This window comes from Neovison vison, chromosome 14, assembly GCF_020171115.1.
Source record: "Neovison vison isolate M4711 chromosome 14, ASM_NN_V1, whole genome shotgun sequence".
NCBI lineage: Eukaryota > Metazoa > Chordata > Mammalia > Carnivora > Mustelidae > Neogale > Neogale vison.
This window is the reverse complement of record NC_058104.1, coordinates 26,473,485-26,545,573: the sequence shown is the minus strand read 5'-3', so window position 1 is coordinate 26,545,573 and position 72,089 is coordinate 26,473,485. Positions and strand designations below refer to the sequence as shown.

The following is a 72,089-nucleotide window of genomic DNA, read 5'->3' as shown; positions in this document are numbered from 1 at the left end:
ATCTGGCTTCGGATGCATCCCTTGCTGTCCCCCTGGAGACTGTGGTCCTCAGGGCTCCAAAGGAGCAGAGTTATACTGAGATTGGCCAGTGGGAGGCGCCAGCGGGGTGTTCTCTTTACCCCCTGCCGCAGCTCTGCGGTGGCCGTGGCCCCTCTGTGGCTCCAGATCCTGTGGGACGGGCCCAGCTTTTGCTCTGGGCTCCAGTAACACCTGTTGTCCCTTTGTCCCTTGTCCTAGGTGTCGCAGTATGTTCTTCTGTCTACTCTCCTCTGGCAGGAGACCAGGGCTAGGATGAAACCAGTGAGGCTGAGTTACACATCTGTGGGACCAGATCCCATCTTTATTTTAAAACTGGATTGTTTTTCATTATGCATCCCCCCCCCACCCCCCGCATGACACTAGACTTTTCAAGGTATTGCCTTAAAGGAGGATCGCCTCGATGTCTCATTTCGCACCTGGGTCCTCTGCTGTCTCTACAGCCAATTCCCTGCACTGAAATCCTGCTGTTGGAAGTCCTCACAACCATTGTCTTCCCAGTGAGGTGCTGACAGCGAGTGCCTCACACAGGTTCTGCCTTAAGTAGCTTCGTGAGGTAGGGATTAGTATCCCTTCATTTAACATATGAGGGAAGGGGGCGCCTGGGTGGCTCAGTGGGTTAAAGCCTCTACCTTTAGCTCAGGCCCTGATCCCAGGGTCCTGGGATCGAGCCCCACATCGGGCTCTCTGCTCAGCAGGGAGCCTGCTTCTTCCTCTCTCTCTGCCTGCTTGTGATCTCTCTCTGTCAATTAAAGAAATAAAATCTTTAAAAAAAAAAAAAAAAACAAAAAAACAAAACATGAGGGAAGATGCTCAGAAACCTTCACTCTCCAGCCGGTGAGCCTGAGCTCTGATGGGACAGAAATCGGTCTCGAGCCCAGGTCTTCCGGACCACAGAATCTTCACTCTTAACCATTAAGCTCCGAGGTTTTATTATATATAATTTCAAAGGACTCATCTAAGAACAGAAATCCCTTTTAATAAGGAGGAAACCTTTTGATTATGGAGACGTCTCTTAAGAAAGGAGACTTTCTGGGCTCTTTCAAACTTGAAATTTATATGAGGAGAATATAAGCGCGTGAGGACAGGTGATCTTGGGATGAAACTGGGCAGGTTCATAGGCTTCTCGGAGCTGATTTGTCTCCAGAAATCCCCAGAAAATATCACTTGTCTCATTTTCCTTCAATCCTTTTGTCTGAGTTTGAGCTGAGAAGGTTTTTTTTTTTTCCCCCCCTTTTTTCTTTGTAAATTCTCTTGATTTTGGTTATATAACAGGCCCAGGCAATTGCCTTTGCTGAACAAAAGTCTCAAATGAATAGATAGCAACGGTAATACCAGTAATTAACAGTTTCTCTCGGCACTGCATGTCTGCAACTGCTTTTATTGATTTATTTTGACTCCGTTCCATAGAGGACAATTTTTCAGCTCACGCAAACATATGCTTATCTCCTTCTGGTTTTCAGCATTCTGGGCCCCGTTTCCAGAGACCGTAATTCCTCCGAACAGCTCCGACCGGGGAGTGGATGAAATGGGGTAAAGGCATGCCCACTGTAACCCTGAGGGGGGATCAGTGAGTGGGAAGAATGGGGGAACCTATTAGCTTTGGGGTTTGATTTTCTGTATTTCCCTTCTGATCTGGTTTTGTTGGAACTTGGGAGTTTGTGGAATTGTGTGTGGGGAGAGAGAAGGACTTCATAGCTCTGCTTCCTTGCGATCAGTCCCACTGATGTAATTTTCTTTCCTTCAATGAAGGGAAAAAATACAGAGAATTAAAAAGGCAAGTTGTTTGGATGGCCAGGTCAAAGAGATTCCCGCCCACCCCCCTCCCCACGAGTGAGCCCTTTTATTCTTTGATAAAGAAACCTGAGACAAAGGGCGTCTCGGTGGCAAAGCTGGTTAAGGTCCCACTCTTGATTTTGGCTCAGGTTGTGACCTCAGGGTCATGAGATCGAGCCCCACATCCATTAGCACTGAGTCTGCTTGGGACTCTTCTCCCTCTGCCCTTCCCCACCATCCCCTTCAAATAAATAAATCTTAAAAAACAAAAAGAAACCTCAGATGATACAGAAACAAAGGAGGAAGAGGGAGTTGGGGAGGAAACTCATTTTATGTATTTCCAAACATTCTGTGGTGCTGTGTGCAGATGCATTCCCCCACACCCTCTCTGTTTTACACATACACATATATGTGCACACACGTACACACTGCAGTTGAGATCCATGGGGCATACCTACTAAACGTACTCCTCTGTAACTTGTGTTCAGATAAGTGTTGTATCGTGAACCCATGTGCATGTCAATAATTATACCTATGTACCTCCATTTTTCATGGCCAAATAAGATTCCACTGGATGGCTGTACACAAGATACTTAACCAATCACCTAGTGTTGGATATTCAATTTGCTTCTTTTCTTTGCTGGTCTGTTTTCCTTTGAAGCTCTCCTCTGCCTCTCCCTTTCTTCCTTCCTCCCTTTCTCCATCCTTCCTATATAATCTTTCTGAAATAAATGCCCTTGATCTTTATGCATTAATCTGAAGCATTCGCCTAGGACAGATTCTTAGGGGCTGATTGTTGGGTCAGAGGATGCCTCTCTTTTTAGGCTTCTGATCTGTTCCCTACTCTGTCCTCTGAAAAGATTGTGCTGATGCCTACAAGAAAGGCTGTGCTCTGAACCTCAGGACTTCACCATCCAGTAAGGCCTCTTTGTCGTGTTTGCATTGAGAGCTCTCGGATGGCTATAAGTTAACAGGGCGAGGGTGAGGGATGGTGGTAATGGTGGTGAACATTGCTGGCAGAGGAACCCACCTAAGCCAAGAGCACTAGGTGGAAGAGAGGAAGGGACTTTCAAAGAAGCCAAGTGAGCACAAATATGTGAAGGGGTATATTGTACAAGGTTCTCCAGCGAAACAGAACCGGGAGTGTATCTATGTCTATCTGTCTGTATCTGTATGAATCCATCTAGAGAGATTGATGATAAGGAATTGGCTCATGTAGTTAGAGACTGGCCAGTCCTAAGATTGCAGTCAAGGAGCTGGAGACCCAGCAGAGCCAGTTTCAGTCCGTGTTCAGAGGTAGGAAAGTAGTGTCCTAGCGCGAGAAAAGCCGAGAAAAGCCGGGAAGGAGTTCCTTCTTACACAGGGGCAGGTCAGCCCTTTTGTGCTACGCAGGTCTTCAACTGATTAGACAAGGCCCACCCACATTAGGGAGAGCAATTTGCTGGACTCCGTCTACAAAGTCATATATTAATCTCATCCAAAAATACTCTCACAGACGCACCCAGGATGCTGTTAGACCAAATATCTGGCATATTGTGGCCCACTCAAGTTGACTCATAAAACTGACCATCTGGGGGGTGGGGGCAAGAGAGGAGATTTGAGAATTGAGCAGTCGGGGAGGACATGTGGATGGAAGGAGAAAAGTGGCCATATGAGGGCTTGTGGATCCCATATGGGGTTTTGGTTTGAATCTTAAGAGAGGCTTCCCCACTCCCCTGAGAGGATTTCTTGAGATGTCATCCCAGATAAAGAACTTAGACTTAACTCCTGTCTTGGCATCTGCTTCCGGTGGGGGGGGTGGTGATGGTGTGCCCAGCCTAAGGTGGGGGTGCTCCTGACTCCTTCCATCGGAGTCCTGCACAGTTTTACTGCTGCTCTTGGGGCTTGGCAGCCACTGAGGCTTTCCCGTTGGAGGTTTTTGTGATGAGCTGAGGGCCAGGACTCTCACCATCCATTCCCTGCTCACGTTCACGACCACAGAGCTGGGGTCCTGGGGCCTCCATGGGCAGGGTATGGAAGACTTGCTTGCAATGCATTTCTTTTCGAGGCAGGATGTGAGGGTGTTACTCACCAGTGTGCCGGCCACAGTGCCCATACCATACACAGGGCTGAAGGATTCATCGCTAGCCCCTGCCAATTCCCGGATAACACACCTGCCTTCTCTGCCCTGTCACTTCTGCTGGCCTGTGGATCCCCGTGACAGGCATCAGTAATTCACATGATAACCAAAGCACCAGGATCCTGGCATGCTTTCCAACAGTCCGCCAGATTCTGGCTTCCGTCCTGCCTTCTGGGTCAGGGATGGCATTCTGCTTTCCTGAACTGCAGGTGGCATCAGGTGAAGAATTATCTTTGGGCTGGACACGTGCTGTCATTTCCCAAGGATGCAGCACTGGGGATGTGAATTAAATGCTCGTAATTGGAAGGCACCTTTCTGCCCGGCTTCTTTAGGGAAAATTTCCTCCTCACTCTCTCTCATATTCCCATGGTGACGAGGAGGGGGAAATCATACCTGTCAGCAGGCAGTGGTATCAGAAATAATGGCTTGAGGCACCAGGAAGATATAATCAATATTTACCTGCTGAGAGGTCCCATGATGGGAAAGAAATTGTCTCTTTTCCCCACTGCATCCGTCCCAGTTTGGTGTCCTGCTTTCTTTATGTATTTGGCAGAAGGGAAAATCTTGGTTTTTCAGGGAGAGAGGGGAAAAACAACAACAACAACAAAACCCGTGAAGCCATTACATCGTCAGTGTGTATAAGATAATCTATTACTGAGGGACAGGGAGCTCCACATATCCAAGCAGGTCTGCTGGTTCTCTGCCTGGCTTCCAGCATTTGTGTGCAAACAGTTGCTGTATGGAACGTACTTTACCTTTCTCCCGTCCACCCCTTCCTTGCCCAGAACAAATTATAATTGATGACAATTTTTTCATTATCTGAGTCACCTCCCTGGAGGTGTCCTGCAGGAAAAGGAAAACATACGTGGGTTGATTGTGTTTCTCTGGACTGTTTTATCATAGATCTGAAGGTGTGAGAATCGAGCTCTCCCAACGGCCCCAGTGCATAGCATCTACATGATTTTATTTTTCCCCCGGCAGAAGCACACGGGTCTGAGGTTCTGGTTGCGAACAAAACAAGAGAATGGATGCTAGCAAAAGGAAGTAAAAACGGATCTGTGTTTTGGAAGACTAGTTGGAAGCAAGCAGACAACGCTGTCCCGGGCTTGGCCTCAGGACCCGCTAGCCTGGGGTGTCCCCGCCGATGTGGTTGCCCCCAGATCCTGGGGATTCTGTGACTGCTCTCCAAAGCCAGCCCCAGTTGCATGAGTGTTTCTGAAAGCTGATGGCTTTGTCCCCTCTGTTCACATTCATGTTCTGGAGGGGGCACCTACCAGTTGAGCTCTATCATGCCAGCTATTCAGCTGGGTGGGGTCCGGGTATCAGGGACAAATAACACTATCTGGGTTGGAGAGTCTCTGAAAGGAGAACCTTTTTCATTACTCACCCCTTCTCCTTCCTGTGAACACCCCCATCCCCTCCCCCTTAATTTTCTTCCATAACTTTTGTATCATCTAACATGTAATTAACTTGTAGAGCGTTTATTGTCTTCTAGAACCTGAGATCTTACTAGAATCTAGGGCTAGAGTCTGAGCTGCTTGAGAGTAGGGATTTTGGTCTTCTTGGTTGCTAAGTCTACAGTTCCTAGAACAGTGCCTGACACATGGTACGTGCTTAATCAGTGTACAGTGAATGAATGAATGAAATGAGAGGGATGGTTTGGATGCTGGACTGCTCCAGAAGATAAATACCCCTCACCAGAAATATTTCGCATTCACGGTAAGAGAAATGATCCCTTTCTAGAAACTACCTCTTTGTTTTTAGCAAGATGGGACAATGTGCAACTCATGCACTGTGGAGAAAAATGCCTATTTTCCCCCATTAGATTTTCTGCTATGTGAAGTTGAGATTTTTTTTCAGCCAGGGTTTATTGACCTCTGTTTGTCTCTAAAGTGAGTTGTAGAGGCCTCAGTAAGGATCCTGGAGCAGGGAAGAGTTACAGATAAGCTCTCTTCTTACTCTGGGCAAAGAATACATGGGGAGTCTAGTTCTTTTGCTAAGATCTTTGGAGAGATGGCGCCACTTGGCATGGGGCATTCAAGATGGCGGCGTCATGGGAGAGGAAGTGCAGGCCTGGCTGTCTGAGCTCCCCAACCCTGGTGATGTGCTTGCAGAAGGACATCTGTTGAGCACCTCCTGGATGGTAGCTATTCTTCTAAGCACCATGCATGTTCTGGCCTCGGAGAGCTCTCCGTACTGTTACCTCTATATTGCCTCTGGGAGACGGGAGCACATTTGAGATTCACGTGAGCTATGTCAAGTTGCAGGGGACCTCCTCCCCCCACATTCAAAGTCCCGGAGAGGAACCCAGCTGCAACACGGTGCCAGATCACCTCTTCTGAGGACAAGAGAGGAAAGTGCCTATCTGAGAAGGCCCATTTCCCCTGCACTCATCAGTCCAAAGGTGGTTGTGTTGACAAGGATTTGGCCCAATGGATTATCTGCCTTTCCTGGGGTGGGGCGTACAATCATAAGATGCACAGAAGAGAGCAAGTTGTGATAGAAGGTTCTAGAACTTCCTGTGACCACCCTGGTGGGTGGTATTATTCGAGATAATTTCCCCCTGCCTTTACACAGGGGCTATTGAAGTTCATACCCTGTTTCTGCCCCCTTTTCACTCCACAAAGGAAGGCTACTGTTGTCTTTAACACACGGGGATTTTAAGAAATACATTTTTTCTTGACATGACATGTGCTAATGAAGCTATAATTTTTCCCCCCACAAGATTTTCCCTACAATGGTGTAGTCATTGCAATCAAATGAACACAAACTCAAAATGTGCCTTTATTCTGGGACCAAGGAATTAATTGTGAGCTGGAGAAGGATTAAGATACAGGAAAGCAGATAAGGTTCGAGGTGCCTGGTTAAATTTGAAATTGTAGATAAATAATCAGTGAATGATTTTTTTAAACATAAGTCTGTCTCATGTAGTATTTGGAACATATTTATACGAAAAATCACTCCTTGTTTTTCTGAAATTAAAATTTACTGGGTGTCCTGTACTTTTGTTTGCTAAATCTTGCCATCCTAAGAAGGGCACGAGTATTTGTCTGTGTGGCTCTTCCTGGCCTTGCATGAGCCTCTTTCTCCCTGGATCCTGCTTCAATGTGAAATCAGAAGTCATAAGAGGCTCGACAAAATGACAAGAATTTTAAAGTCCTAAGGCATTAATTCATCCTTGACAGGAGATCTGGCCAATCTCCTTAGGTTCACTGATTTGAAACGGCAGTATTCTCCTATTTTCCGGCCCTCACTCCATTTCCCACCAAGAGCCAGCATGGACTGGAAGGAAAACAATTCTTTCCATTCTTGGGGTGTTTGCGGGAAATCGTCTTCTTTGTATGGAGGGTAGGGATGTAAGGCCTACGAACGGTGGTTAATTCCAGTCTCCCTGTACTCAGGGTTGATTTCTTTACTAGTTGTGAACAGACAGGGACGCCTGGGTGGCACAGTAGGTTACATGTGGGACTCTTGATTTTGGCTTAGGTGGTGATCTCAGGGTTGTGAGATCGAGCCCCACATTTGGCTCTGTGCTCAGTGTGTGTGGGGGTCTGTTTGAGATTATCTCGCCGTTTACCCTCCCCTGCCAAGAGCTCACACTCTAGCTCTCTCTAAAATTAAATCTAAATCTTCAAAAAAAAAAAAAAAATCGTCATGAGCAGACAGGTGCAGCTAGCAACACCGAGGAAAGACACTCCCCCAATCTGGGGAATTAAGACAGTCTTTCTCATTTCCATGTTCTAATTTGAGACGTTCTTGATTTTCATTTCGGCTAATCATCAACCAGCAGTGGTACCAAACATTTTAATGCTTAAAACCTCTGCCCCCACCTCGCACATGCTCTCAAGCAATGTATGGTGTCTCCCTCTGGCCTCACCCATCAGGAAGGAAATCTCTGTTACAGGAACCTCACACAGAAGTGGAAATTCCTTTTGTAATACAGATTATTCCTCTTCTCCATTTTATCGATGGTTTAAATTTTGCTGCTTTTGTACATTGATTTTTTAAAAATTTTTTACTTATTTTTATTATTTTTACTTATTTTATTATTTTTAATTATTATTATTTTTATTTTTTAAAAGATTTTATTTATTTGACAGAGAGAGATCACAAGTAGACAGAGAGGCAGGCAGAGAGAGAGGGGGAAGCAGGCTTTCTGCCAAGCAGAGAACTGGATGTGGGGCTCAATCCCAGGACCCTGGGATCATGACCTAAGCCAAAGGCAGAGGCTTAACCCACTGAGCCACCCAGGCGTCCCTTATTATTTTTTTTTTAATGATTGTATTTATTTGAGAGCGAGTGAGCAAGCATGAAGGGGGGAAGGGATAGAGAGAGAGAGAGAGAATCCCAAGCAGACTCAGTGCTGAGTTCCGAGCCCCTCTGGGGCCTTCCATCTCATGACCTTGAGCTCACAACCCCAGCAGAAATACTGACTGAGCCTTCCAGGTTCCCCTGTCCATTGATTGACTGATTGATTTTTTTTAAAGCAGTATGTTCTTGGATGTCACTGGTGCTTGACCTTGTTTCTTCTTCCTTCTCTCCTGTCAATGTCTACCCGACCCTTCTCCTCATTTCTGTGTTTGATACACTGTCAAACATTGTAGCTCAGAAGAGCTGTCTAAACAGCGGTCTTTAACCCACCCCCCACCCACCCCTCCACCCCTCCTGGCCCCGCCCCACCCCCTGGCCCCGCCCCAAGAATCTGAGTCAATGATCTGAGGCCGGGTCCTGCCATTGATATTTTTTACAGGCCCCCCCATGATCCTCATCATAGCCGGGCTTGAGGACCACCAGCCTAGCCTAGAGGTAGCAAATAGAGAACGTGAGCTAAGGTCTGGACTCGTCCTAGTTTTACCAACTGTGATACTTTGTCCTTTGGCAAGTTACCACTTCTTTGAGGCTCAGTCTCCTCATCCATAAAATGGGATAATAATACCTAATAATAATACCTATTATTAGGTAGTGGTGAGGATTGAATGAGGTAATACAGGTCAAATTCTTAGACTCTAGGGACCGTTTATTAATGTTGGCTGTTATCTGAGCCAAGCGATCAGCAAAACTATGGCCCGCAGACTGAAGTGGCCCACCACTTGTTGTTGTCAATAAAGATTTATTGGACCACTGCCATTCCTATGTGCTTACATATTAAATATGTCACACTAGGACTGCTTCTATGTGATAGCAGCAGAGTTCAGTCTTGCAATAAGAGACTTGTGTGGCAAAGTTTACAGTATTTGCTACAAAGTCTACAGTATTTGCTCTGAAACTTTACAGACAAAGATGATTGTAACTTAGCAGCATAACATAAACCTGTAACATAAGCCTTGTTTATGCCCTCCTGGAGTTCAGTGAAGTTTATAGTTTCGTGGGTGGAGACGCGTCACTGCTCCCGAAAATTCCAGTAGAGAGGCAGTTTGATATCATGGAAAGAGTCTGGGATTGGTTTCTTTCCGCAGATCCTCCCCAAACCAAATATTTGACCATAAGTGACCTGCTTTTTTTCCCTTAGAACTTCTGCTTCCTCATTTCTAAGGTGGGAGCGTGGGGCTACCTGATCTCGACAGGTTCTTTCAGCTCTGGAATTTTCTGATTCGATGCCTGGTGTTCTGTGGAGGTCTCAAAGCACGGCTCGATCTATTCCATGGGAATTGGGCCAACAGAGCTTTCAAAATGGGGGTGATGAAATACCAGGGTGATGAAATACCAGGGTGGTTGTTTTATAGCAGACAATACAATTCTGAATTATAACTGGTCTTCCTTCCCCGGAGGTTCAGAGAAAGGTTCATAAATCCCTCTGTGGTAACATGAATAAGGACCTCCAGGGATAGCCAGGTCCTCATCCCTGGGACCTGAGAATGTTACCTTATATGGCAGAAGAGATTTTTGCAGAAGACTTTAAGAATCTGGACATCGGAAGCATCCTGAATTACCTACTTGTGCCCTCAGTGCAATCACAAAGGTCTTTATAAAAGGGGGCAGAAGGGAGAAAGATTTTACTAGAGATGGTAATAGGACGGTCTCGGCCGAGAGATGTGAAGATGCCAGGCTGCTGGCTTTGAAGGTGAAAGGAGGGGCCCCGAGCCAAGGAATGCTGCTCTAGAAGCTGGAAAGAGCAACTCAACGGGTTCTTCCCTCCGTAAAGCCTCTGGCGGGAGCACGGCCTTGTCAATACTTTTGATTTTCGTTCCGGTGAATGTGCTGTAGGGCTCCCGACCTTCAGAACTGTCAGAGGAAAAGTGTGTGTTGAAAAAAAAGTTTGTGGTAGGTTTTGGGGTAGCAGCTCTAGGGAATTAAGCAGAAAAAAAACCTGTGCATCCCAAGGAAGATTAGCATGGGCCTTTTTTTTTTTTTTTTTAAGATTTTATTTATTTATTTGACAGACAGAGAACACAAGCAGGCAGAGAGGCAGGCAGAGAGAGAGGGGGAAGCAGGCTCCCCGCTGAGCAGAGAGCCGGATGCGGGGCTCGATCCCAGGACCCTGGGATCATGACCTGAGCTGAAGGCAGAGGCTTTAACCCACTGAGCCACCCAGGCGCCCCAACATGTGCCTTTAAAATAAGTCTCGAAGCAGACAGAAAATTGATGAAGTTATTACACTGGAGTTGAGGATAGAGGGAGAGGAAAATGGAGGGAAAGCTGGATGGGCTGAGGGAAAATATGGAAGGCTTGAGTTCTTCCCCTCCTCTTCGTTTCTATTCATTGCTGTGGGAGGCAGATGTCTTCGATGACCCCCGTGGCCTCCCCCAACTGGTGTTACCCCTCGGGGCAATCCCACCCCATTGAGAGCCCTTGGGATCTGTCCCTTGGTTCCAACCAACGGAATATGGCGGAAGTGATGGGATGTCACTCACGTGATTACATTTCATTATCCAGTTCTCCATCATAACACACGAGAGAGAGAAAGAGAGACTCTTCTCTTGTCCCTGAAGAAGGAAACAGCCAGGTGAGGAGCAGGCCACAGTGGAGGGAACTGTGACAGGCTCTAGGATCTGAGGGCAGCCCCAGCTTCTGGCCAGTAAGACTCCAGGGCTCTTTGTCATATAGCCACGAGGCAAGGAATTCTGCCAACAACTAAAATGAGCTTGGAAGCCCATCCTTCTCCAGTCAGCCTTCAAGGTGAGGTGGCAGACGACCCCCCTCCCCCACCGCCTGACATGGCGATTGCCGCCTTGGGAGACCTGCCTCAGAAGAGCCGCCCAAGCTATGCTTGGATGCCTGACCCGCGCAGACTGAGAGATAATAATGTGTCTTTTAGCTGCTGCGTTTGTGGTCATTTGTTACCCGGTCATAGAAAATGAATATAATCATTGCCAATAAAATTCATCATGGAAGTAGGCGGAGTAGATGACTGTCTGTGTGGTTTTACCTGAAGTCTTTTACTTTCACAAAGATGACCTCCCCTGCTCCCTTCATGGATACCCACCATGCCCATCCTAGTTGAGTCTTTACTTATTTTTTTATTTTTAAAAAATTCTGTGTATTTATTCGACAGAGACACAGCGAGAGAGGGAACACAAGCAGGGAAGTGGCAGAGGGAGAAGCAGGCTTCTTGGTGAGCAGGGAGCCCAATCCAGGCTCGATCCCAGGACCCTGGGATCATGACCCGAGCTGAAGGCAGAGGCTTAACGACTGAGCCACCCACGCATTCCCCCCAGTGACTCTTTTTAAGTGAAGATGTCTCAGATCTATTTAAGATGGAAATATTTCTGAGGGGGTGCAGAACATGGAATACTCATTCTATTTTTAAATTTAGATTAGTTCAACTGTTAGCTAAATTCAGTAGTCAGGAGTATAGGGAATAGTACACAGGATAGTTAATTCTGACTGGGGCAAAAGGGAAGGCTAGGAGCAGTCCAGTTTAACAGTAGCATTTGATATTTATGGAACATTCACTGTGTGTCCAATACTTTGTTACTTTTATAATGACTCTTTTGCATATGTATCTTATTTAATCATCCCATCAACTTTGTGGGTAGGTACTTTGATGATCTCCAGTTTACAAATAAGGAGACAGTGGCACAGAGAGTTTGTGCAACTTGTTTTAAGTCACACAGCAATAAATAGTGATGTCTGGGAGGGACCATATGTTAGGATCCTTGAGGAGACAGGGGTTTGAAGAATGACCGTGGGTATGCAAGAAATGGGAAGGGATCTTGAGGCAGGAGGAAGGTTCTCTGAAATGGTGTGGAACCCAAGGCAGATTCTACCAGAAGGCAAACTGAGAGGCTACTTATGAAAAAGATGGCACCTGGTTTCATTAGAGATGTCTGAAGGACTTCCGTGGGGATGACTCTCAGACATGTGCAGGTTCACTGGGAAAGAGTGATCTTGTTTATTAGTGATGTCTGCCTTCAGCTTACACATGAGGGAAATCATAAGACTCATGTGCTGTTGGTTTGTCGTCTTTGATTTAGGGCCTCACATGGGAAAGAGCTTCTCCAGATCATTCTTAAGCAAGAACATAAAAACACCCTCCCAGGCTAACTGAAAAATTTGGACCACTCCATAGTTGTAAGAGATATTTCTGCTTTATTCATGTAAGTTTGCACAAAGAAACACTAAGAAATTGCATGAATTTAAATCTGTACATTTTGGACCCTTTTAATGAGGATAGAATGGGCAGATACTGGAGGATCTTCTTGGCTCACAACAGTTTCCTTTTTTGGTTGTTTGGGCCTTGATTCTTGATGGAAAGAGAGCCAGCTGCTGACCTCAGAGGGACTGATGTCCCAAACTGGGCCGTTGATAGCTCTCCTTCCTGCAGGCCTCAGTGATTGGTCTGAGGGAAGAGCACATGACAGGAGCTGGCCAATCAGAGTGCTTCTTTTGGCTTTTTCAAATTGGAGCTTGGACAGACAAGACTGTTTTTTGATAACCGAGCTCCTAAAAGGTTATTCCAGAGCAAATCTCCCACGTGTATAGTAAGTCAGAGTATGGCTACCTTTTAGGGACACCTAGGCATGAGACAGAGCTGAGGAGCAAAAAGTATCATATTGGTTTTAGAAACTCGGGATTTTTTATGACTGATTTTATCTGCTCTTTGACTTACAGCGTATGTTTCTGTGATCCAGTACCCATGCCTCCCACTGGTGTTTTTGCCCCTGCTTTAATGAACATCTAATAAGCTGTATCTATTAAAAGGGTACTATTTGAGGCATTAATACATAATATATAATGACATATATTTAAAATAAAAATATGGGACATCTGGGTGGCTCAGTCACTTAAGTATCTGTCTTCAGCTCAGGTTATGATCCCAGGGTCCTGGAAGCAAGTCCTGCGTCAGGCTCCTTGCTTAGTGGGGAGCCCACTTCTCCCTCTGCCTGCTGACGTGCAGATCTGCCCTCTCCCTGCTTGTGTGTGCTCTCTCTGTCTCTGACAAACAAACAAATAAATAAATAAATAAAAATCTATTTAAAAAATAAATAAAAATAAAATAAAAATATCACCAAAGTGGTGTAGAACATGGCATGACTACTGATTTTAAACTTAGATTAGTTTGAGTATTTGATAAATTCAGTAGTCTGTAGTATAGAGACTGGTACATCTAATACACCTAATAATCTGTGTATCCAATATCTACTTTCCTGGGAGACAGAGAGACACACACACACACACACCCATCAAGCCATCACCACAATAAAATAATGAATCTGTCCATCACACCCCAAAGTTTCCTCAAGGTTCTTTGCAACCATTCCCTCTACCTCCCCAACTCTAGGCAACAACCAGTTTGCTTCCTGTCATTATAGTTTAGTTCTTCTTTTCTAGAATTTTATGGAAGTGAAATCATATAATATATAAATAATATAAATCATATAATTTTTGGTCTTGCTTCTTTGACTCGGTATAGTTAGTTTGAGATTGTGTGGATCAATACATAGTTCATTCTTTTTTTTTCCTTGCTGAGTAAATATTCCATTGTTTCTCCATTTACCTATCAATAGGCATTATTTTCTAGTTTTTGATCATTATGAATGATCATACTATGAATATTTGGGTGCACGTCTTTGTACGGACATATGCTTTCATTTCTCTTGGGTGGATTCATACCTAGACATGGAAAGACTGGCCTCTATGGTAAGTGTATGCTTAGCTTTGTCACAAACTGCTACACCACTGTCTTGATATTTACGAAGGTTCTAGTTGCTCCACGTTTTCACCAGCATTTGGTATGGTCAATCTTCTGTACTCTGCTTTTGGCATTAAGTTAGTTCTAGTTGAGTTTATGTCTTTTGCAACCAGAGAATCATGATGAACGTGGCGGAAGGAACTCTGTTTTGGAGAACGTCATCTATAGAACTTGTAAATTTGGATACTGACAAATATTTACTGAGAAGAAACAAATGCTAACACCCAGCAGAATCTGTCTAAAAGCTTAAAACAGGAGTAGCATGACTTAAGTGCATGAGCTGAAGACTGGGCATGGCTGAATGATACTGATGTGTCAGGCCAGGAGAAATTCTATCCAATAAGTATTAGTATTTATTGTCCCGGTCACATGACTTCTTATTTCAGCCAGCAAATGGAACTCAGAGACTAAAAAGGAGAAATGGTTGATGCGATTAATTTAAGCAATGCGGTTTTAAAAAAATTCCATAATGAGTTAATAAGAATTTAATAATAGGCTTATAATTGTTGTCAGCACACCTGTGATGGGGAGAAATGTTCTGACAATGGCAGCACATTTTGAGGCAAGTGTTGTGAAATGGTAGAAGTGGCAGCTTTCCAGGGATTGCCTGGACCTTGCCAAATCTAAGGCCACCTCTGGCTGGACACCAGATGAAGGCACAAGAGCAGAGTCAGTGAATGAGATAGCTTGCTTTTGAATCAGACAGCCTTCTTGCCTCCTGATGCAGCCACACACTGGCTGGGGGCTGGGTAACCTTAGGTAAGTTATTGTACTTACTCTGTGCCTTCATTTCCTCATCTACAAAATGGAGAGTAGAAAAAACTACAGGGGCAGCTGAGTGGCTTAGTCAGTTGAGTGTTAGATTCTTGGTTTTGGCTCAGGTGGTGATCTCATGGGTCATGGATCTGACCCCTGCATCAGGCTCTGCACTGTGTATACACTGAGTCTACTGGAAGATTCTCTCCCTCTGGCCTCTCCTAAAGCACGCTCTCTCACTCTCTCTAAAATAAATAAATAAATCTTAAAAAGGAAAAAAAAAGTATCTACCTTGTAGTGTTGTTATCCCATGTGGCGTGCCCAGAGCACTGACATTGAGTATGTATTCTCTAGATGCTGTTAATTATTGATACGGCTATGTTGATGATGGACAGCTTTTTTTTTTCTTTTCTCTTTCTCTGTCACCCCCGCCCCCTTGTTTTTTGCCACATTCCTGGCAAAGCCAAGTGATTTTTCATGTAATTATATTTAGATTTTCCAGGCACTCTGCTTTATATCGATGATTTCAGTTCTTCCAATAATTGATCGTTATTCCTCCTTTACATGGGACACTCCTGGAGCTCAGCCAGATTAAGAAGCTGTACTTGGTGAAGCCAGCATTCCAGCCAGAATGCTGAGATCCTAGCACAGATGCTTAGTGCATGATTTGAGGCTGCTCTCATTAGAAGAGATCATCAGTCCTAGGGTCAGAGATTGGTGCCACCTCAGAGAGAAGAGAGAATGTTGCTTTCTACCCCAGCACATTCTGACCTCCTGGGAATAGAGCTCTCCTCTTAGTTGTGGGAGGGAAAGTGCCGCCCTCCTTTTCTCTTACTTCTGTGAGGCCCTAGTTCTATATTCCTCATACCTTCATCCGTAGGCCTCCCGTCATGCTCGGTAGGAAGCTGACCAAGTAGAAGGATTGAGAGCTTTCGGTGAAGGAGATCTTGGATTCTTCTCCTTTCTGTCTTAGAAACATATTTCCCACTGGGCTTGGGGGCAGGTGATCCCACTATGGACAAGAGACTGTTTCTTGCCCCCCGCCTCAACGCCTACTCTGGCTCTGTGGGGCTTTAGGAATTGAGCTGGAGACGCGGTTTTCTAAGACATCTGCTCTCATGGTTTAATGGGCATGGCTAGTCTTACTAATAAGGACTTTGTGATTCAGGGAAGACCACAGAGGCCAGGGAGTAGAAAACCCATATAGGAAACCCATCTCCATAAACATGGGAATAAGATCTTTGGGAAAATGGGGAGAAGGGAAAAGAATGAAGCAAATTGTTGAGAGAGGACAAAAATCCCAAATCAAACAAGAAGAAAAACTGTGCCTTTCTAAAAAGATCGGAAGTCAGTGACACGCATGAGGAACAAGACAGCCATGAAGGGTAAACTTGACAAGAGACACCAGGAGTGCTGTGAGTACTGCTGTGTGTTTACTGGAGGAGGATGGCTGACGGCCAGGAAAGCGGCCAAATGGGAAATATGATAAACTCTTAAATGCAAGCAAGAGAGATTCAAGTAATGAGAAGCTCAGATAAGACAAACACGAGAAATAAAACCCATTTGAAAGCAAGGCTGATGGGCCAAACAGAATGGACAGCCAATGGCGGGATGGTGGGGGAATGTGAAGCATGAAGGAGACAAATCCAAAGAGAAAGAGACGGTCTCGGCTGATATGGCTGTCGAATGGCTTTGACAAGGGAGGCAAAGAGGGACAATGAGGGACTGAGGTGATGGACAAATCCCTCAGCCCCAAGTCACATCGCATTAGAGGGATTTGCTTTGTGGTCCGTGACCATGGCCTCTCTGGGAGACACGTGGGGGCATATTCAGAACTGATGACGCTGGTTCCTTTTCTGTTTGGGATTAACTCTGAGGTGGAAAATTCTAGAAAGCAGACAAACTCTCTGAAGTTAGCGCTCTGTTTCCCAACTCACACTTCTCAAAGGGAGAGCTGTCTGTTTTAATGTCAAAGCCTGTGGCATTTTTTCCTCTGAGGGCTCCCCTTTGGTTTTAAGTCACGGTTCTTTGGTTTTGTCCCAAGCCCTCACTGAATACACTGTGGTGGATCAGTACTGGTAGTGTACTCATTATCCCTAGACTGGTTTCAGGGCTGGACTCTGTCACTTACCTGGCCTCAGCTTTCTCACTTTGGATGGAGATGATCATATCCTGTCCGTGGGGTCAAATGATAGGAGGAAAGTTCTCAGCATTGTGGCCAGAGTGTGCTAGATGCTGGAATCTGGAACAACACACAGTCCAGTGCCATGCAGCCCAAGGCTATGAGGTGAGGCAGGTATGCTAACATGTGCCTTCATGAAGTATGAGAAAGGCAGCCTTGGATCCATCCTCGAGATGGCCTACAGGAGGGTCATGCTGAACTTTCTTGGGGTGTGGTTGAAGCCATGGAGAAGCTTTTAATTTCCAGCCTAGGAGTAAGTGGTTGGAGGAGGACCTTTCAGGCTCAGGGAACATGATAAAAAAAAAAAAGCATTGAATGGTGATGACGTAGTATGGCAGGTTTAGGGACGTGGCTTTTGGTTTTGTTGCTGAAAGTGCTTTTCACAGAAGGTTAATAGGTATAAAGGAAAGAGAAGGTGCCATGCCGGAATGAAATTTAGAACTTTTAGGTTAAACTAGCTGGTTTCTTTATCAGAAGATTTGGGAGAGTCTTCAGTTTGCTTATCAACACGCTGAATCTCCAGGAGGGATCTATGGGACACAGTGTTTTCCAAACTTATTTGAGCACAGAAACTTATTTTGAAGAGGAACTTGCATATCTAGTATTGTACTCCTTCTCCCCTGATGCATAATAATAAGATGTAAATTATAGGGGGAAAAAAGAACATTTTATGCAATGCTGACCTCCAGAGTGTGAGGAGCATGACTGTGAGTGGATTATTTGCTTGCTAGAAAAGTAATGTTACAGTAACACTAGAAATCTAAGACAAAAAAGTGTTACTACCTTTAGAGGACATTAAGCATATTAAGTTGCCTCTATCCAATGAGGGTAGGTAAGCAGCCCTGTGCTGCATTGCATCATAGGATGAATGTAGGCAGGGCACAAAATGGAGGTCACCAGCAAGTCTTCCTTGGTTTCTATCTATAACTGTCTTACCCTCAGGAAACATAGAGGTGCTATGGAGGAGGCACACAGGAGAGAGAAGGAGATTCTTAGGTGTAGAGAAAGTGTCTTAGCTATGAGAGAAAGAGTGAGTCTCCCCCAACCCCAGACTAGAGAATTCCTTGGACATTGGTAGGAAGAAAAGTCACTCTAGTTCCTTTCAATGCACATGGGTGGCTGCAAGACATAGACAAGTAGGCATGGCTGACATTGCCACAGAGAGGATATATTAGTTAGCTAGTGCTGTGTAACAAACTACCCTGAGCATAGTGGCTCAGAACAGCAAACATCTAGTCTAATGTGCAAGTATGAGAGGAAAGAGGTTAGATTGGAGAAAAAAGGACATCTGAGAAAACGGACACAAACAGAGTGAGATACAGTGTTTATTATGCTTTGTATTTTTATGGGTCCAGTAAATGTGTTTGGAAATATGAAAGGATAAATGGATGATTGGAGGATTATTACATTAGTGTCAAATCAGAATACAAATAAAGAGTTTGGAAAAGAATTTTTAAAAACCAGCAAAACATTTATGACATCACTGTTTCTATAGGTCAGGAATCTGGATGTGCTTGGCAGAATCCTTGGGTTCTGGGTCTCTGGGAAGGCTGCAGATGTCAGCAGGGGCTGTGGTCATCTTGAGGCTTAACTTGGGGAAGATCTACTTCTGAAATCACTCATGACCTCATGTGATTGTTGTCAGGATTGAGTTCCTTTTATGCTCTTGCACTGAAGTCCTCAGTTCTTTGCTGAGTATTTATCAGAAACCACCCTTGGTTCCTTGCTAGATGAGTCTTTCCATAGTGGAGCTTGTAACATGCCAGTTGGCTTTCTCAGAGTGTGTGAGAAGAGCCAGAGAAACAGTGCTGGCAAGAGATAAGTCAGTATTTTGTTAGGGGACCTTGGAAGTGACATCCCTTCACCTTTGCCATATTCTATAGAGTAAGTCACTAGATCTCGTCTACACTCCAGAGTAGGAGGTGTGACTGTCTAGCCTGGGGGCTGATATACTTTTTCTGCATAGGACCAATAATAAATATTAATATATTAAACATATTATCATATATATCAGATAATTAAATATTAATATATATTGTTGAATAAAAACATTCTTAGGATCAGTTTTGTGAATCTCAGAGATTATTCTGTCTTATTTAATTAGCTGATTTGAAGAGAGCTGAGGGGATTATATGAGGGCATGCATACTCGGAGGTGGGGTCTAGCGGGTAGGGACCACTGGGGCTGTGTCAGAAACTTCCCAACACAAAGCACTACTGTCATTCTTAAAGGAGTTCTACAGAAGCCTGGATTGGAGGAAGTGAAATTAACTGAGGTTAAGAACAAGGGGTATGTATATCTTGATGTAAACCCAAAAGTTCATTTTCGCTTTTGTTTCCTTTGAGACTTGCCTTTCGAGACTTGTCTTGAAAGAAGTTGCTGTGACTGATGTCGAAGAGGTTACTGCCTGTGCTGTCCTCTAGGATTTTGATAGATTCCTGCCTCACATTGAAGTCTTTCATCCATCTTGAGTTTATTTTCGTGTATGGTGTAAGAGAATGGTCAAGTTTCATTCTTCTGTACATAGTTGTCTAATTTTCCCAGCACCATTTATTGAAGAGCCTGTCTTTTTTCTGCTGGATACATTTTCCTGCATTGTCGAAGATTATTTGACTATAGAGTTGAGGGTCCATATCTGGACTCTCTACTCTGTTCCACTGGTCTATGTGTCTGTTTTTGGGCCAGTACCATGCTGTCTTGGTGATCACAGCTTTGTATTAAAGCTTGAAATCAGGCAAAGTGATGCCTCCAGCTTTGTTTTTTCTTTTCCAACATTTCCTTAGCAATTCAGGGTCTTTTCTGGTTCCAAACAAATTTTAGGATTGCTTGTTCCAGCACTTTGAAAAATGTTGGTGGAATTTTGATTGGGATGGCATTGAAAGTATAGCGTGCTCTGGGCAGTATAGACATTTTAACAATGTTTATTCTTATGATCCATGAGCATGGAATGCTTTTTCCATCCTTTTGTGTCTTCTTCAACTTCTTCCAAGAGTATTCTGTGGTTCATCGAGTACAGATCCTTTACCTCTTTGGTTAGGTTTATTGTAGCCACTTTGGTTAGGTTTATTATTGTAGAAACAGTATGGAGATTCCTCAAAAAATGAAAAAATAGAGCTACACTGTGACACTGCAATTGCACTACTGGGTATTTACTCCAAAGATACAGATGTAGTAAAAAGAAGGGCCATCTGTACCCAAATGTTCATAGCAGCAATGGCCACAATTACCAACTGTGGAAGGAGCCAAGATGCCCTTCAACAGATGAATGGATGAAGAAGATATGGTCCATATATACAATGGAATATTATGCAGCCATCAGAAAGGATGAATATCCAACTTTGCTATCAACATGGACAGAACTGGAGGAGATTATGCTGAGTGAAATTTATTTCACTGAGTGAAATAAGTGAAATTATGGTTTCACTTATTTGTGGAGCATAAGGAATAACATGAAGGACATTAGGAGAAGGAAAGGAAAAGTGAATTGGGGGAAATCAGAGAGGGAGACGAACCATGAGAGACTGTGGACTCTGAGAAACAAACTGAGGGTTTTGGAGGGGAGGGGAATAGGGGGATGGGTGAACCTGGTGGTGGGTATTAAGGAGGGGGTGTATTGCATGGAGCACTGGGTATGGTGCATAAACAATGAATATTGGAACACTGAAAAAAATAAAATTTAGATGTTAAAAAACAAACAAACAAGGGGGTATCACTGGTAGTCTCTGTGGGTAACCACCCCATCCCAGAGGAAGCCTACCCTCTCTCTTTACATCAGATCCTAGAATTATGATCGAGATTCAAGAGAGTTACAGGGGAAGTCCAAGAATGGCTAGGAAAGGGAGGCATATTTACACTTTTACTAGATGCTGATTAATTGCCATCCAAAAAGGATGTACCAGTTTTCGTATGTAGAATTCACAACGTTTTCTTATTTTCTCTCCTTTTCACTGGAAATGTGTTATGCAGCTCTTACTGCTGAGTACAGAGGAGTGGAAGTGATCAGAGTAAAATGTTCATGTTCAGTCCAAGTCAATGAAGGATGAATCATAGACATTACTGAACAGCCAAAGAATAGCTTTGAGATTAGATTTAGTGAAGCTCAGGGAGGGAGAGCGACTTGTCAAACAGTAAATGAAAGTCAGGTTGGGAAACGTTGGAGAGAAAGGAAGGAAATTGACCAGAGAAGGAGTTGGAGTCCAATATGGAGAAAAATTCCAACTCTGAAGCCCAAGCTCATCCAAACATTAGCCTGAACTTTGTAAGGGGTCATCTGTTTGCAATTTGTCCATTCATCCAATGAATATTTTGTTCACTTGCTATGTGATAAGTGTGTTAGGCATTGAGGCTATAATAATGGGCTGTATTAGGGGTCAGAACACTATGGCCAGTGAGCTGACTGTATCCCACTGATATGTAAATAAGCTTTATTAGAACACAGCCACACTCATTGATTTATGACTTGTGTGTGACTTTTCACACTATGACTGTGAAGTTGAGTAGTTGTAACAAAGACTCTATGACTTGCAAAGCCTTAAAGACCTCCTCTTTGGTTCTATACAGAAAAAAATTTGCCAACCCCGAGGCTAGATAGCCATGGTTTCTACCCTTAGGGGGCTAATCATCTACAGGAAAGATGGATATGAAACAAATACTTTCTTAAGTGGATCTTTGCCAGCGGTGAGTAGTGTCCTGGAGAAGTACATGATGCTGTGATGAAAGCGGCATGGGACACTTTTGATAGGATGGTCAAGGGTAACTTCCCAAGGACATGGATTTTTTTTTTAAGGGAGTTGATGGATAAGAAGGAGCCAGCCTGTAATTAGGGAAGAGATTTCCAAACAGAGGGAAGGGAATACATCAGGAATCTGTGTTGGGAAAAAGTTCATCCTTCCGAGGAGCAGAGGAGGCCAGTGTGACCAGAATATGGGGAGTGAGATGAGACTTGTAGAGGTCACATTGTCAAGGCCTCCCAGCCAAGTCCAGAGACTTGGATTTTGTTTCAAATACAGTGTAAAGACATTGAAGGTTCTTAAGATCATGAGTCTCATAGACCACTGTGTCTTATTCACTTAACTGATCGGAAGACAGCGGAGATGGAGGAATGTTCAGTACCTAGACCCCCCCGTCTTCCCTTCTTGATAGAACAGTTCAGAATGTGTGAACAGAAACACTGGTTTATTCGCTGATGGTGAAGCATGTCAGCTTAGCCACAAAGACAACAAGACCATGGAAGCTGCTAGAGATGTGAAGCAAAGCAGTCTGGCAAGCATACCTTTTAGTGGAGAAGTCGCAGTCCTTGGAGAGGTCTGACTCACAGGACTGTCTGAGGACATTCTCGTCCTAGGGCTTCTGCAGTGAAGAAAGCAGCTGATGATTTTTAAAACTACTGAGGCTGTAATTTTTTTTTCATGTATAAATGTAGGAAGAGTCACAGATAACTCATAATCTTCATGATAAACCCTCTTCGTCTAACTCTGAAATACCATTTTCATTGGGCAACCTCTCACTAGTGCTAAAGATGTCCTTCGTTTGGCCTTGCAGTTGTTGCTGAAATTGTTCAGGCCTGAAAAGAAACAGCTAAACAAGAAAACTCCTGGAGCCCCTCCTTGACATTGAGCGAGGAATTAACTCACTTTTTCTGGAATTTACCTTATCTTAATGTCTTTTTAATCTTTTAGAAGAAGTGTAACAATTTAGTTCCGAGCTTGAAAACTACCCAGCATCTTTCCTCAGTAGATAGCTATGTAATCGAATAAGCTTTCAAGGTGTCTCCTAGTTTTCTTTAAAAGCTTGTATTACAACTACTTAAAATCTTGTTGCTTTTTTCTTTTCATCACCCCACTAAACAATGAGAAAACCAAAAGGCAAGCTGCTTAAGACAAAGTGTTATTGGTGAACAGTACAATTGCTGATGTCTTCAAAGTGTGAAATTATAAAAATAAAGCCCTGTATACCCACATGCAAACATTTCCACCCCCCTACTCCAGGGTATCATGTTTGATAAAAATATCTATATTTATTAGTATAAAAACAAATGTGAAAAAACTCCTTACAGTTATTTTATAATAAAGAATGAGATAAATTAACAGTTAATATAATTAATAGCCTATAAGGCAATGCCTTTATCATCAGAGAAAGCAAAGACATTTATACACCATTAGTGGGTTTTTCATTCATCTGTGGATTAGGGATCTGCTTTCACCCATGAGGGGTTGAAAAGGAGAGCTGGGATTACTAGGACCTGGATGCTCAGACCTGGTGTTGGGAGTATTGGCAGAAACTAGAGATTGGACTACCCCTCCTGTAGAACCCCTGATACTGATAGAAATAAACCAGAGAGGAGCCCTCTTATCTCTTCCTTCTCTAGTATCACCTATTAGCAGAACCTAAAAGGAAGCCAGCTAGCAAAGGAATCTGTGAAGTTTGGTTTGCACAGTCCCACTTAGATCACAGACAGAGTACAGAAGGGGTGAATGTAGAGCTAAGAGGAAATAAATAACTGGCACAGTAATATTCTTTTGTGTGAATAAAACATCTTGGATTGGTAGGAGCCCCTTTGGGCTGGGCTAGTCTCTGGATCCTCTTGACTTGAATCTACTAAATTCTGATAGCTTCCTTTCTTTCTGGCATAAAATACTACAGGCTCATACGTTTTATGCCACAGACCTCAAGTCAGGTATTTGTGCAAAAAGCCTAGGTTCCCTTTTTTTTTTTAAAAATTTTATTTATTTATTTGACAGACAGAGATCACAAGTAGGCAGAGAGGCAGGAAGAGAGAGAGGAGGAAGCAGGCTCCTTACTGAGCAAGAAACCTGATGTGGGGCTCGATCCCAGGACCATGGGACTACGACCCGAGCCGAAGGCAGAGGTTTTAACCCACTGAGCCACCCAGGCACCCCGCCTAGGTTCCTCTTAACAGGAATGGTATTTAGAGACCAAAATCTGGGCATCATGGGTGTTCATCTAAAACCCTCATTTAAAAAAAAATATTTTATTTATTTATTTGAGAGAGAGAGCATGAGTTGGGGGAGAGGCAGAGGAAGAAGCAGGCTCCCCGCTGAGCAGGGGACCCTGGGATCATGACTTGAGTGGAAGGCAGATGCTTAACTGACTGAGCCACACACAAGTGCTCCTAAAACCCTCATTTTAAGCAGCATTTGGCTCAATTTATATTGTATAAGATCTTAATTGTGACCTTACAACAAACAGTTCAGGAATGTTGAGTAGGAGGGCTATCCTTGTTTTTGCTCTTAGTCTCTTGTTGAAAGAAAAGATTCTGGGGACGCCTGGGTGGCGCAGTTGGTTGGACGACTGCCTCCGGCTCAGGGCGTGATCCTGGAGTCCCGGGATCGAGTCCCACATCAGGCTCCCAGCTCCATGGGGAGTCTGCTTCTCCCTCTGACCTTCTCCTCGCTCATGCTCTCTCTCACTGTCTCTCTCTCTCAAACAAATAAATAAAATCTAAAAAAAAAAAAAAAATTAAAAAAAAAAAGATTCTGGGCTATTTAAGGTTTTTCCTCTTAGTTGTGCTTGCTTTCACTGGTTTCATGCTTAGTCATCAAGCCTCTGTTTTTTTTTTTTTTTTTAAATCTTAAAGCATATTCCAAAGTGACAGTATAATTTATAATTTACTATTCTGTATAAAGGTTCATGAAGATTAGGGCTCCTGGGTGTCTTAGTTAAGCATCTGATTCTCAGTTTCAGGTTGGGTCATGATCTCATGGTCATGGGATCAAGCCCGGGTTAAGGCTCTGTGTTCAGTGCTGAATCTGCTTCAGATTCTTTCTCCCTCTGCCCTTCTCCACTCCCGTTCTCCCTCTCCCAAGAGAATACATACATACATACATACATATCTTTAAAAAAAAAAGTACATTGGGGCACCTGGGTGGCTCAGTGGGTTAAAGCCTCTGCGTTCGGCTCAGGTCATGATCTCAGGGTCTTGGGATCAAGCCCCGCATCAGGCTCTCCACTTATTGGGGAGCCTGCTTCCCCCCTCCTCTCTCTCTGCCTGCCTCTCTGCCTACTTGTGATCTCTGTCTGTCGAATAAATAAATAAAATCCTTTTAAAAAAGAGTACATGAAGATTAACCCTAAAATCAATCCATCAGTCAAAAAAATAAGTATGGTGTATATGTGTTATCAGGAGCTCACTATTGTGGGAAATGGACTTAAGTTGAGGAAATAAAACATTAAGCAAATCTGTGGCTTTCCCGGAATCTGAATTGTGAGAGAGCTGTGGATTTTCAATACAATTAAAGAGTGGAAAAACAGGTTCATATAATGGAAACCTCATTGCAAATCTGAGTGTGCAGAGGTATGCAGAATCACCTAGGGAAATCCTTGCTTAAATTCATCAGAACCTTTGGATCACCATCAGTCATGTAAAAACCCAGTTATTATTATCCCAACTTCTGCTCCTCTGTAGAGTCTGTTCTCTTGGAGGTATCTGTGGATTATACTCTCACAGTTGAAAGAACGTAATTATTTGATTGCTTCCCTGCACGTAAAAGTTCTATGCTTCATAACTTCAACTACAAAAAAACTCCACAAAATTGGTCAACCTGGAAAAATGCTTGGGTATGCTTATGACAAAACCTTTTGAGAGCTCAAAATTTGAAAAAACACTTTCCAAATCCTTGAGTAAAGTGAGTGTTTCAGGAAGCTACGTGATATTTATTTGCAGCTTTAAGAAGCCCTTAAGGGGTGACTGGGTGACTCAGTCAGTTGGGTGACAGGCTGTTAGTCTCAGGGTTCTGGGATCAAGCTCCACTTCGGGCTTTTTTTTTTTTTTTTAAAGATTTTATTCATTTATTTGACAGAGAGAGATCACAAGTAGGCAGAGAGGCAGGCAGAGAGAGAGAGGAGGAAGCAGGCTCCCTGCTGAGCAGAGAGCCCGATGCGGGACTCGATCCCAGGACCCTGAGACCATGACCCGAGCCGAAGGCAGCGGCTTAACCCACTGAGCCACCCAGGCGCCCTCCACTTCGGGCTTTGAGCTTGGTGGGGAGTCTGCTCAAGCATTCTCTCTCTCTTTGTCCCTCTGCCCCTTCCCCTGCTTGCTCTCCATCTCTCTCTCTCTCAAATAAATAAAGCTTTAAAAAAAAATGGAACTCAAACTTCACTAAGGCCTCTATTTTGAGGCATATTGGAGGATGGGATTCTGAATACTACTGCTCCTGATGCTGTCCTGGTTCTAATGAGAAGAAGACATGCACAGGGAGCACAGGGTGGGAGTGGGAGCTATCATAATTGTTACTAAAGCTAATCAAGTCCCAAAGCATGGGTCAAGTGTTATAAAACCAGACTGGAGAACACAGCTTGGATTGGTGTCTTCTCTTACCTTCCCATATTAGGTCTTAAGCCAGCATCCATGGGGAGCACCGTGTGTCAAAGCAGCTTCTGAATATTCTCACCCAGGTGATCTGTGGATGGTCCCTGTCTGCTTTAGCATCTCTAGGACTTCACAGGAGGGGACCAGAGAGTACTGGGGGGGGGCTGAACTGCAAGGAAGCAGAAAGGAATCTGAGAGATCTATGGGTCATTGAGAGGAAGTGGGTGAAGCCCCTTTCCTTGTTTTTGAGGCAAACTGAGCCCTCCCCTGGAAGGCAAACTCTTAAGAGTCTCACCAATAAAATTTGTTACTCTCACCCTCAAGGGAGGAGCAAGGAGAAGATGGGGTCAGCGGTTGACACTATCTCATTGGGGCCCATCCCCAAGATGGTGGGCATCTTGGTAGATGTTCTTTCTTCTCTGGAAATCTTAGGACAGAGGAACAAGAATCTTCTCCTTTGAGAAGCAGGGACCACAAAGTCTAATGCTTCCTGGGGCTAGGAAGGTGTTTTGAATAAATGAAGGGGGGCAGGTGGGAAATGAGAGATCCAAAGACACATTCACCCAAAGCCCAGTAGTGTCTGTTCAGGTCCAGTGGATGCCGGCATATGAGAATATGGGTTCAGAGTTGCCAAAACCTTCTAACTTTTCAAGAGAAGCCAGGAATTAGTATTTTTTATGTAAAGTTTTTCAATTTGGAAATTTTGGCACGTAATTCCACTTAAAAAAGTACCATGCAGGCCAAGCAGAACATTTCTATGGCCTGTGGGTCTCCAGTCTGTGGCTGGTTAAGAGCATTATACACTAAGACAGTGAAACATCATTTTTTTAAAAACCTCTGTTAGGTGTGTGAAATGAGCCAGCCCCCCAAGAATAAGAATAAGAGAAAGGAAGCTCTTAAACATATTGAGTATTGGTATTTCTATTTCCTGGATTGTCTTCCATCTCTCTGCCTTACCTCTGACTCAAGACAGTCTTGGCCCCTCCCTCCCTCCCTTCCTACCTTCTTTTCTTTCGAGATTTTATTTATTTATTTGAGGGAGAGAAAGTACACAAGCAGGGGGAGAGGCAGGAAGAGGGACAGAGAGAAGCAGGCTTCCCACTGAGCAGGGAGCCCGAAGTGGGACTCGATCTCAGGTTCGTGATATCTCAGGACCCTGATCAAGACCCCGAAGCGGGACTTGATCTCAGGTCATGATATCTCAGGACCCTGATATCATGACCTGAGCCAGAGGCAAACGCTTAACCAACTGAGCCATCCAGGCGCCCCTCTTGGCCTCTTTCTGTTGCTTTGCTATGTCTCTTGGCAGCTTCTTCATTTTTAGGTCACGTGGTCTGGGCACCAGAGCATCGAGACCCCGACATGGGCTGAAGTTTGCTGTCAGTCTGATTAGCACATGGAGGAACTTGGAGCTGCTATCCTTGACAGCTGAGACATGGAGCCCCATTTTCAGACCAGAAAGCCCAAGCTTTCATCCTGTGTCAGTATCAATGTCATTCTGCATCCTGCAGGGACTGGAGCCAAGTGCATGTGATAGCTTTGGACAGAGCCCATCTTCAATACGTCAGTGCCTCTTGCAGCTGGTGATGGCCTTGAAACGTCATGTGCAATTAGAGGGCTCCTTCTCAAGTTCCCCTGACAGTTTGCATGTGGCTCAGTGCTTTCTGGAGAGCAGACTTCAGTGAGTCACTCAGGATTCAACAAACATTTATGAAGTTCCTGCTGATGGCTAAGGATCCTTAAAGACATTGGCTCTTCAGCATTAAATGAGATAAACTTGGTCCCTACCTTCATGGAGTTTACATTGTAGTCATGGGAGACAAGTGAGCAGACACAGAGATATAAGATGATTGGTGATGTTAGTGACTGAGGGCAGGGTCTCCTTTCATTGGTGTGGCTGAGGGGTCATCTCTAGAGGGATGACGTTCAAGCTGATAACTGACTCACATATATTTTTTAAGTGCTCGGGTATGTTTATTTACTTATTTATTTTTACTAGATCCTTAGTCCAGAGTTACTGAAGAACTAAGATTCCTAAATATTTATTTATTCTGGAGAGAGAGAGAAAGAGGGAGAGAGTGAGCAGGGAGAGGGACAGAGGGACAGAGAGAATGTCATGATTCCCCTAATGAATGCAGCACCAGAGGTGGGGCTCAGTCTCATGACCATGAGATAAGGACCTGAGCAAAAATCGGTAGTCCATGCTCAACCAACTGAGCCACCCACATGCCCCAAGAAATAAATTTTTAAAGTTGAATACGATGAGGGTCTAGCAATGGCACACAACAAAGTATTAACACCAGTTGTCTCTTAGTGGTGGGATTCACATATTCATTTAACTTGAGAAGAAGCCTTTACTGAGTGCCTAATATGACTCTGGTTATGTTACTGACTGTCGGAAGTGCAGTTGTGAGCGAAACAGACTGGGTTAAAATGTGAAGCGTATCCTGAAGGAAAAAGTGTACCGTGGTAAAGAATAAAAAAGAGAAGCACCTAATTTATAATGGTGGGTCAGGGCAACTGGAACTGAGACTGAGAAATGAGAAGGGTTCAGTTGTGTGAAGAATATTGAGCGTGGGGACTGGGAGGAGTATCCCAGATGATGGGAGAAGCATGTGCAAAGGCCCTGGGGCTGGCAAGAATTTATTGTATTTGGAGAACTGCAAGCAAATTTGTTAGGATGGAGCAAAGGGGTCAAGAGATAAAACTGGAGAGATTTTGAGGATCCAGGTCAGGCAAACCCTGGAGTCATGAAGAACAGTTTGGGTGTTATGGGATGAGCAATGATACATTTTTGAGGGGTTGGGGTTTTCACTTGGAGAGTGCTGTGACTCCATGTACATTTTTGTAAAGATCATGCATGGTTGTTGGTTGGAGAGTGGATTTCAATTTTTAATTGAAGCAGAGAGGCCTGTTAGGAAATTGTTGTATTTGTTCTGCTGAGAGACCATGGTAGCTTGGACTAGGGAATCAGAATTGATCTTTATGGTCCTGTAAGTTGATCATTGCACAATTCCAGGGGGTACTGTTCCTTAGACAACAACATAAGCAGTGCTTCCTGGAGTGGCCCCAAGTGTGGGACAGTAGTATCAGGGATGGGTGAGAGAGAGGGAGAGGGAGAGAGAGAGTGAGAAAAAGAGAGGGGGAGGGAGAAAGGGAGAGATGGTTGGATTCGGGATGTGCTACTAGATTAGACTGACAGGAGTAAAAGGAGGAAAGGACACTTGTGGATGGCTCCTCGGTTTCTGAGTTAGATCACTTCAGGAATGTTGGTGGCATTTTCTTAAATGGAGAAACACTGCATATGGAACAGTTTGCAGAAGAAAAAGCAAGAGATTTTTCTTAAATTTGTGAAGTGTCGTATGTTGGGAGCCATCCAAGGGAAGATGTCAAGTAGACAGTTGGATATACAAGTCTGGAATTCAAAGTGGAAGTCGAGGCCAGATACAAAACTTGGAAGTCATCAGGATAAAGGTTGCATTTAAAGCCATTGAGTTGGAGAGAGAGAAGAGATGAGGTCCTGAGTCTTTGACTTGAAGAACTTGATCGGTGGGGCAGAAGAGGTAGGTCGATTAAGAAAGCAGAGGAGGGGGGCGCCTGGGTGGCTCAGTTGGTTGAGCAGCTGCCTTTGGCTCAGGTCATGATCCTGGACTTCCAGGATCGAGTCCCGCATCGGGCTTCCAGCTCCTTGGGGAGTCTGCTTCTCCCTCTGACCTTCTCCTCTCTCATGTTCTCTCTCACTCACTCTCTCTCAAATAAATAAATAAAATCTTTAAAAAAAAAAAAAAAAAAGAAGGGGCACCCGGGTAGCTTAGTCAGTTAAGCATCAGATTCTTGATTTCAGCTCAGGTCACGGTCTTGGGGTTGTGGGATTGAACCCTAAGTCGGGCTCCATGCTCAGCCTGGAGTCTGCTTGGGATTGTGTCTCTCCCTCTGCCTCTGCCCCTTCCCCCTCAACAAATAAAATCTTAAAAAAAGAAAAGAAAAGAAAGAAAGTGGAGGAGATACTGAAAACTGGGAGCAAATAAGAAAAGCACAGCATCTTCTAATTTGAGAGAGAAGGACCCTGGATGGTTTTTGTCCTAAGGAGTTGTTTTTAATTTAAGTAATAAATACGAACACATGTATTTTTGTCTCTTCTCTGGGGATGCCGTTATTTTTCTGTGCGTGGTGGGGATTGAGCTGATTTTGCCCCGCAAGGTGACCAGTTGCCCCTGTGAGCGGTGGTTGGGTATTCGTGAGATGGGATTCGGGGACATGTGGGACCTGACATTCTCATGTCCCCCCTGCGATGTACAATCGGGACAGCTGAAATGTGCTTGTTGGAAGCCAGTGGTCTCACGGGGCAGTTTTGGCCTCCCCCACTGCCCTTCTACCCCCGGGGATATTTGACCACGTCTGGAAACATTTTCATTTGTTACATCTGGATTGTAGGGGTGTGTGTGAGGGGGTTGCTGCTGGCACTCGGTGGGTAGAAGGAAGCAAGGGACGCTGCTAGACCTGTGGCAGAGCACAGGCCAGCCCTCGAGATGAACAGCTGTCCAGCCCCGAAGACCAATAGGGCTGAGGTTGAAGAATCCTGTTGTAGCGAGTGCAGAGTTAAGTCACTTGCTGAAATTTTGTTGTTCCTTCCTGAAAGTCTCCTTGGGGGAAGAGAGAAACCTGCCGAAGCTAAGGGTCAGCTGTCCTTATTTCCCAGGAGCATCTATGCCCAGACACGGGGAGTTGATTGAAATGGTTTTTTTGGCGGATGCTTCACGCATCATCATCTCAGGCTGTCAGAGGGATAATTTGTAGAATAATACCTGGGGCTTAGAAATGCAGGGTGGAGGTGGTGGTGTTGGTGGTGGTAGAGTGAGTGTGTGTGTGTGTATGTGTGTGTGTGTGTCTTGTGGAGAGTGACAGAGATGTAATCTTTGATTTGGGAGAGAATTAGGAAGACAAAAGCACCAATGCTGCATTTTTGTTTCAGTTATTCAGGATTCCTAAAACCTGCCTTTTTTCCCCTCTCAGAAATGGCATTTATCTTCTATTCTTTTGGGAATCAATTGAATTCTTCCTTTACTTATGTTTAAAAAAAAAAAAAAGAGGCTGGGTGCCTGAAGGAAAAGAAAATGACTGGACTAATCTTGGTCTCGCATATGGATTCAAAGGCAATGTGGCATTTCTATATCGCTCAAGATTTTTTCATAAGGGGAAGTGTGTCTGGGGGTGGAAGGCAAAAGGCAATGGGAAAGAGAATTATAGAGAACTCGGGATTTTAGATCGTTAAGGAGCTTTACAGATCATTTCATCGGACCTGTTTACAACCAGATACCTTAAGCTTTAAGAGAATCATGACTAGTCTCATTTGCTTCTTCCCCAACTTTAAAAGAGTTCAAAAGATGGCCCGAGAATCTTGAACGGGGATACAAAACTGGCCTGAACTTTCCATGTCTGGAGGAGATCAGCTAATAAGAGGTCCTGACTGTGGAGGGAAGAGGGGGAACAGAGTGTGAATTTAAAAAGGCTTTGGTGCAGATATGAGAGACCATGTTAGTAGTCAGAGTCATACAGGAATTGAGGTATATGGGCACACTGGGGGATTCTGTTCATCACTGCAGACTTAATGCTTTGACAGCGCCTGCACGTAGTAGGCTCTTGGTAAGTTCTCTATTGAATGCAGGACTCAAGGAAGTTGGTGCAAAGGGGAATTTTTTGGGGGGGGGCAGGTAGGGAAGGATAACATACTCACTAGGGGAGACTTTACCTTTCCCATTCTTTGCCTAGTAAGATAACTCAGAGAATTAGGTGGTTAAGAGGGATAGTAATAGTAAATATTTGTAGGTATTATAGATGATAGATACTATGAATAAATGTAAATATTCAATGTTAGACATTATATCTAGAACATTACTATTCATCTGTATTGATACTAATATTAAAATAGAAAATTTTCATGAGTAGATGATATTTGTGTTTAGCTTCATGGAAGAGGATACCTAAAAAACAGTGGCTTCCACAAGGAAAAAGTGTATTTTCCTCACGTGGTGGAAAGTTTGGAGATACTAAGGGGGTCCAGAGCTGGAGTGGTGACCCAGAGATGTCCCTGGGGACCTGGGCTCCTTCTGTCTTTGTTCTTTGTTCACTCTTCGCGTATATCCTTGTCCAGATGGACACAAGATGGCCGTTCTATGTCCATGTGTCATGTCTTCCTTGCATCAGGGAAGGACAAGAGTTGTTGAGTCGGTTCCACTTTGGTTTATCAGGAAAAAAGTGGTTTGTCCGGAAGCCTCACCCAGTAGACTTCTATTTACATCTCGTTGGCCAAAACAGGTCACATGCTCCTTCCTAACTGCAGGGGAATCTGGGAAGAATGTTTGTAATCCATCCTGGACAAAACAGGAGTTTTGTTAGTGAAGAAGAAGTTTTTTTTAGTTCAGAAGAGCTTGACGCACAACCCTAATCCCACAACTGAAAGGAGCAAGGCCCACATCAGGGAATGGACTTGCCTGGTCCATGCCGATGAGTTCGAGTCAGCACGGAAGCCTTGTTCCAGGCCATGACTTGGCTTCACATCAGCATCCAGAGCAGAATGGAGCTTCGGTCAAACGATATCTGTTTGTCCCCACCTGGGAACTGGGTTTTGGTCTCTGCGAAAGGTTACATGCTGGGGGCCGGTGAAATCCTTAAGAGTCTGGGAGTTATCACTGCCAAGCGAGACAAAAATCAATACGGTAATGGCGACGCTGCCTTTTATCATCATGAACCCAGTACTTACAGCAGACGTCCCATTCCACCCAAGGAGAGTAAAACTGGACATCACGCAGAGCCCAGTGGAGCAATTCCAGACATGACTTTTTCCTAAGTTCTAGAATGTGGTTGACCAAGCGAGGGCCCTGGTTGGCACACACCAAGCACTCAGTACGCGGTAACTGTGGTTATTCTCATTTGATGGGTAATATTGGCCAACAGAGAAGGCTGATGCATTGTAGGATGGAATTACATTAGAATAAGAAAGAAAGATGTAAAAGCTAGGTGGTTAGGTTGGTTAACACGTAATTATAATTTTGCACGCACGTGGGGAAGAATGGAAGAAAGGAGCTAAGCATTTAGGTTTCTTTTTCTAAGTGGGAAAGGGAACCATTGGAGCGAGGCCGGGAGGATGTCCAGCAGGGGCGTGACGTGACGTGATCAGATAGATATTTTGGAGAGATCTCCCTGTCTACTGAGAATGGAGGGTAGGAGTGAGTGCGAATGTGGGGAGACTGAGGCTGTGTCAGAAGCTCAGCTGAGAGACGATGGTGGCTGGGAGCACAGTGCTTGTGGTGGAAGGGGGAAGAGCGGTCAGAGTTAGGACATATATTTCAAAGGTAGAACACAAAGGCCTAACCGATGTATTTCGTGTGGGACTGGAGAAAAGAGAGGAGGCAAACATTACTTTTGAGCAACTGGCATGGTGGGGTTACCATTTACCAGTCGGGGGTGGCTGCAGGAGGAATAGGTTTTAGGGGTAAGCGATGAAATTGATCATTTTGGGCCATGTTACATTTCAGATGCCTCTTAGACACCCAAGTAGAGACTTAACTAGGTAATTGGAAATTTGAGTCTTAAGTTCAGAACTTAAGTTAGAGCAGGAGAGTTACATTTTAAAGTCCTTCTTATATTGATGGGATTTAAAGCCACAGGTGCTGAATGAAGGACTTGAGAGATTAAATGTCAACAGAGGTGAGAAAAGAGTCAAAGACTGTATCCTGCGATGGTGAGAAGAGCCATCAGTGAGGACGGGGGAGACCAGGTATGGTATCTTGGGTCAGAGTGGAGGAAAAGCCCCCCAAAAGAGGGTGCTCAGCTGTGTTGAAAGATCCTGAAAGTTCAAGTGCAGTGGGGGTGGAGGTGATCATTGTGTTGGCACCTTGGAGTCACTGGGGACGGTCACAAGAGCAGTTTTTGTTGGTGTGCAGGGGGTGCTAGCCTGATTGAAGGGCCGAGCTCCAGTGACTTCTCCAAGGTTCTCTGGGAAGATTCATGGCAAGATTTGTTTGCTGTGTAGAGGAGTTTGAACTTCTTCATGAGGCAGTGGTGTTTTAGCAAGAAGAGTGACACAGCCAGATTTGCATTGTATTAATGTCACCTCGGCTGTGGTATGGTCAAAGTGAGGTCAGTTGTGGGATGATGGCGGCCAGAGCCAGGCTAGTGGCAGCAGAGAAAAGAGAGAGTAACTTGATTTAAGAGAGATTAAGAACATGGAACCCCTGGGGACATCTGGGTGGCTCAGCTGGTTAAGCAGCTGCCTTCGGCTCAGGTCATGATCCCAGTGCCTTGGAATGGAGTCCCACATCAGGCTCCTTGCTCGGCAGGGGGACTGCTTCTCCCTCTGCCTCTGTCTGCCTGTGTGCTTGCTCTCTCTTTCTCTCTCTCTCTCTGACAAATAAATAAATAAAATCTTAAAAAAAAAAAGAAGAAGAAGATGGAACCCCCTAGAACTTGAGGATGGGTTGGAGGTGAAAAACAAGGAGGTGGGTTCAAATCCGAGCTCTGCCACTTGGTAGCTTTGTGAACTTGAGCCTGTCTCTTAGTGGCTCTGTGCCTCAGTTTACTTATCTGTAAAATGAAGCTAATAACAATTTCTACTGCCTAAGGCTGTTCTTGGATTACATGAGATTAATGCAGGTGAAAAGAAGATGTGGTATATATACACAATGGAATACTATGCAGCCATCAAAAGAAATGAAATCTTGTCATTTGCGACGATGTGGATGGAACTAGAGGGTATTATGCTTAGCAAAATAAGTCAGTTGGAGAAAGACAACTATCATATGATCTCCCTGATATGAGAAAGTGGAGATGCAATGTGGGGGGGTTGGGAGGTAGGAAGGGAGGGAGATAGACCATAAGAGAGTCTTAATCTCACAAAGCAAACTGAGGGTGGCCAGGGGGAGGGGGTTAAGGAGAGGGTAGTGGGGTTATGGACATTGGGGAGGGTATGTGCTATGGTGAGTGCTATGAAGTGTGTAATCCTGGCGATTCACAGACCTGTACCCCTGGGGCTAATAATACATTATATATTTATAAAAAAATTTAAAAATTAAAAAAAAAGATTAATGCAGGTGAAATGTTCGGCACGGGGTCTGGTATGTGGCGGCTATTGAGAACCATAAGCAGAACCTTTGAACTTTTTAGATGTACTTAAGCCCTTGCTAAGCATTCTCTCTTTGGGGATTGCTACTTACTTTTTCAGCAGGAAGAACCGACGTATCCCCTGTGCAGAAAGACACTATTAACCGTTTCTAAGAATCTGCAGCTCAGGCATCTCTCATTTTTGCTAGGAAGGTGACATGATTCAAATTTAATACTAGGTGTCATAGAAGCTATACATTATTATTTTATGTCATTAGTGAGACTCAGATATCAAGAATCGCTTGGCTAAAAGGATTCACTCAGAAAGAGATGGATATGATTGGCCGTTTCTGTGATTGACATCCAGTGACAGTAGGGTTTATTGGGACAAAAATTTTACAAGCAGGGTGATTTGCATATATCGTGCCTTTAATTTGCCCACACGGATCGGGCACTTAGGTACACAATTACCCAATTAGTGGGTGTCATTTCCTAACTGCAGGGGCAAACATGATTTTAATTGAGCCCTCAACTGGCTATGTGCTCACAATTTGCTTTCTTTTAGGAAAGGTGGCACTTTTGAGTTTTATGGTGAAGTTAAAAGCGTCTGATAGCTCAGGATTCTTTCCAGACTGGACGATAGTGTTCTTCCAGCACAAGCTGAGCATGGTGGTTAAGAAACTCAGGGAGCCATTAGATGGAGAGTTTTCCCATGGCAGTTGCTGTTGTGTTACTAGACACCATGTTGGAATTCCTTGTTCTGGGATGTACCACTGGACGACCACTGGAATTTTGTCAGTAGCTTCCTACTTTGGGGATCACCTTTGTCCTGGTGGGGCAGTAACATCTTTCCCCTGGGTTGTCCTTCTCCACCGAATGGGATGCTCTTGCCTCAAAAGCAGGGGTCTCCTCTTTATCCATCCGGCATCCCCTTGGGTATCACGGCACTATTTCTTAGTTTCAGATGGACCCAGGGAAGTTTCCTGTTTCTGCCTGGCATAAAAGGAGCTCCTTGGTGGGACGTAACATTAAACTTTGAAGTTTGAATCTGGCACCAGGTCCCAGTCTGGTGCGGAAGCCACTGGAGCTTTTCATGAAGTTGCTCGATGGAAGAACCAATCTTCCTTTCATCTTCCCTTCCAATTTCCCTCCTTCCCTCTCCCCTTTCTTCGTTTTCTTCCTTTTTGTTTATTAAAAGAAACCCAATAAAGTTGCGCATAAGACTTAATAGATACTACACAAAGGAAGATACACAAATGGCCATTAAGCACGGGAAAATTCTGAGCATCACTAACCAACGGGTAAATGCAAATAAAAATCACCATGAGATACCACCGTACCCTCTAGAATGATCAGCATCCTCATACGTTGGTGAGAATATGAAGCAGCTGGAATTCTTCTAGATTGCTTGTGTGGGTGTCCTAAGGTACACCCATTTTAGAAGACGGTTTGGCAATGTCTTCAATAGTTAAACGTATCCCTAGCCTATGACCTGGCAATTCCAGTTCTAGGTTTTAATCGAGAGGAATGAAAACATATGTCCAAAAAAAAAGGATATGTACAAGAATGTTCATGGAAGAGGATGGAGTTGAAAGTTATGAGTACAAGGGAGTTTTATGGGGGGTGATAGCAATATTCTGTATCTTGCTAGAGATGTGGGTTTCATGGGTGTGTGTGTTTGTTAAAACCGATTAAAACGTTGAGATCTTTGCTTATCACTGTATGCAGATTATACCTCAATAAAAGCAAATACACACCAAAGGGAGTTTTATGGAGCCTATAAAAATAATGTGTATGAATTATTTAAAAGCAAAGGCATTTTTTAAAGGTTTTATTTATTTACTTGGCAGAGAGAAATCACAAGTAGGCAGAGAGATAGGCAGAGAGAGAGGGGGAAGCAGGCTCCCCATTGAGCAGAGAGCCTGATGTGGGGCTCAATCCCAGCACCCTGAGATCATGACCTGAGCCGAAGGCAGAGTCTTAACCCACTGAGCCACCCAGGTGCCCCCAAAGCAGAGGCTTTTGAGAGATGAGGTTAAAACGTATTTCTATGAATACTCTTTTTTTTTTTTTTTTTAAGATTTTATTTATTTACTTGAGAGAGAGACAGTGAGAGAGAGCATGAGCGAGGAGAAGGCCAGAGAGCGAAGCAGACTCCCCATGGAGCTGGGAGCCTGATGCGGGACTCCATCCCGGGACTCCAGGATCACACCCCGAGCCGAAGGCAGTCGTCCAACCAACTGAGCCACCCAGGCGTCCCTATGAATACTCTTACACAGGGAGGTCTTGACTCAGATGTTGGTTCAGATTTCAGTTCCACTTTAAGCTGTATGTCCTTTGGTATTTTATTTCCCTACTCAGAGTCTCAGTTTCTTTGTATCTAAAATGAGGATAGTAATACCTACCTTACAGGGTTTGAAGGAGGGATTAAATGAGAAAATGCAAAGTGCCTGGAATATAGGAAACATTCGATCATTTTTAATATGATTTATCTATTTATTAGTATTTATTGAGTGCTAACTATAGGTAGGGGATAAAATAATGAGACATTATACCTTCATTTGGAGTCTTATTGGGAAGGCAGAAATTAATCAAATAATCATACACATAAAATAAATTTTTTAAAGATTTTATTTATTTATTTGACAGACAGAAATCACAAGCAGGCAGAAAGGCAGGCAGAGAGAGAAGGGGAAGCAGGCTCCCCACAGAGAGCAGAGAGCCTGAGGTGGGGCTCGATCCCAGGACCCTGGGATCATGACCTGAGCTGAAGGCAGAAGCTTTAATCCAATGAGCCACCCAAGCGCCGCAAAAATGAAATTATTTTTTGTGTTAAGTGCTAAGAAAACCTAGTGCTGTGAAAGGTTATTGTGAAGGGACCTGAGTTTGTCTGAGCAGTCAGGGAAGGGTCCCCAGAGGATGTGATGTTGAACTGAGATCCAGAGGATAATTAAGATAATAATATGGGTGAAGGGTCATGCGGTTAAGCCGATCCGGCACTGATAAAGATGGCAGTGAAGAGGGCATGGTTAGCTCCACGTGAAATATATTAGACATGATAGAGTCACATCCTGGAGACAGGAGGGGACAGAGAGGAGGATGATTTGAAAAGTGTGCGAAGCATACAGGTTCATTCTGAATTACCACGGCCAAGCCAGGATCATCATCATGTCTTCAAGCGTTGTCCTCTTTCTTACCAAAGTGTTTTGTTTTTTGTACTAATCAAGATAATATTAACTGTGGGAACTGATATTTCCTGGAATCCCAGTGGCTTCACTCACTAGAAATTTACTTCTTGCTCATGCAAGGATCTTTGTGAATGGACAGTCACTCCGTGACCCCAGGCTCCTTTCATATTACAGCTCTGCCCTCTTTCTTGGACCTCGGAGTCCTCTTGGATCTGTTGCTGATGGGGATAATGCAAGTGGAGAAGGCACACCTGCTGCAGCTTTTATTTTATTTATTTTTAAATTAAATTAAATTTTATATTTCAATTAGCAATAATCGAGCCTCGGATAAACCTCATTGGCTATGATACTGCCACTGCGCAAAGCTATTAAATTTTTTATTTTCCCAAGATTCATTGTTTATGCACTATACCCTGTGCTCCATACAATCCGTGCTCTCCATAATACCCACCACCAGGCTCAGACACATCCCCTCACCCTCCTCCCCTCCAAAACTCTTAGTTTGTTTCTCAGAGTCCACAGTCTCTCATGGTTTGCCTCCCCCTCCGATTTCCCCCAACTCACCTCTCCTCTCCACCTCCCAATGTCCTCCGTGTTATTCCTTATGCTCCACAAGGAAGTGAAACCATATGGTAATTGACTCTGTCTGCTTGACTTATTTCGCTCAGCATAATCTCTTCCAGTCCCATCCATGTTGATACAAAAGCTGGGTGTTCATCCTTTCTGATGGCTGCATAATATTCCATTGTATATATGGACAACATATTCTTTATCCATTCGCCTGTTGAAGAGCATCTTGGCTCTTTCCACAGTTTGGCGATTGTGGCCATTGCTGCTATGAACATTGGGTTACAGATGGCCCTTCTTTTCACTACATATAATACATACTGATAAATATCTTATCAGTAAATACCCAGTAGTGCAATTGCTGGGTCATAGCACACCTACTTCTCATTCACTTTATACTGGTACATGTCGCTTCTACTCACACTCAATTGGTGAGAACAAGGCACATGACTGGGTCTAGATGCAAGGCATGGTGGGATATGTAGTCCTTGGATGGGCAGCTACTTCCCAGCAATATTTTTTGCGCTCTGCAAGGGAAGAACCCATCTTTGGTGGCAGCTAGCCATTTCTGTCACAACTCACACCTTTTAGTGAACAGCACCCTCTCTGCCCTATTTCCCATCCAGTTGGAACTCATTTCAATATGCTGTATCCGGAGGCTTGCATGCCCAGAAGTTTTGCCAATTGAAACAGAAGTGCTGGGTTCTCCAGCCAGACAGGCTCACCATGGGAACTCTGAGGTTCATAAATCACCACGCAGATGCCGTTCATCATCTGAAAAATGAGGAGGAAGAGCTGCCAGAACCTAGCTCATAAAACAGATGTTTTTTCCGTGGAGAAGAGCGATGGAAGCAAGGCCACAAAAATCGAAAACCCAGGAAGCTGGTTATCCTATCTTAAATAAAAAAGCAATTCACTTTGTACCTTTTAGTACACCTACCTGCTAGTGGGGATAAAAAAAAAAAGTCTTTTTTTTCCACCTGTTTAATTATATTCCATTTCAAGTTGGGGTGGTAGCTGTTTTTCCTTTTGTATTTGCAAACCCAGAAAGTATGGGCATTAATTTTTGCCGGCGTGTGACAAATGCAATGATACCATCGTAACAACCGCAGGTATGATACACGTCGTGGTACAGCCAGCTCCGCCAACCTTATCATTAAATCCCGCTCAGGATAAATAAGCCTCATTTCAGCTGGAGACATTTGTTCTTGTTAGGGTGCCGCCAGCATGGCATGAAATATTAAATGACAAGGGTTAATTCTGTTCTCAGCGAAGAGCTCCTGTCCAATTTCCCATGAGATTGCACAATAGGTCACTGTGTCAGACTTGAAGTAATAGCCTTCGCTGGCCTTCCCAGGAAGGTTTTGTACCACGGCTGGGTTGATGATTCTGAATTTTGCAGTAGGAAAACAGAGCTGATTCCCGCTGCCCTCCGGGAAGGAACGGGAAGCATGGTTGCTCCTAGGCTGTGCCGCCGTGGCTTCGAGAATTCGTCTCCAGTGATCGGTGCTTCATCATTTTCTTCTGGCTCCCTTGTGACTAATGGGGATGTCTGAGGTCTCCATCCCCTGGACCCGGGTCTCTCATGCTTGCTTCTTCCTGCTTCTTATCCAGAGACTGTGTAAAATGAAAGGGTTGTTGCTTGAAATTACACTGATGCTTTATTAATATGTTAAATGATCATACTCAAACTATATTCACTTATTACAGTGCATTATGCAATGCATTAGTAATGAATGGAAGCACTTTACTTAAAGATCTGCCTATAAATCAGTTGAACATAGGAAAAAAGAGTCATTGTTTATTTATGAGGTCTGGGAAGGAAATTATAGAGAGCAAACCTTACATATCTTCCTATTCTAAAAACATTATGAAACATTGATTATATGTTTGCCATTAAGTTTATGTTCCTGTTGCCTTTATGTTCTGGATATATTATTAATCTTTCTCAAGAATCAAACCTCTGAAATCTGTTGTCTATATGAGTGGAAAGCTTCAGAGCTAGGCAGTAGAGTTCGCTTGGGCAGAAATTAGGCGTGCTTTCTCCGGCCACACTGAAGGTTTACAGAAAGAGTCTTTCAAACGTGCTGCCATGGTGGTGTGTTTAACCACTGCCCAGGAGCCACTAAGGGTCTGCTTCCCAGTAAATGCAAATTAATAAGACATTCAGTGGGCGTCTAGTCTTAGAATCAATGATGGCATCAAGATGCTATTAGAACATATAAAATAGGGCGCCTGGGTGGCTCAGTGGGTTAAGCCGCTGCCTTCGGCTCAGGTCATGATCTCAGGGTCCTGGGATCGAGTCCTGCATCGGGCTCTCTGCTCAGCAGGGAGCCTGCTTCCTCCTCTCTCTCTGTCTGCCTCTCTGCCTACTTGTGATCTCTCTCTGTCAAATAAATAAATAAAATTAAAAAAAAAAAAGAACATATAAAATAAAAGGTATTACAGCCAGGCATTCTGGGACATTCTTCCCTACCCCGTAACAGCCCCTCTTCAAAAGATTTCAGGTGTGAAATGCTCACATAAAATTATAGCAAACGGGAAACAAGCCACCATTTCATTGTTTGATGAAGATCCTACTGAAAGCTATTGCTTTAAAATTTTTTGGTAAAGGAGGTTGAAACATGTGATCCTGGATAAGAATCTGTTGGGATCTCTGTTAACTTCTAAGCCCCTAAATGTTAGTACAGCAACAAGACGAAGTGATGAGCATGTTCTAGGATGTGTACAGAGATAAAAGGACTCAAGGTGACCTGACTTGCTGCTCTGGGGGATCTGGATGGACCAAGTACACAAAGAATGAGTTAGTCTACTGGTAACCAGGGCACTAGAACCTGGAGTACTCTAGGGTCAGTAGTCCCTTCTCTGGAGGATGAGGAAGAGGGGATCAGACAAGAACTAATCTGAACGCTCTCTTATTCCTTACCTAGTCTGCTGACTTTGGAACTAAGACAGTGGACCCACGGAGGTTAATAATAGTCAGTCACCATTTGTTAAACGCTCCCTGTCTTGCAGAAGAGGTGAGCTTGTTAATAGTTAAGTTATAGCACTTTACAGCAAAATACGAAGAAGGAAAAGAGTAAGGACACCCATAACCTGTGGAGTGTTGATGGTGCATTGGTCCTAAGCTAAGTGCTTTGTGAGTGTATACAAGTCATGGAAGGGGCTCGGACAAGGGAATGATTGGCTTTGGCAGGATAGGACCTCTGGAGGAGGTGGCTTGTATGTTTTAGTGGAAGAAAGAATAAGAGCTCTAGACACGCGAAACAGTGTGCATGTGTGGAATGACACAGATCTGGAACAGGAGAGATCTCTAAGTGTCTTGGGATCTCCAAACATTTTGGGAGGACAGAGCCGGTGCGAGGAATTTGAAAACAGGAGACAAAGGCACAGTGAAATTGTACTTTTTATGCAGGGACAAGAAACGTGGGTTTTATCCTGCAGCTGGCCGTCAGAGAAAGGACCAAGCGAGTGGGGTGTTTGTAGAAATCGCTCTGGCTCCCGTCGGGACGATGGCTAGAGGAAGCAAGGCAAGAGTTAGGAGCCAGACGAGACAATGGAAGGTCTGGATGACGTAGACGTGATCATTGAGGGTGGAGGATGCTTTGAAAAATATGGGAGAAGTAGAATTGATGACGGGGGGGCTAACAGGATGTGCGGACAGAGGGAGAACAAGGAGTCACAATGACTTCATGTTTTATTAGGCGGTGGCCTAGACCCTAAAGGTTGCAGTCAGAAGCAGTAGGCGTAAGTTGGCTACTGGTTTCTACCAGAGTTCTTTGGTTGGAATCAAAATGAATTGTTCTTCTGAAATTTTTTTTTTTACTTTGATAAAATACACATCACATAAAATGTCTTATCTTCACCATTTTAAGTGTACAGGTAAGTGGACATTCTAAGTGTACTGAGTGGTATTAAGTGCATTCATAGTGTTGTACACCCGTCAGCATGGCCCAACTCTAGAATTCTTTTCCTCTTGTTCAGACTGAAACTCTGCCCCCATTACACACGAACTCCCCATTCACCCAGCCCCTAGTCCCTGGCAGCCGGCGGTCTGCTTCCTGTCTCTATGAGTTTGATAACTGTAAGTACCTTGTCTTTTCCTTTTTTTTTTATTTATTTGACAGACAGAGTAGGCAGAGAGGCAGGCAGAGAGGCAGGCAGAGAGAGAGAGAGAGGAGGAAGCAGGCTCCCCACTGAGCAGAGAGCCCGATGCGGGGCTTGATCTCAGGACCCTGGGATCATGACCTGAGCCGAAGGCAGCGGCTTTAACCCACTGAGCCACCCAGGCGCCCCTGTAAGTACCTCGTCTAAGTGGAATTGTACAGTATTTAGTATTTGTCTTTTTGTGACCAGCTCCTTTCACTGAGCGTAATGTCCTCAGGGTTCATCCACGTTGGTGCAGGTGTTAGAATTTCCTTCCCCTTGAAGACTGAACGCTATCCCAGTGCATGTACAGTGTTTTACTTACTCATTCATTTGTTGATGGACACTTGGCGTTGTTTCCATTTTCTGGCTCTTGTGAGTAACGCTGCTCTGAACACGGTTATACAAATATCTTTCAAGATATATATATATATATATATATATATATATATATATATAGAATTGAAATTACTGGATCATACGGCAAGTCCATCTTTAATTTCCGGGGAACGGCCATAGTGTTTTCCATTGTATCACCAATCACGAACAACAGTGCCCAGTGAGAATTACAGGTCTACAAGGACCAAAGTCACTTTCTCCGTTCCAGTCCTGGTCTAGCTGTTTACTAGCTGGGTAACTGTGAGCAAATCAGATCACCCAAACTCTCTCGTGTCCAGAATGTGGATTAAAAGTACCCACTGCTGAATTGTTCTGACAATTAGAGAAACATCTGGGCCTGTAGTAAAAGTTCAATTAGTCGTCATTTTGATTATTCTTAAGTTAAACAAATAACATTCCTCGTGCTAGGCCTTCAGAAAGGGAGGTGATGAAGATGACTGTAGTTTTAAGAGCTGACCACCTGCTCTGGGATTTTATATTCTGCCGTGGTCCCTAACTCGGCGCGTGTGCTGATGTCTTCGTTACTTTGGGTTAGCTCTAGCAAAAATACCATACACTGGGTGGCTTAAACACCACAGTTATTTTTCACAGTTAGAAGGCTGGAAGTCCAAGATCAAGGTGCCAGCAGATCTGTCATCTGGTGAGGGTCCACTTCCTGACTCCTAGATAACCGTCTCCTGGTGTCCTAGAAGGCAGAGAGGGCTCTAGCCTCTTCGTTCCCTTATAAAGCTGCAGATCCCATCATGGGGCCTCCATCCCCATGACCTCATCTCAACCTCATTCCTTCCCAAGGGGCTCCCCTCCAGATACCATCACCTTGGGGATTAGGCTTCAACACACGAAATGTGGGGGCCATAAGCATTCTGACCATAGCAGATGGCTTCTTCGCCCCGTGCTTTGTCTTCCTTTTCACTGAATCGTCAACTACGAACAAGTGTACATCTTGATCTTGCATGCAAGAAGCACATTTGACATGGTGAACACATTTCTACTTCACCTCTTAGGCAGAAGCTTTCATACTGGATAGTTGTTAGTCAGTTGCAAGATGGAGCGATTAGGTGGCAGCCACAGAGGCCATGATAAGAGCAGAATCACCGTAGCTCAGGTGGCCAGAAGCACTCGGAAAAAGAGAAAAATCCGCATTGTGTTAACCTGTGTGCTCCGAGCAATTATCCTCGTGAAACACTTGCAGGGTGCGTAATGAAATGAGTGTCGCCAATACCGTCAAATTCCCCGGGAAGAGGAGAGGGAAAATCTTCCTAGCACAGAGATTTTCATTTATTTCCATGTAAGGGGAGATGATATAGGTTCACTTTGTGGGTTTTTGTTTTCTTGGTTTTTTTCCCCCGCCTCCTATAGGGCAGTGCTCAGAATACAAATTAGGAAATTTGAACAATTCCTATTCTTTATGTAATTCCACGGGAAGATATTACAGTGATTTTGCCATAAATGCTGTGAAAATTGAGTGATGAGCTACAAAGATGTTCTAAGTGTGGTCCTCCTTTGGATGGCCAGTGGATACTGGCAAGCTCAGCTTTTGAAATGGGTACAGTAAGTCCATGAGATCTTTTAGTTGTGTTCTCTGGCAATAACACTTTTTATAATACTAACTCATCCCAGGAATTAGGGTTATCTTTTATTTTTAGTGGTGAATAGAAGGTCATGTTTTGGTCTCTAGTAGGTATTCCATCTATTTCTGTGTAATATAGAAATCCCTTTGATTCCTGCAGTCCCCTGAGGGATTTCAGTCTTTCTAAATTTATTTGGGCTCTGGAGGCTGGCAAATTGCATTCATATCTTGGCTCTAAAGCTTATTGGCCCATGTTAACTTTGTCAATAAACTTATCTGCGCCCAGGTTTTCTTACCTATAAAATGGGGGATAGTATCTATCTCATAAAGATTACATAGGTTAATGTAATGCTTGGTATAGTACATGGCACATGGTACAGTAATTCAAAGCTGATGCTAGGCTCTTGAAACAAGAGAGAGTCATGTCTCTATAATGCTACAGCATTATATAATACTGGATTACATAGTGAAAATTTATTTCTATTCCAGTGTTCTTTAATCCCAATTAAATCAAATGAGGACGTGCTAGTCTGATTTAACAGCTCTCTGCCACTTGCTAATCTTCCTTTTTAATAAAGACAGAAACAGAACACAGGCTCCGTCTTTAGCTCGCAACAGTATGTAGAAAGAATTCCATGTGGTTTTGTCTTCCTTCTTTTTAGATTTTCACTGTCTGTAGAATTGGTGGCAAGTGATACTAGTAGTATTTATGGTACTGAGTTGATATTTTATTTTATTTTATTTTTTTAAAGATTTATTTATTTATTTGACAGAGAGAGATCACAAGTAGGCAGAGAGGCAGGCAGAAGGCTCCCCGCTGAGCAGAGAGCCCGATGTGGGACTCAATTCCAGGACCCTGAGATCATGACCTGAGCCGAAGGCAGTGGCTTAACACACTGAGCCACCCAGGCGCCCCCTGAGTTGATATTTTAATAAGTCTTTGAAATCTGAAAAGTGACTAGTCTGAAAGAAAGTAACGTTAAGGAGATCATTTTACTTTAGGAACTCAGCTAGGGCAAAAATCATGAAGGAAGTTTTTATATGACTGAAATTTAGAAAACTGCTTCATAGGAGAGATCTGGCAGATATTTTAAACCCTACTTGATGAATGGCAGAATGAAGGCATTTGTAGCCTTTTAATCACGTGCTTATGTATTGAGATCTGATAGTGACATGTGAGTTAATGAAGCAAATCGTAAGCTCAATTTTGTGATAGGATTCGTACTGGTACTTCTGCCTCTTGACTTATTCTTTTCAAGATGTAATCCTGAAGATAACAGAATGTCCTTCGGGGTGTCTGGGTGGCTCAGTTGGTTAAGCAACTGCCTTCAGCTCAGGTCATGATCCCGGCATCCAAGGATCGAGTCCCGCATCGGGCTCCCAGCTCCATGGGGTGTCTGCTTCTCCCTCTGACCTTCTCCCCTCTCATGCTCTCTCTTACTTGCTGTCTCTCTCAAATAAATAAATAAAATCTTAAAAAAAAAAAAAACCCAGAATGTCCTTCTCCCCACTAATTATACAGCCAATTCATGCTTATTGAGACAAAAAGGGTGTAGTAAACATAGAGAGAGAAGAGATCACCCCATCCCGCCATCCTTGCTTACGTTTTGCCATTGTTACCTGTCCATCTGTCCATCCATCTGTCATTCATCCACCCACCTATCCATCCATCCATCCAATCACTAATTTACTCATTCATGTATTCACTAAGAAATCATCCATTTCCTTGACAATACCGACTAGCCCTCTAATATGTACCAGACACTCTTTTAGGTGCTGAGGCTACAAAGGTGTGCAACCCAGAAGAAGCATCCTTGCCCTCAACATACTTTCTGTCACCTTCTTTTTCTATGCATAAATGCATGGAAAAGTGGTTTTTTAAAATAATACTTTCATAATTCAGTGTCACTGCATTATCTGCTTTTATTTATTTTTTTTGAAGATTTTATTTATTTACTTGACAGAGAGAGAGGGGTCACAAGTAGGCAGAGAGGCAGGCAGAGAGAGAGGGGGAAGCAGGCTCCCTGCTGAGCAGAGAGCCTGATGCGGGGCTCGATCCCAGGACCACGGGATCATGACCCGAGCCGAAGGCAGAGGCTTTAACCCACTGAGCTATCCAGGTGCCCCACATTATCTGCTTTTAAAATTAGTCTATCATAAGCATCTTTATGGGTTAGTATGTGGGTAACCATCATCCATTTTGATATGTGTAGAGCGTTTTACTTAAATATAACGGCGTAGAAGTAGAGTCATTGGCGAGTTTGCCACTGTTGGGCTTTGGGTGATTTCTGTCCTTTCCAATGTGTTGAAGGATACTGTGCATATGTAAAACGTTCCCTGCCTGATGGCCCTTCTGCCTGCTTCCAGTTCCGTCACTGACGGTATGTGTGGCTCTGGTCAGGCTATTCTAACCTCTTTGAAACTTTGTGCCCTCATCTGTTAAATGGGACCTTTCAAATAATCTATCTCATACAGTTTCTGCAAGGACCAGTTGCTTGGTCTCTTGACAACCTGTTAAGCATGGAATAGGTATTATCTGATACTCGTAACTATGATGATGATTTCAAAAATAATTTCTTCCTTGCATTTTTATTATTTAGATCTTAATGGATGTACTTAATGGTTTGGATCTGATTCACGTTTGTGTCACTGCCCCTGACTCCTTCATATTGCTTTGAGTGAAGTAGTAGCTCAGTAAATGTGATAATATGGGATGAGTGAAGTATTGGATGAAAATGAAGTAACAAGCATCGGAGTAGGGGTCATGGTCAACTGTCCTATATCCTGGGGCTCCCTTTAGGCTCATATGGCTGTAAGTGATTCTCTGGTCACAGCCCCCAAACACAGATAGCTGAGGGTAGTAGGGGGAACAGGTGCTTCTCTGGGCTAAGTCAGTCCCCTCCTGTGGGTCCCACGTTCAACTGTATGCTAACCTCCCAACACACACTGACGTAGCCGTGTGAGTGTGAGGGGCACACACTGTTCATCCTTGGGGCCCAGGTCTCCCTAGGAACACAGTGGATCTGGGTCACTGGAGGTGGAGTTTTTGAACTGCATTGGGGCCAGCCAAGTGGGACCAGAGTGGGAACGGCTTCAAACTTTGGGGAAAAAAGGGGAAATGGGTGCTTGAGTAAACGTCCACATTACTGCTCATGTCCTTTACCATGAGATGCTGGACACAGCGCTGATGGGTTTTAGGGTCAGATAGAGTTGGGGTCAGATTGTGATTTTGCAAGTTATTAGTTGTGTGACATTGGGAAAATAACCTCTCATGGTTTTAGTTATGAAATAGGGATTCTACTGCCTTCTTGTCAGAGCTAAGGGAATTAAATGAGGGAATGTGTGTGCACAGGTTTCATGAATGGTTTCTGATGTTTTCTGTGATCTGGAGCTGAAGTTCAAGGTATTCTATACAGGGTCTTTATTTATCTTCTCTCTCCTGGGAATCAAGCATCACGAACTTTTCTGGGCTGATTAGATACTTCTGAGAGATGCTGTCCTACCAGTATTGTCCCCCAATTTTCCATCCAGACTTGTGGGTGTCATGTCCCATCCCCTTGGGCTCTGCTGTCCTACTAGAGAGAGTTAGGAGTTAACCCTTGTGAGTGGAATAGCATGTCTGGAGTCCAGAATCTGGTCTAGATATTTCTGCCTGAGCTCTCATAGGTACTTCGTCCTTATATCTGACACAGTGCCTATCGCTTCGTGCATGGAAGTCAGCCAAACTAGATGGCAACCTTCTCAAAAATAGGAACCATGACTCATCAAGCTCTGAATCTGGGGCACCCAGCAGAATATAGGTGCTCAATAAACTCTAGTGGAAGGACACCCTGTGGTTTCACTTATTTTCCTAGTAGGATGGAAAGTCCTGGAAAGCAGGCCCTCATCTGCTTGGTCAGTGTGGAATCTGTAGAGCTTGGTAGGCTCTCAACGGCTCGTGGTCGACCAAACAAATAAGGCAAGGAGGAAGAGACGGTTACACCTTTCAGGGTTTGAGAACAGGGCATGGTACAACCAGACCTACACAAAGAAGGCTCGAGCCACCGTTCAGAGCTCTCGGTGGCTTGTCTTCTCTGCCCTCTTGGTTAGCAGACCCTCAGCAACAGGTCCTGCTCGAGTGCCCCTGCCTTGATCTTCCTTGTGATAAACAGGAAGGGAAATCACTGTGGCAGAAGCGCCTTGTCATTCTGCACGCTCTGCCTGTGATGGATGTTTCCCCGGTATGAAGCCGTCAGTGGAAACCCAGAGGAGATGACTGCTTTGCAGACCTAACCTGGAGCCGGCTCATCACGAGACAGCTCGCCTGATTTCCACTGCTCAGCAGTCATCTTTTTCTTGCAGGGCTGAGAAAGAACGGGGTTTTGACGTAAAGACAGAGAAAGCGGTCACCACTTTTCTCTGTGCGTTGTCGAGAAGACATACGCTACAGGGGTCACCATCCAAACAATAGGCACTTGGAGGTTCAGGAACTTTTAAATGCTTTTGGGGAGCATTTGACATGATTCAGCAAAGTTGGTAACGTACACGTGCAGAAACCCTCAGCAGGTGATGTCCTACATATGTGCCCTGGAGAACTGAGTGCATTTGTGCATGGGGATCCATGTACAGGATCTGCTGTGCTGAGAAAAGATGATTAGAGGGTAGGATAGAATCAGGGAGACCAGTTAGGAAAGCATAACAACCAATTCCATTGGGAAATGATGGTGGCTTAGCCAGTATAGGAGTTGTGGGTGGGTGGGGGTGTGACTCAGGGCTGCTATGTACAGTGGAGCAAGTTGGGGACTGCACATCTACAGGACTCATTCCCATAGCTGTGATGGGAATGGGACCCTTTAGGGTTTTGCAGTGCATAGCTGTATGCAGCAGTCCCATAAGAAGCAGGGGGAATCCCACAATGGTAGGCATTTTACTTTGCTCCCCATTCCATCCCTAGGCCTTAGACAGTGTCTGGCACAGAGTAGGTGCTCAATAAAAATGTACTGCATGAATGATATGTTTGCTTCCATCTCCCGCATTCTTGGAAACAGCAGCGGCAGGTGAACCGGTGCTGGCTGACGTGTGTTTTGGCAGATCTCATAAATGTCTCCGTTTTACTTTGTGGAGTGCCCTGGTATGCAAGCCCCTTTGTGTCTCAGAACCCCATCATTTTATGTCATCAGGTGCAAGCCAGCTTTTAATGGCATTATTTGAAGAAAAGAAGGAAAAACAAAACTTTATTATACTTTGTCATCCCTCCCTAGTGAAGAATCACGTCTGAGTCACCTCTCACTCGCTGATCTGTTCTGGATGCAATTAAAGTTAAATCGCCTTTGGGACCCAAGCAGTCTCATCTTTATTTACAGCGCCTGCAGATGAAGCAGCTCCCTTCTAATTTTAACGGCTCCTCCAGTGGCAAAAATCTCTTTTCCAAAGGACTAGGTGGAGAAGCGATAAAGAACGGTTACCGATCATGTTCCTCTGGGGACAGAACGGCAACCGGGCCAGGAGAGGGAGCAAATGTCTTCCGTGGCATTAGATGTCCTGCATGCTCTAGGATGGAAGGCGGGTACAGCCTTTTCTCAGCTGAATGACCTTGAATGGGTCAAGGAAACTGGCTGAACCTATCACCTTCTCAATCGATAAGGTGCGCAGGGAGACCCATGCCTGCCCAGCCAATCCTAAAGACTGTAAGATCCCAGGGAGGTCATCTAGAAGCAAGGTGTTGAATTTTTAGTAGCAGTGAGAGGGAGTGAAGGGTGCAGAAACTATTCTTTAAATTGGTGGCCTGCGTTTTGTTGGAGACCCTTCTTGTTACGTATCATTGTGCTAAAATGCCTTACTTCCCCATCTGTCTCCCTGCACTTTCTTCCCCTGCCCCTTTGCCATCAAATTCACCCAACAAGTCATTGTTCAATGTCTACCATGTGCTAGGCACTGAGTTTCTAGCAGAAACAGGACAGATGCGGTTTCTGCCTGTAAGCAGCTTACAAGCTAATGGAAGAGAGACCTGGAAAAAGGATGATCACCCACATGATTATGTGATTAGCCTTGTGCTGCATCCCGGGAAGGGCAAGCATCGGGAGTTGTGAGAACATACCAAAAAGGCTAAATCAGACTGAAGAGTCAGGGAAGCCCCCCTCCGCAAGTAGTCCTTATGTGGAGGCACGAAGGATGGCTGGGAGTTAGCCAGATGGAAGGAAGGAATAGCCTTTCAGGTGGGTGGAACAGCATGTGCAAAGATCTGGAGGCTGGTGGGCCAGAATAAAGCAAGTGAAGGGAAAGATAAGTCAGGAGGAGGGAAGAATAGGCAGGGGAGGGTCAAGTAGGCAAAGTAATGAGTGAGAGTGATGGCATATTGACAAAAGTTCTTCCAAAGAGAGGCTGACACAGTGCCCTGGCAGTGAAGGCAGAGAACCAAACCCAGCCCAAAGGAAACAAGCAAGGAGACTGAGCCATGATAAACAACTCTGGTTTTGTTTCACCTGGAGCATTTACCACGTTTCCCTAGAAGGTGTGGGTTGGTGTGTATCTCCAGGCAAATCACCAGCCTGGAACTTGGCCTATGTCCCAGCAGCTCCTTCCAAGAGGCTAGAGAATGAAGATATTCCTTGCCCATCTGACCCCAGAAGGAAGGTCTGGGGAAGAGGGAAAGGCCAAGATGGTTTCCAGTTCTGTGCTGGGTTAAGCTCTTTGTGTGGGGAAACAGAACTTCCAGACACAGAAGCCTGGTGCTGTGGTTCACCCATTTAATGAGAATCTTCGGATGACAATCCTTCGGAAGTTCCTATCAATCAGCCTGTGACAGTCTTCTAATAAACACCCTCCCTTCCCCAGCTGGACTCCAGCAGATAGACAGCTTTGCCCCCGGGGGACACGTGGCCTCCCCCACCACCCCCCCTTGCCTCTAAAAGCTCATTACGGAGCCCAGGCAATCACAGTTACATTGCTAATTGAAGAAGAAAGCCACAGTCAGCACAGAGTGAGAATTATTGGACAATATCAATGAAAAACTTCCTGAGTGCCCCCTGGGGGTGTCAGCATCAGCAGCCACTGCAGGGCCCTGGGCCAGATACTAATAAAAGAGGGGCTTAAAGTGGGCACCGAGGAAAATCGGCCATCTCCAGAGATTCTCAGTGATGGCCTGTGATGCGGAATTTTGAGATATTTCAGTGTAGTGGGACTTAATTGAAGTGGAGTGGGGTGGCAGATAGGACTCATTGCATGGGAAGGCTTTCATAGGACCAGCAGGGAAATCTGGACTGGACTTTTCCCACCATGATTCAAACAGTGGGTCTGGCACGGGAGAATACCTCTGTTCCCCCTTACCAGGTTCTGCACCTTCAACGTGACCATCACTTGCCTGAGGGCCTTGTAGGAGGGTGGAATTGCTCACGCATGTGTCAGGAAGGATATCAGAGCCTGGGAACAACAGGTTCTTCCCTCCCTGTGAAAGGCATACTAGGAGGGAAAACCATTTCTTCTCTCCCAAAACAATAAAGGCTGACTCTCATATTGGATGCAGGTTTTTTTTTTTTTTCTTTTTTTAATGAATTCTCCTTGCATTCAGTGAACAGCCCGGTGCAAAGGCTTCAGTGTGGGAGTGTTTGAAAAAATATTAGTTGGTTGCCTTGAACTTCACGGGGGGAGGATAGCATTAGCTTAGATAAGACTGCCGGAGAGAGAACTCATGAGTATGGCTTCCAGCTCCGTTTTAACTAGAACAATCCCTTTTTACTCTTTTAAAAAAGGTTTTAGTTACAGAAGATTTCCAACAGAAGCAAAAATATCCTGAAAGGGTAATGACAGCAAGGGATGTTTGCAAGAGAGTGGAAGAGGAGCTTTCTATAGGAGCCCCCTGCCCAGAACATTGATTTTTGACAATTACCCATGGAAGACAGTAGCTTTGTGGCCATCTGGGAGTCCAGTGGAGAAGTCCCAGCAGATGGCTGGTGCAAAAACAAGCCAAGATAGACACAATGAAGAGGACAAGAATAGCTTCAACATGCCCTCTGCTCCATGGCCCACAGCTCCATGCCAAGGGTGACCCCTTCAGTCCATGAGTTCTCCAGTGGGGTAAGTGAGAGCCTGTGAGTGTGAACCTGGTTTCCCAGCCACGTAGGACATTGGCCAAGAGGACTTCTGTCTCCTCCATCCAGAATATGGAGGTGAGCTCTGTGACCGAGGGCCAGGGAGAGGCTGGGAGCACAGCAGCCAGGGTTGGGAATGAATTGAAGCCATGCAGATCCAATGAGCTTCTTGGTGGAGTGCATCAGGAAGTCCTCCCATGAGCTGTTGGGGATGCCTCGTCTTTGGATCCCCCAAACTGACCCATGGGCACCCCCAGTGCTTTCCCAAACCCATCTTCCTCCTCTAGTGTCTGGATCCCTGCCAGCGTTCCTATGGATGGGAAGAAAATGTGAGCCTTTGCAGACAGCTTGCAAGCAGGTACAGAGAACCTGCCCAGCTATGCAGGGTGGGGAAAAAGCACACAAACCTAAGCATTTCAGGGCAGTCCCCCACTTAGGGAAAACAGACAGGACACTCTCAGCACTAGGCCTGTTTTCTAGGGCTCAAGAGAGGCATAGGATCTTAAGAATTCTCTCTGCAGTTTCCCTAATGCTTTCTGGCCCGCACAGCCCCTTCTTCCCTTCCTGCTCTTCTGATTAGAAATCCAGAGCTCTATTTTCCCCTGTGCCATGCACTTCCCATGACTGCGCCTTACCCTGAGGCCAAGACGCAGGAGGAGAGAGGGAATAAAACAGTAGTAGAGGCAGAGACGTTTCAGATCTTGCCTGGCTGTGGCCGCCACTACTGTGGCTGCCACTACTGTGGCTACTGCTGTCACAGGATTTGTGGGGGACTGGGGTGCCAGAAAATGGAAAAAGCATTAAAAGAGAAATCGCCCCCCTTCCTGGACCTTTAGGGGCAACTTCCTCATTAGACTAGAATGAGGGTTCTTTGGGAGTTCTTACTGTCTGGATCCACTGTCTGGTTCTGGGCTTTGTCATGCCTTTGGTCTAGGCTGGGGATATGAGTGGAGGAAAAAAAAAATCCCAGAAATTCACTGTTGGATTGGTCCTGCTTTGAGTTTTGGTTTTTTTTCGTCTCCTCCAGCTTCCCCCAACTGGCCTGCTACCGTTTCCTTTTCAGAGTCCTCAGATGCTGTCTCAAATATTTGCAAGGTTGTTTATTACATAGGAGAGACAAAGCAGGCAGTGCTTCCTCCATGGCACCCACAACTGGAACCCAAATAATTCATATTGTAAACATTTTTTAAAAAATTTATTTATTTATTTTAGAGTGAGTGTTGGGGAGAGGGGCAGAGGGTGAGAGTCCTGGGCAGGCTCCCCACTGACCGTGGAGCCCAATGTGGGACTTGATCTCACAACCTTCAGTTCATGACCAGAGCCGAAATCAAGAGTCAGACACATAACTGACTGAGCCACCCGGTGCCCCAAAATGATGCATATTTTAAAACCATATTATGTATTATTGGGCTTTAGTTTTGCATTTAGGGAAAAAAGTCAGTTTTACTGGAGTACTATTGACATCCAACAAAATATAAACATATTAAGTATATATCTGATGGATTTTGGCAAATCCATATACCCATATAAACATTACTTCGCTGGAGATGTAGAAGATTCTCATCACCTAAAAAATCCCCTCATATCCCTGCTGCTTTAAAAAAAAAAAGTTCGAGAACTTGTGGAACTGAAGATACTGTTCACTCTTGAGTTTCGGAGAGTAAAATCTCCCCATTTTCCAATGGCTTAACTCCCATTTGAGTGGACTCCCAGATGAGGCAGCACATAGGGTAGTTATACATGGAGGGCAGAGAAGGTGAGAAGCCAAAAGAACAGCCCATTGTGGAAGGAAATGTGCTTCTCTTGGCTTGGGCAGGCAGGTCCCCCGCAGAACCCTGCTGGCCAGTCATCCAGACGGCAGCTCCCCAGGAGCCTTGGCATTCTGTGAGTCTGCCAACAAAACAAACACAGTCAGAGACAGCAAGCATATTTCTCAAAAGTCAACTTGATCTACCTCCTGGGGGCGGGGTGCTGTGAGTCTGTGTGCCAGTCACATTAGAGCCATCAATTTCCTGCCAGCAGTCAGGGGAGGGTGAAACCCACATGGTCGGTGGCGGCACCCTACCTGCCTGCTACCCTGCCTGAAATGCACGTAGCCCTGGAAAAGAGCCCCGCTCTTACTGGCCGAGGACAGATGTGAATTCAGAAGGACATGCTCTTGGCTTAATTCATGTTTATGTGGGTGGGACTTCTTCAGGGGCAATCAGGTGGGGAACACATGTGTGTAGGCTGGCAGTCATTGAGATGTATAGGTAGTCTCCTGTCTCTTGGCGGGTTGACAAGCAAATTGTTGCCCCTGGAAACAGCTATCAGATTGAAAATAGTAAGTTATGAATAGCCTCTATCCTTCTTCATGTTTGAGTTCATGGAAGCTGTTACTCACCTTTAATATTGGCAGATAATTCATGGCTGCTTGTACTGAAGGGTGTTAATAAAACTCTGTAACGTAAGCCCTTAAGAGTGGAAGGGAGTCAGGGACAGCCCATAATGAAAGAATCTTAGTATTTACTGGTTACATACATATTATCCAGAAGAAGGTTAAAAAATACATGCCTTTTTCAGGTCCAGTCAGTCCAATATCAAACCACACAGAGGCCATTATCAGCTGGTGTGGGTGGGAAGTGGCTCATCCTTTCCACTCAAGTTTTGTCACCAACATCTCAACAGGGATGAATCCATATGTATTGGTTACAATGCTTTCTCTTCATGGTTACTACAGACCTTAACTCCCTTCTGCCCTCCATTCCTCTCGTGATATCCTGCCTCTTCTATTCAGTACTTAAAAATTGGATGTCAGTTGCTCAGCTCTGTCTGGTTCCACTGAGGACCAGGGTAGGGATGGCGGTCTGGGCTGAAGGTAGATGGTGACTTTGAACCCTGTGGGTAGTGCATTGACAGTCCTGGATGTTGAAACTACCACCATGGTCCTCCTCCTGGCTCTGAATTCTTGGCATTATTATGTTAAAATAATTTTTGTTGTTATTGTTAAATGAATTTTTATCCCTCCCCAACCCCACCTGGAATTACATGATCAAATGTGACCTGCCCCATTTGTTAAATTATCTTTGGAATGTCCAGGCCCCAGGAAAGAGAGTAAGGAAAGAAAAACCAGACCTGTGCAAGCTATATTTATATTAGCCAAAAATAGAAAATAGACTGTTTGGAAAGTGTATCCCTTTTAAAATAATAAAAGCACAAGGATGTTGAAATGCAATGATTTCTTGAACAACTCAGAGTCTTTAAAAATATACATGTATGGATTTGGGGTCGCCTGGATGGCTCAGTTGGAATAGCATGTGACTCTTGATCTTGAGGTCCTGAGTTCAAGCCCCACATTGGGTGTAGAGATTACTTAGATAAATAAGCCAAATGATTCCTAAAGGATTTGGGAACCACAGTTTCAGAAATCTCATCTGCTTCCCACATGGGAAAGAAGAGAACAAAGAGCTCCATCCAAGGAATGGGTAACTAAGAAGGTATGCTCCTCTTGAGCAAGAGATGAGAAGAATAATGCCCTCCAAAGACTTGATGGGAAGCGAGAAGCTGATTGCAATGAGGAAAATGAAGAATGTGCTCTTAGTGACAATATATAGACAATTAGTTATTTAAGGAAATTGCATTGTTGAACATTGGATTACGAATTTTTAGAGCAAAAAAACCCAAAAAGTCCTATTTTTTTAAAAAAGATTTTATTTATTTATTTGACAGAGATTACAAGTAGACAGAGAAACAGGCAAGGAAGAAGAGGAAGGGAAGCAGGCTCCCTGCTGAGTAGAGAGCCCGATGCGGGACTCCATCCGAGGACCCTGAGTTCATGATCTGAGCCGAAGGTGGAGGCTTTAACCCACTGAGCCACCCAGGCACCCCCCCAAAAAAAAAGTCCTATTGATTTGCAAAATGCAAAGCTAGGGAAACAATATCCACAGCACTGAAGATTTCCCAAGGGGGTAAAAATAACAAGAAAGTTCTTCTACCAAGCTGAAGCATGACATAATATCTGTTGTTTTTAGTACCAGGGACACATTTCTGTTGATTTGGAACCTTAATTCTTTCAAACTTTAGGCTCTGTGCAGACCAAAATGTTGGTGATTATTGCAAGATAAACAGAAATTTCTGGTATTCTGTGGAAAACCAGAGAAGGGAAACCTCTTCCATTGTTCAGTCATCTCTTCCATAGTTCACTGATCATTCAATCAGTCAATCAGTCAATCAATCAGCCATTCATTTATTCCACAAATATTTACCACATGTTAAGTTACTGCTAAGCCCTAGTGGCAGACTGATGGACAATCCTAGTTATCTGGTGTCTGTGTTTGAAGACTGGCCCCCTATATTAGTTATCTGTTTTTACGTAACAAATTATCCCCAAACTTAGCTTCAAATACTGTACATTTATTATCTCCCAGTTTCAGTGGGTTAGGAATTCAGGAGTATTGTAATTGGGTGGGTCAGTCTCGGGGTCTTCATGAGATTAAAGTCAAGATGCTGACTGAGGAAATGGTTATCTGAAGGCTTGACTGGGGTTGGGGGGCCACTTTCAAGATGGCTCCCTCACATGGCTGTTAATAGGATACCCCCAGGTCCTTGCCACATAGATCACTCCATGGGGAAGCTTGAGTGTCCTTATCACGTGGCAGCTGGCTTTCCCCAGAGCTGGAGATTCAAGAGAGAGCAAGAAAAGATTTGTTTTTTTCGGACTGAATTTTGGAATTACATCCTGTGACTTCTGCCACCTTCTGTTCTTTAGAAACGAGTGACTAAATGTGCCATACCCTCCTATCCTTTTAATGGAGGATTATCATAGAACTCGTGGACATCTGTCTTACACCTTGCTTCATCTAAAGGACTTTGTTACTTGTGTTATGGCTAGGTTCAAATGAATACTTAACGGTCATGGATGAGCAAGGTGACCTAACCATTAAACCACTTTCAGGTGCTAACTCTGCAGTAATTGTTGGCCATGGTGATATATTAGAATAATTGGGAAGGATAGCTTTCCAAAAATTTTGATACCTGAATCCACCCTCAGATATTCTGATCCGAATGGCTTTAAACGTGGTCAGGTATTGGCAATTTTTAAAAGCTCCCCAGGTGATAAACCAGTGCTCCAATAAGCTGAAAAATTGATTGATAAACCTTTAAGCAACTAGCTGTTGAATGCCACTGTTGTCTTTATTTAATCATGTGATTGGATGAGCTTTCCAAGTGTTTGGACACATAACCTTTGTCACCATTTTCTCCATTCCTGTGCATTTTATACACATTCTGGTTTGGTTTTCTTATTTATATTGGATTCATTTTCTCAACTATATTAGAGTTTGACATAATGATATTTTCTTACAGCTTCATCATGCTTTCACACATCTAAAGGAAAAATCTTAACTCCAGCGAAATTGGCTTGAAGCATGTGTGTGCTGTGTAAAAATGTCAGAAATGCTATAATTATATTTTATCAGGTGAAGCTTAACATTTTAATAGACTGTGTCTAAGTCTGATTTGACAGGGTGTTTTTGGATGGTGAAATGGATGCTCAAAATAAGAAAACACCACTCAGGAACTGAATGAATCACTTCTGCCAGACAAGGAGATCGAGTTTATTCTGAAGGGTCTGGATAATTTTTCTGAAGTGCTGTCCTCTTTTAATGTATGTTTATTGCATCTGATTTGGAAGGGTGGGAAAATAACCCTTCTGTGACTTGTTAATCATTAAAGAAGAGTGAACATGGGCAACGTTCCAACAGAAGCCCTTAGCAGGGTATTTATTTCATCTCACCCTGGGTGTAATTCACCAGAATACCAAGAGTTTAAGCAAGTTCATTAGCCACACGATTCCATCCATTCCTTTGTGTGTCAAGACACAATATCATCAGGTTGGAAGAATTGGCCTATTATGGCCGCACGATGATTATCATTTGCACATAGGAGTGCCCTAATGTTCTTGGGTTATTCTGCTTATGAATGAGTTTCCTTGACTTTGTTCATAAACAACACAGTCGCGAGTCCCTTGTATTGAGTTATGTCCTTTATTGGGAGTATAGTTTGGCACATTAGCTGGAAAATAGAAAAGCTACCTATTTTACATGGGAGGCAGGCACTGCCAGCTCTCGTGTGAAATGTTGATTTTTATCTCGAAGAAAGATTGCTTTTTTCCCTGGAGTCTAAAACGATCCCCCTTTGGATAGGGGGGTGATCAGGCTACAACATCTGCTATCCCAGGACTGCCAGGTTTGACTCAGACAGTCTGACTGCCAGCTTCCTTCCTTCTTTAGAAGGCATTCTGTGAGGAATATAGGTTAAGGGTATGGGATTGGAAGTTAGACCTGGCTTTGAGTCGCATCTTGACAGCCCTCTGTATGACCTTGGGCAAACTATTTCTCTACCTTCTACAGAATGAAGTAATGAGGATTAAATCAGTGCACAGATTCTTCTTATTTCTCTTTGCCTCGCATATTTCTTCTATCTTCTGTTGGTTATAGTTCCTATTTCCTTTGGGAAACTTACTCCACAGTGCCCATCCTTACGCAGGGCTGGGCATTTGGTCACAGAAAGCCCAAGCAGACTTTTCTTATCTATAGAAATTTCTTCATGCTTTAAAGATATCATTCCATTGTCTTCTGGCTTCCATTGTCATTGCTGAGAAGTCATCTATAATTCTTTGAAGGCAATACTGCTTTTTCCTCTGGTTGCTTTTAAAATTTTCTGATTGCTTTTGGATTTTGGAAGTTGTACTGTAATGTATCAAGGTTTCAATTATATATATATTTATAATGATCATTCCTACTTGGGATTGATAGAGTTTCTTGAAATTGTGCTTTGATATCTTAAGTTATTTGGGGGAAATTCTTTTCAAACTTGCTTCTTCTGCCTTCCACCAGACTTTCTCTCTTCTCTTCCTGGGCATCCAATGACATAGAGCTTTTCCAGAAGTCTCATATTCCTCTGATGCTCTGTGTTTCATTCTTGATATGTTCTGCTAATATAGCTTCAGATAGACTAATTCTTTTATTTTGTGTTTAATTTGATGTTAAATTATCTACTGAATTCTTAGTTTTTATTTTTGTATTTTTACATATTTTGCATATCTATTTATTATGTTCAGTTAGCCAGCATTGGTACAAGTTTTTGTTGTAGCGTTCAACAATTCATTAGTTGCATATAACACCCAGTGCTCATCCCAACACGTGACCTCCTTAATACCCATCACCTGATCTAGAACCTCTCTTTGATTCTTTGATGTGGATTGTAATTCTCTGGTAATTCTCTCCATCTTGCCAATTATTTTCTTGAATATGTTAAAGTTATTTTAATTTCTCTGTTTGATAGTCTCATACCCCATTTTTCCTCCTCTTTATCTCCTCACTTGATATTACTGGTATCATTTTATTAAATGCCAGATAAACATACAAAACACTGTAGAAACTCTGGATGATGTTATTGGCCTCTAGAAAGGGCACAGTTTTGATTTCAGAAGGTAGAGGCAGATGACCTTTATTTGGCATAAGATTGATCTGACAGGAAGCTGGGTTTGCCTTTGTATGGGATGATCTATATTTAGTTTGCCCTTAATTTGCTGGTGGAGTGCTTCAGGGCTCCCAGTGAAAAGCCTTAGGGTGTTTACCGAAATTTCCTATTTTTGGCTAATCCTGTTTTTGTCTCACCACCATTGAGAGACCACTATAAACTCTGCCTAGCCTCCCAGGATTTTACTTTGTGCTTTCCCTTTGGCTTCTCAGCCCCTTAGCTCCTGGTTACAGATTTATAAAGGCCTCAACAGGAAATGCAAAAGCCAAATGTCAGGCTTACTTTTATCCTTTCCATGACCTTGGGCCCTCAAGTTATGGCTGCTTCAGTCACCATGAATTTTACTTTTATTCAGCATGCCTAAGACTTCTGAAAGAGTTGTTCTTTTTAACCCTCTAGCCAATACTTTTTAACTAGCACCTTTAAGCTGCTTCCAAATTAGCAAACTTGTTCAGTGGGGAACTTGGTACAGAATATTGAGTTTCTCATTACATCCTGGCCACCTTGGTAGCTTTCCAATGACTTCAGACATACTTTTTAAAAAATGTCCAGCTTTTCTCATCATTCTTTTTTTTTTTTTTTCATTTGAAAAAATTCCACATTTATTTCTGATCACACATACACACTCATTCCTAAAACACAAATCAGTTAAACATGTATCTTACTTGATGGGGAAATACAGCCACTCTCATTAATGTAAGACACAACACAAAGTCACCCACTATTGCTACAACTAGTTAACTTGATACTGGAAGAATCAGCCAATAAAATCAGATAAGATCAAGCAATTGGGAGCTAAAATTAGATCTATTTTTAATTTTTTTTTAATTTTTATTTTTTTTTTATTTTTTTTCCAATTTATTTATTTTCAGAAAAACAGTATTCATTATTTTTTCACCACACCCAGTGCTCCATGCAAGCTGTGCCCTCTATAATACCCACCACCTGGTACCCCAACCTCCCACCCCCCCTGCCACTTCAAACCCCTCAGATTGTTTTTCAGAGTCCATAGTCTCTCATGGTTCATCTCCCCTTCCAATTTGCCCCAAAGCACATACCCTCCCCAATGTCCATAACCCTACCCCCCTTCTCCCAACCCCCCTCCCCCCAGCAACCCACAGTTTGTTTTGTGAGATTAAGAGTCACTTATGGTTTGTCTCCCTCCCTATCCCATCTTGTTTCATGGATTCTTCTCCTACCCACTTAAGCCCCCATGTTGCACCACCACTCCCTCATATCAGGGAGATCATATGATAGTTGTCTTTCTCCGCTTGACTTATTTTGCTAAGCATGATACGCTCTAGTTCCATCCATGTTGTCGCAAATGGCAAGATTTCGTTTCTTTTGATGGCTGCATAGTATTCCATTGTGTATATATACCACATCTTCTTGATCCATTCATCTGTTGATGGACATCTAGGTTCTTTCCATAGTTTGGCTATTGTGGACATTGCTGCTATAAACATTCGGGTGCACGTGCCCCTTTGGATCACTACGTTTGTATCTTTAGGGTAAATAACCAGTAGTGCAATTGCTGGGTCATAGGGCAGTTCTATTTTCAACATTTTGAGAAACCTCCATGCTGTTTTCCAGAGTGGTTGCACCAGCTTGCATTCCCACCAACAGTGTAGGAGGGTTCCCCTTTCTCCGCATCCTCGCCAGCATCTGTCATTTCCTGACTTGTTGATTTTAGCCATTCTGACTGGTGTGAGGTGATATCTCATTGTGGTTTTGATTTGTATTTCCCTGATGCCGAGTGATATGGAGCACTTTTTCATGTGTCTGTTGGCCATCTGGATGTCTTCTTTGCAGAAACGTCTGTTCATGTCCTCTGCCCATTTCTTGATTTCTCATCATTCTTGTTGGAAGTATTGGTCTGATACAAATGAGACCATTATAGCTATAAGTAGCACTCTCTTCTGGAAATTTTAATTTTGATCTGAGTTAGAAGAAGTGGAAAGGCCAGTGGTAATTTCCAGGGAATCAGTTCTCGGCCTTCTACTGATACCACCTCTTGTGATGCCCTAGCTATGGCATTTCCCTGAGGCTGACTGTTCATCCCTCCTCTTGAATACATCACCCATCTACTCTATTTCCAGTAAAAATCCTCTTTTTCTTAACCTCTTGTGAGTTTCTGTATATTCAAATAAGCCATAAACATGAAACACATCTGTCACTTGGCTACTTAGAATAAGAAGACTCAATTATATTCATGCAAGATCATTGTGTAATGTCTTTTTGGAGGGTTGGCAAGTGGCCTTGTTTTATTAGGTGTTAAAAACAACTCTGGGGCACCTAGGTGGCTCAGTCGATTAAGTGATGAAGCGTCTGCCTTTGACCCAGGTCATCATCCCAGGACCCTGAAACAGGCTTCCTGCCTCCCTGCTCAGTGGGGAGTCTGTTTCTTCCCTCTCTCTGCTCCCCTGCCCCCACTCGTGCTCTCTCATGCTCTCTCTCTCTCTCTCTCAAATAAATAAAATCTTTGGGGAAAAAAAAAAAAACCAGCTCTCACTAGACTGCTTGGTGATCTTGGAGAATTCATCCTCTTGGGTCTCCGTTTTCCTGCCTGTACAATTTTGTTTGGACAAGATGATCTGTGAGATTCCTTCAAGCTAAAAATCCTGTCATTTTAATTTGTAGCTCATTGGCCCACATAGGAATTGAATCCACACACTTGTCCTTTAAAACCCTTGGTCTTACCAGTCGATCAGGCTAACATTCTACATACAACGTTCCTTGTTAAAAAAGAAAAAGGCGTAAGAGGTTAGCTATAAAACTTGCTGCCCATGTAAAGCGAGGCACACCTGAACAGGAATAATCTTTGTTTGGATAACATTGTGCCAGGGATAGACTTGGTTGGAAAGGTCACCTTAAAAGTGAATGGCAAAGATTGGTTCTACCAGATTCAGATGTCACTATAACCACACCTCAAGGTGTTCTTTTAAAACCTGAGCACTTTGCAAAGAAAGATACTAAAAAAATTAATTGGGGAGATCAATCCTCCCATTTTGGAATAGCTTTATATAGTTACTTCTAGTTAATTTAAGCATATATATGCAGAGCTCTATAGTTATATAAATATATGCACCATGTACACCAGAATCTTTGGCTTTTCTAACGGAATGTGAATTATTAACTGGGCTTCCAGCTTAGCGAGAACCTGTGCATGTGTCACTGTCAGCTCTGTGGAGGTCACCATCTCAGTTCTTGGTGAATAGTTGAAGTTTGAATTCTAGGCCTTGTTGGAAGCTTAATTATGAGGCACATTTATGAAGTATTACCAGTCTAGTTTACAGGTCCTTGAAAACCTGGATTTTTTTGAAACCAATTTATTGGAGCTGTGTACCTGGCACACTTCCTGTGCCCTTTGGGGAGAATTGCTTTAGCCCTATGATATCCAACCACATCAGAGATTCTCCCCCTTCTGTCCATACTCATACCGTCCCCAAAGACCAAAATGCCATCTTTAGTCATCTGGATTATTTCAACCCTTAACCTCAACTCACAACCCATTGGTCTTCTCATAGTCTCTGTGGGTCCCCTACAATCTGTTCTCCCATAGATGCTGAGTGATCTTTTTGAAATAAAGTTTGATTGGGCCATCCACTTGTTAAAACCCTTCAGCAGCTTTCGGTTGGTCTTAGGACACATTGCTTCATTGTCTGACTCCTGTCTACCTGCTCAACCTCTTCCTCTACCAGATTCCAGCCCTCCATCTCAGCCACAGTGGCTCAAGCTTACCATAACAACCTTCCTCCATGATGCAGTTTCATGTGTTATACCTTCCGCTTAGAACAAACACTCTTCTATTCTCTCTGTGTCCAGGAAAATGCTACTCAGCCTTCAGATCTCATCAGTCAACCCCCTGGTGGAGACTAAATCATCAGTCATCGTCTTTCATGACAGCATGCATTGCTGCTCAACTGCACTTACAAATATTCCTGTATTTTGTTGACTTTTATCCAAATATCTCTTTAGAAGCTAAGTTCCATGAGAACAGGAATGTTCTATCTTCCTATTTACCATTTTTTCCACTCCCCAGAGTATAGCAGAGTGCCTGGGATATAGTAGATGCTTAATAAATATGTTCAGAATCAACGAAGGAAACAACGAGCTTGCATTCATCATTCCATTTATTGGGAGGATGATTTTGACGGTGTCTCCATTAAACTCTCCTCTCAGTGAGCACACAGTGTTGAACATTTTCTCTGGTTTCACCACCAGAGATGAGCTACCTCATAAATGATTGATTATTTTATTTTTTTCTGTGGAGAATTAAGTAACTGGTTGTTTTCCCATTTTGCATGGCTTTAAGCAGGTCCAAGGGAAATTTGGCATTGACTTTCAGCTGGTTATGTCCATTAACTGTGATCTATTTACTCAACAAACCTTTACTGAGCATTTGCAGTGTGGGAAAACACTGTTAGAAAGTAAGCATCATGGTCCTGGTCTGTATATATGTCTCTAGTAGCTCGAAGAGTGCCTGATTCATACAAGGCTTTTTAAAAAACCTGGTGCTAGAGATTACAGGAATGAGCAAAACTGCTGAGATCTTCTCCTACAGGGGCTTGTATTGATCCAGATAGGTGTTAATTAAAGAATAATACAAATAAGTCTCACAATTCCAATGTTGAGATGTGCTGTAGAAAATCAGTCTGTGGGACTGTGAGAACTTGGAACACAAGGGTTTGTCCTGGTCGAAGGAATGTATGAGGAGATATGGAAGGAGTAGATGTTAATCAAGCAAAGCATGGAAGGAAGAACATTCCAAGGAAAAGCATGAACAAGTGTCCTCCTGAAGAAAGGAGCATGGTAAGTGGAAGAGATTGCAATTAGGCCAATGTGATTGGGATGGAAAGTGTAAGGAGAAATGTGTGCAGATGTGGAGGGATAGCAGAGGCCTTGGACAAAGTATCTTGTAAGACTTGTTAAATCCATTTGTCTTTATCTGGAGAACAGTGGAAAACTGGGAATGGTTTTTAAGGGTGGGAGCATTTTATCTTCAAAGGAAATAAAATTAATGTTGACTCTAATGTGGAGACAGCCTATACGTGATTTTATGGTCTCAATATTTCGTACAACCTAACTTTTTCTTCTATAATACTTTCTTTGGCCAGACTCCCTAGATATAGAGCCATATTAGGAATTCTTGTGCAAGTGGCTTATTGAAGAAGTGTTCTCTGGAGGAGAGTCACGGCTAGGGTAAAGAGCTCATCAAGGATGAGTTCCTGGTCAAGACGAGCCCCAGCCTGATCCCAAGGGCGCTCTTGGGGCATGCGTGGCATCTCAAGAGTTAATCCCACCTTGAGGTAAAGGAACCTGCAGGGGTCAGCTGTGAATCCAGCACTTTTAGAAGCTGAAAGGAGAGCTGAGTGGGGCACCAAAAATGTCTATCAATGTTTACTTGTTCTTGGTTTGGAAGAAAATTAATTCTGAAATATGTCATTTTATTAGTAATAAATGCATATGATTTTTAAAAAGCTAAAAAGATGTATAAAATGTCTCTAGTTTTCTTCCCCAGAGGCAACTGCTGTTAAGAATTTCTTATATATCCTTTCAAAACGAGTTTCTACGTATTTGTCTCTCCCTTTCTTCAAACCAAATTATAGCATAGTACGCCTGTTTTGCACATTGTTCCCTTCACTTAACAATGAAACTTACAGAGCATTCTGTATCAAAACATAGAAGGTTGCATAATCATTTTTAACAGCTGTAGAGCATTATATTGTGTGTATGCCCCGTAATATAGTCACCTTGATTTTTTCACTTAATATTCCTTATATGGATGTGCTATGCATATGTCTATAACCCACCTCAAATATTTGGGGTAGATTAGAAGGTAAATAACTAAAAATAACATACAGGATCTTTTATCCTGTGAGAGTTCACTTGGAAGACCAATTGTAGGACCTGGAAATACTACATTCGGGGAAGGAAACATATTTTTTGTTATATGACCCTATAGAGTCCAATCAGTGATGGATAGTTAATGTATTATGTCCGGAGGACCATGGCTGAAATTCTTGTCATTTCATCTAAACAAGGCAGAAGTCCCAAGCCAATTTCAGTATTTAATAGGATTTCAAGGGATCCATTATGACTACATCCAAAGCTCTCCAAACTTCAGTCCAGACTTTCTTTATTGATTTAATGTAAAGCCTAATAAAATTCTATGGCTTAAATATAAAACAGCATGAACCTGATTCAGGCTCAAAGGCAATAGCGATGGTGCCTTTTTCTATATCTTTATCTTTGGGAATTGAATTATCTTATTGAGTCATGGTTTAATGGAGCCCAAGGACTGAAAATGTTCTTGCCTGGTTGTGTTACAAAGTCTTGCAAGATGAAGAGCTGCTTTGAAAGCTAAAGACAGAATCTTGGCTTCTCCCCTGAGACAGCCCGAGTAGCCATGATTCACGCACTGCAGGTGCAAACACGGAGCCGGGCTGGGGTAGAGATGCTGGTGTTTCCTCAAACAGAGCCTCCCTGGGTTCCTTTTTCCCTCCTTTCCTAAGGACAGATGCTCCACGGCCCGAAGCCATGAGTAAAACACTTGGCCCCAAATGTAATGCAGGTCTGTGATTGCTGTTTGATTCTGTATGAAGCCATGTGGATAGAGCTTAGATGTGGGTTCCCCTCTGCCCCCTGCCTCGGATGAACATATTTTACCAAGACACCTAGAATTACATGTAAAGGGTAGCAGTCAGACATAGTATTTTATATTGTCCAGTATCCAGCTTAAAATGAAGGCACTATGTAAGTCTTGGAGTAAGCGCTTTGTTGTCTGAGGATCAGTGGATTGAGGTCCGGTGATTGGTACCTTGTATGAGATTCACAGTCACTTAGGTTTGTTTCCTTTCACTTTCTCTAAGAATTGATGGGCATATGTCAACTACATTATACAGCACTGCTCAGTGAAGGTGTTGAATAAGATATTATTAGGAAAACTGAATTTCTAAGTTGGTCCAATGTCATATTGATGTATTCTATATGGAGACAGTCATTTCTCCTTTGGAGTCGATATTATTGATAGTCTGCTGGGTCCTGGAATCGATCCAAGACACAGTGCTTCATAATACTCCGCTAAGCCTCAGATCTCTCATGTATAAAACAGTCACAAGACTGTTGTAAGGGCTCTGTAAGATAGTTCATGTAAAGCCCTTGGCACATTGCTGGTAACAAAGCAATCACTCATCTGGTATATTTTCAGTAAAGATCTAATGAATGCCTTGTATGAATCAGGTGCTCTTTGAGTTACTGGAGACCTATATACAGACCAGGACCATGACGCTTACTTTCTAATTCGGTAATATGAGTAAGCAGATAATCAAGAGATGTCTAGATAGTCATGAGTGCTCCGAAGATAGCTTAACAATGTCATGTGATTGAAATTGAGCAGTTAAGAAGAGATGGTAAGGTAGACTGGGGTAGTGCCCTGGTCTTGGCCCGTTTGTTCTCTGATTTGCCTTTTCCACTTCCCTGTTGTGATCATTATGGTTGGGGTGAGGAACTGTAGCATGTTTTTCTCAAGCTCCTATGTCATCTGGTATCCAGACGGGTTCAGCCAATAAAAGACACTGATGGGAAATTAGAGGGGCAGGGACGGAAGAAGCCAGGGTATTTCTCTCCATCTCTCTGTGCTTACTAGGTCCCTAGCAATGGTAGTGTTTCTTCTCTGGCCCTGATTTCTGCTGGGCTGGTCTAAAACTTCTTCCAGCTTCCACTTGGTGATCCTGGCTTGGGGAGCTTATAATACCACTTCTTACTTTTGGCTTTCCAGACTTGGGTGCACTTAGTTTTCCTGCTGTTGCAAATCTTTAGGTAGTCATTTATTTGTGTGGCTCCCGAGCTTACCCATCAAACGTATGACTAATCGCCTATGTTAAATTACCTCTGTTTAATATACTTACAAATGTTTCTGCCTTCCTGGTTGGATCCTGACTCACAGTTAGAGGAAGTCTTTCTGTTATGCCATTTGAGGTAAAACCTAAAAGATAGGGAACTAATCATGTGTTCTTGAGGAAGAATGTTCTAGGCAGAGGGAGCAACAGGGACAAAGGCATAGAAATTAGGGTGAACTTAGAGCATTTGAGGAACAAAGAAAAAATAAACATGATTTCAGCATGGTGAGTGGTATAGAAGAGGGTGAGGCTGGTTGATGGAAAATCTTAGAGGACACAGTAAAGATTCTGGATTTTATTCTAAGGGGATTGGGAGCCATTGGAATGTTTTATGGTGACAGAAGGGGCCCATAAGTAATATGATTTATATTTGAAAGAAATTGCTCTGGTCACTCTGTAAAGAATATTATAGGTTTATAAGAGTAGGACAAAGACCAGTTAGGTGCTTGCTTACTGCTTATGATCCAAGCAAGAAATGATGTCAGCTTGGGCTAGTGTAAAAGGAAATAAAGGAAGTGGGAAGATTCCTGATATGTGTGGAGGAACAGCCCACAGATGTGACTGAAAAGAGGAATCCAGAGTGACTCCTAGATTTTTGACTTGCAAGTTTTTGTTGATGATATAATTTACCCAGATGAAGACTAAGGGAGTCTCAGAGTTTCAGGACAAAGAAAATATTAGATTTTGAATATGTTAGAGCTGCATGTTTGAAGTCTAGATAGAATTACCATGTAGGGAGCTGTAGAACATGTCTGGAGGTCAAGGGAGTAGTCATGGTTAGAATGACTTCTGATTCCATGTAGATATGGAAATCAACAGCACCAATCCATGGGCATGGATAAATGGCCAAGGAAAAGAATATAGACCTGTATCAACCATTATAATAATTTCTATTGCTATTCTTATTATCTTATCACAAGGTTTCATCCTTCCCCAAAGTCAGAACTTTGACCAGAGCTTGAGACATGTTGAACTGATAGAAGAACATGATGGAAATGTATATCGTGAGCAGCGAAATGACCAATTCACCTAGAGTTTGTTAGAATATTCTTATCCTTTTCTCTGTAGACCAGATGGCTAGCTGAGTAACTAGTAAGTGTGATGGATGGTCTGGGGCTGTGAGCATTACCTCCATGTGCAAGTTTTCTGGAGAGAGGCCCAGTCTAGTTCATTACAGAGTAGTGAATAAATCTGCTTCATATTCATATTTGGTATGAATAATTGAATCATCCGTACCAAATTCCCTTATATATGAATGTTTTGTCAAGTATAAGAGAAATTGTGATGAGTACATTGGGGTGTATAAACACTTAGTTTTTTTGGGGTTTCAAAAAAAAATAAATTTGAAACAGTTTGTTTTTATGGCTAAACCAGCTGTTTCCAGAAAATTCTCCAGAATAAGGCCAAGGAAATACTTATTTACTTCAAAGCAAGAGTTTAGCAAGGCACAGTGAGTTCATGATGAGACCTCCTTATTCTTAGGTCATTGGTTGGTGAGTTTCCAGGAACCCACCTGACCTGCTACTGTTTTTCAGGACCTTGTGGGCATACATGTGGGGAGACCTTGATAAGAGAAAATGTTTTGAATATTTACACAGGGTGGAATTAGGAGTGACCTTGGTGTTACCATATGGAAGTCAGATATATCCAAGAATGACACCAACAGTAGAGTCTATAAGATGCTGTTTGTTCACTTTTTTAAAAAGATTTTATTTATTTATTTGACACAGAGATCACAAGTAGGCAGAGAGAGAGAGAGGAGGAAGCAGGCTCCCCGCCAAGCAGAGAGCCCGATGTGGGACTCGATCCCAGGACCCTGGGACCATGACCTGAGCTGAAGGCAGAGGCTTTAACCCACTGAGCCACCCAGGCGCCCCTGATTGTTCACTCTTTATCTGAGCCTTATTGTAATGCGACACAAGTGCATGGTTAAAAAACTTAACTTTTTGGGTTGTCCATCTCTTAAACTGATAGACCATGGTTGGTTCTATTGATTATAGGCAGGGACACATAGAGTGGGCTGATAAACAGCAATAGGAAGATGACCGAGGGTGACATTTCATCCTCTCCAGTGCCAAATTCAGAGCGTGCTAGCCTTGAGGGTGGTTTAGCAATTGCCATAATATTGGTGATAAACGATTTTTCCCAAATTCCTAAATTAGGCTAATCAAATCTATCAGAATTCCGAACATCAAGATGTTAGTTCTACCAGAAAGTCCCTCTTGCCTTGGACAGTGTCAGAAACCCAAATAGTAACTTACCCATGAATGCTGTTTATCTGTGGCTCTCTCATTTTCTCTCCTGTTTTTATCCCAGTGGACCAGTAATACATTATACCATGAATCTATAATAATTCCACGTTCATAAAGCAGCGGTACAGATGATGGTAAAGATGACAAATCAGCACATTGAAGGCAAACTGAATTTAACAAGGGGGCCCACATATCCACCCGTTTTATTTGTTTGTTTGTTTGTTTTGTCTTGTTTTCTGTTTGTTTTTTGGATACTGGAGGTCCTGAAATGATTTCTCTAGGCAGTTCTTTTCCGGTTTTAGTGCTGCTGCCGTATCTCCAGGCTTGTTACAGATCTATAGTAATTAATTCAGTGTGGTGCTGCCATAGGTATAGATAGAGAAACCAATGGAACAGAAGAGAGAGCTCTAAAAAAGGTGGTATTACTAGCAGTGGAAAAGGGAGATGTTTTCATCAGTGGTTCTGAGATATTTGTTATCTATATGGAAAAACATTGAATTGGACCCGTACTTCACACACTATGCACAAAAGTGAACTCTGAATTAAACACCTGAAAGTACAAAGGGAAACAATAAAGCTTTTTATAAGAAAATAGAGGTGGATGTTTCCATCAACTTCAGATAGGGAAGGATTTCTTGAACAAGATGCAAAAAAATCCATACAGAACATGATCAGTAAATTTAACCTTGTGAAAACTAAGCATATGCATTCATCAAAAAACCACATATAACAAGTGAAAATTAAAAAGCTGGGGCTTGGAGGGCCTGGGTGGCTCCAGTCAGTTAAGCGTCTGCCTTTGGCTCAAGTCATGATCCTGGGATCCTGGGATCGAGCCCCATGTCAGGAACCTGCGCAGTGGGGAGTCTGCCTCTCCCACCCCGTCTTGCTCTGTATGCATGCTTATGCTCTCTCTCTCTCTCTCTCCAATAAATAAATAAAATCTTTAAAAAAAAATTGGGACTGCCTCTCTTTGATTCTATATGGGAAAGTTAGTACATCAAGACAATCCCAAGCTCTAAGAATGTTGAAAGATGTCAAGGGTACTTAC

General features: G+C 43.5%; 1 pseudogene; it reads right to left on the bottom strand.

Moving 5' to 3' along the window:
* Window positions 1-38,862: 38,862 nt before the first annotated feature.
* Window positions 38,863-38,986, bottom strand: LOC122896206 (annotated as a pseudogene).
* Between the last annotated feature and the right edge of the window lie 33,103 nt (window positions 38,987-72,089).